The sequence below is a fragment of the Pogoniulus pusillus genome, chromosome 13, assembly GCF_015220805.1.
Source record: "Pogoniulus pusillus isolate bPogPus1 chromosome 13, bPogPus1.pri, whole genome shotgun sequence".
Classification (NCBI taxonomy): Eukaryota; Metazoa; Chordata; class Aves; order Piciformes; family Lybiidae; genus Pogoniulus; species Pogoniulus pusillus.
Window position 1 is genome coordinate 2,811,997 of NC_087276.1, and position 70,439 is coordinate 2,882,435.

The window sequence follows — 70,439 nt, forward strand, 5'->3', positions numbered from 1 at the left end:
ATCTGATGTGGCACTGCCTCGTTGCTGGATGCTCTCAGTGCTCCGAGCTGTGACCTGTAGTCAGGAACCCAAGACATAAAGCCCATCTCAAGTAACATGGTTTGCTGTGACATGCTGCTGCCAATGGGCCAGGAAAATCCAATTGTTCACAGGAGACCGAGGGGAAAGCACTCCCAAACTGCAGGCAGCACTTCTCAGATGGAATCAGATGCTGCAGATCTCAGACAGCACTCTGAATATCTGTAAATGGGAGAGTCTGGGTTTCAGCTGATCATCTCAACTGCTGTCAAATACAAATTGCACTCATATATTTCCTGGGCTGCTTCTGCCATGGGCTGGTTGCTTGGCTAGGGCTGGGTGCTAGGTTGGACTGGATGAGCTTGGAGGTCTCTTCCAACTTGCTTGATTCTATGGTTCTATGATACTTCTCAATAACATTTATGTCTCTGTGATGGTTTGGGTGTTCCCTGCCCCCCCACACTTTAGAAATCACCCAGACTAGACTCAGCCAGCTCTGGAAATTGAATGAAGCTTATATTTACAGCTGGCACAATAGACAAGCAGATAGTTACAGTATATACAGTTATAGACAGAAAGAGACAAGGGGAAAGGTAATACAGAAACACAACAGCCCTCCCAGAAACCTGAGTGCCCAGGAGGGGCTCCCAACCACCCCTTCACCTTCCCCCTACCCCAGTCCCAAGGAAGAATGGAGGTTTGGCCAGGGGGTTAGGAAGCAAAGTGGATTAGCCCAAAGTGGAGGGTGAGGTTAGAGAGATGCAGCTCAGCCAGCAGCCCCAGCGAGAGTGAAAATGGTGCCAAGTGTCTTATCAAATGTTTTTGTTTCTTGTTCCCATACATCCCAGCAAGCCTATGAGTGCAGTAGCCATCACCACTGTTTCCCTTTCACAGCCTGTAATCTAGTCCTTCTCACCAAAACATTCCAGCCTGCTTCAAACTAGCACAATCTCTTATCTGCAGGCAGCTCCCTCACAGGAACACAGAATTGCTTAGGTTGGAGAAGCCCTTCAGGATCATCCAGTCCAGTCATTCGTTTAACCCTGACAAGTCCTTGACCAAACCAAATCCCTCAGCACAACATCCAATCACTAGGAATCGCTGTCGATGGAAAGGACCACCAGCATCATCCAGCCCAACCTTCATCACCAGACCATAGCCTCAAGCACCACATCCACTGAGGCAAGCAATAAACACAGATTGCAATGGAAAGAGATATGGAGCCTTTTTTGTTTGAAGAAAGTGTAGAACCATAGAATCAAGCAGGTTGGAAGAGACCTCCAAGCTCAGCCAGCCCAACCTAGCACCCAGCCCTGGCCAAGCAACCAGACCATGGCACTAAGTGCCCCAACCAGGCTTGTCTTGAACACCTCCAGGGCTGGCAACTCCACCAGCTGCCTGGGCAGCCTGCTCCTCCTCCCCAATTAGCATTTGTTACATGTGTACTTCCCTGGATCTCTGTGACTCTTTAGTGCTTTCTCCCTCTTGATGCTGCAGAAATCAGAGAGAATCAGAAGATTCAGCCCTTACCTCCATGCTTCTATGAATGTTTCCAGGGATAGGGCATCACACAAGTCCAAACAGCAAGTTTGAGAGCAAGGCTGGCCACAGGGGTTAGCAGGAAAACCAGAAGCATATTATCCCCCATCTGACATGGCTTTCCTGCAGGGACCTGAGCAAATCACTTTCCCTGCAGAGCACATTCATCTCCCTGCCCATCACAGCATTAAGCATTCAAGACTGGGAGGCTCTGTCATGAAACTTTCAGTAGATGTTGTGGGGGAGTCAGAAGGTAAACAACTTAGAGGATAGAAAACTACTTAAAATACACCACACACTCAAAAATAAAACCCACCACCAAAGAAATGTGACAGAACATCTCCTGTTCTGCTCCTGACAACTGTTTTCCATGGCTTGGGGCAGAAGTTACCAGTAGAAACTGCTGTGGTCTGTAGTGTTGAATCATAGAATAGAATCATAGAATCAACCAGGTTGGAAGAGACCTCCAAGCTCAGCCAGCCCAGCCTAGCACCCAGCCCTGTCCAGTCAACCAGACCATGGCACTAAGTGCCCCAGCCAGGCTTGGCTTCAACACGCCCAGGGACAGACACTCCACCACCTCCCTGGGCAGCCCATTCCAATGCCAATCACTCTCTCTGACAACAACTTCCTAACAACATCCAGCCTAGACCTCCCCTGGCACAGCTTAAGACTGTGTCCTCTTGTTCTGGTGCTGCTTGCCTGGCAGCAGAGACCAACCCCACCTGGCTACAGCCTCCCTTCAGGGAGTTGTAGACAGCAATGAGCTCTGCCCTGAGCCTCCTCTTCTGCAGGCTGCACACCCCCAGCTCCCTCAGCCTCTCCTCACAGGGCTCTGCTCCAGGCCCCTCCCCAGCTTTGTTGCCCTTCTCTGGACACCTTCCAGCACCTCAACATCTCTCTTGAATTGAGGAGCCCAGAACTGGACACAGCACTCAAGGTGTGTTGTGGCATTAAGGCTCAGCCTAGCTCTGAAGCAAGATGAATTTAAAGCTCTGCAGCACTGTGAAGCACAAGCAAGCAATTTAAAACGTGGCACTTTACAGTCTCCAGCTAAAGGACCCCTGATAAATCTCCTATCACAGGCTCCACCATTCCATTAGGATGGTGGGGACAAAAAAGACCTGCTTCAGCTGTGCAGAGCTGAAAGTCTTTCTCCTGGCAGAGTTAAAGGCCTCAGTGCTCTAATGAGTATTAAGAAATCTGTCACAAACTGTCATCTGGATGGAAAGAACAGCTCCTGAGGGCTCTCTGCTGACACTGCTGAAGGAACAGCCTCACCTGGCATCGTGGATCCATTCCCCCCCCAGAGAATGCTTTGCTGTGCAGCGCTTGGGATACAGTCAACAGGCCACTTTCCACACTAATTAAAGGATGCTAAAATGAGATTGGCTGCTCTTTATTGCCTGTCTCACAGCTTGAGTTTGCAGCTGTGCCTGAGCACAGCCAGGAGTGGCTAAATATTAACTAAGAACAAGTGAAAAAAAAAGGAAAATCAATAACTTCCAAATCTCCTTTTATTTCCCAGTCTAAGGAGTAGAATTTCATGAGACACCTTTTTATTTGCAGTTCATATGGTGGAAGTACCTCTGGAGCTAGTGAATATCTGCAGGTCCCAGATTTCCCCCTTCCCAGAATCCATGAGAGGTTGGGAGAGATTGATCTGTGTGGGCAGGCACAGGCAGGTATTTGTCAGGCAGCAGCTCCAGCATGCTGCAAATGGCAGTGTGGAGGCTGGACTAGAACTGACTTATGTCCACTCCACCTGGTCCCAGCAAATCCTTAGGTACTTACATCCCTGTCACTCCCCTCCAGGGTGTCTGACCTTTCTCCCCCCACCATACTCCTTCCCTGGTGCAGAAAGGAAGGGGGAGAGAGAAAAAAGAATCACAGAATCAATCAGGTTGGAAGAGACCTCCAAGCTCAGCCAGCCCAACCTAGCCTTAGACAATCAACCAGACCATGGCACTAAGTGCCTCATCCAGGCTTCGCTTCAACACCTCCAGCAACAGAGACTCCACCACCTCCCTGGGCAGCCCATTCCAATGCCAATCACTCTCTCTGACAACAACTTCCTAACAACATCCAGCCTAGACCTCCCCTGCCACAACTTCAGACTGTGTCCCTTTCTTCTGGTGCTGGTTGCCTGGCAGCAGAGCCCAACCCCACCTGGCTACAGCCTCCCTTCAGGGAGTTGCAGACAGCAATGAGCTCTGCCCTGAGCCTCCTCTTCTGCAGGCTGCACACCCCCAGCTCCCTCAGCCTCTCCTCATAAGGATTGTGCTCCAGGCCCCTCCCCAGCCTTGTTGCCCTTCTCTGGACACCTTCCAGCACCGCAGCTTTTGCTGTAGACCCTTTGCCAGCTTTGTTGCCCTTCTCTGTACACCTCAAAGTCCTTGTAGTGAGAGGCCCAAAACTGAACACAGCATTTGAAGTGTGGCCTCACCAGTGACAAGTAGAGGGGGGCAGTCACTGCCCTAAATCACTTTCCCTCTGCTCAGAGCCAAAGCTGGCAGCACAAGCACAGGATTCTTTCCCCATACCCAAGCCATGCTGACTTGCACACCGGACGTGTGCCAGGAGGGGTGCCGAGCTGACACAGGCTGTCCCTGCAGAGAGACATGCCAGCTAGCACAGTGCAAGAGAAATGGGCTTCCTCTGAGAGGTGCCAAGAGAAATCACGCTGCAGACAAGTCAGATGCACCCAGCCTGGGGAAGTGCTGCAGCATCCCCGATCGCAGGCTCTGCCTCCCGACTGACAGCAGCAGAAAGCCCAGCCCACAGCTCAGCGGCCCAAGTTGCTGCTGGTAGGTTAAGAAAGGGTGTTCAAAGCAGCAGTAAATCATCTGCCTGACCATCCAGCAGGATCTGCCTGGGCTCTGCCTCCCTTACAGTATTAATCTCCCCTGAGATCTTTCTGTGGGTTGGAGACTGAGATGAGAAGCGGTAGCAGAGTGTCAGCTTGTTTATCACACAGCCTGCTCTCTGGAGCCCCAACTCCTAGATGCATCAGGAGAAGACAGATAAAAACAAGCTCTCCAGCAGCTTCTGCATTGGCCTGATTCATAGAATCATAGAATCAAGCAGGTTGGAAGAGACCTCCAAGCTCAGCCAGTCCAACCTAGCACCCAGCCCTAGCCAATCAACCAGACCAAGGCACTAAGTGCCCCAGCCAGGCTTGGCTTCAACACCTCCAGGCACAGCCACTCCACCACCTCCCTGGGCAGCCCATTCCTACGCCAATCACTCTCTCTGACAACAACTTCCTCCTAACATCCAGCCTAGACCTCCCCTGGCACAACTTCAGACTCTGACCCCTTCTTCTGTTGCTGCTTGCCTGGCAGAAGAGCCCAACCCCACCTGGCTACAGCCTCCCTTCAGGGAGCTGCAGACAGCAATGAGCTCTGCCCTGAGCCTCCTCCTCTGCAGGCTGCACACCCCCAGCTCCCTCAGCCTCTCCTCACAGGGCTCTGCTCCAGGCCCCTCTACAGCCTTGCTGCCCTTCTCTGGACACCTTCCAGCACCTCAACATCTCTCTTCAACTGAGGAGCCCAGAACTGGACACAGCACTCAAGGGGTGGCCTGAGCAGTGCTGAGCACAGGGGCAGAAGAACCTCCCTTGTCCTGCTGCCCACACTGCTCCTGAGCCAGCCCAGGATGCCATTGGCTCTGCTGCCCACCTGGGCACTGCTGCCTCATCTTCAGCTCCTCTCTACCAGCACCCCCAGCTCCCTTTCTGCCTGGCTGCTCTCAGCCACTCTGGCCCCAGCCTGTAGTGCTGCTTGGGGTTGTTGTGGCCAAAGTGCAGAACCCTGCCCTTGGCCTTGTTCAATCTCATCCCATTGGCCTCTGCCCACCCATCCAGCCTGCCCAGGTCCCTCTGCAGGGCTCTCCTACCTTTGTACCTTCCCTACCTCTTAGACCTTGTGTTGATTGTTAAACTTCTTCTTTCAACTTCCAAATCCTAGTGAGGTTATTTATTTGGGTCTGCTTTACCTTTCCTCTCTCCATTTCTCTTGGGCAAGAATTGGGGGAAGAGGGAAGGGCATCCTATAAATTGGTTCTATCAACTAAATTTGAGTCTCTGGGGAATTTAAATTAGAAGTGAGACACCTGTCACTTGTTACTAGGAAGAAGGTGCTGGAAGGTGTCCAGAGAAGGGTGACAAAGCTGGGGAGGGGCCTGGAGCAGAGCCCTGTGAGGAGAAGCTGAGGGAGCTGGGGTTGTTTAGCCTGGAGAAGAAGAGGCTCAGGGCTGACCTCATTGCTGCCTACAGCTGTCTGAAGGGACATTGTAGCCAGGTGGGGTTGGTCTCTTCTGCCAGGTACCCAGCACCAGAAGAAGGGGAAAGAGTCTCAAGTTGTGGCAAGGGAGGTCTAGGCTGGATGTGAGGAGGAAGTTGTTGTCAGAGAGAGTGATTGGCATTGGAATGGGCTGCCCAGGGAGGTGGTGGAGTCTGTGTGGCTGGAGGTGTTGAAGCCAAGCCTGGCTCGGGCACTTAGTGCCATGGTCTGGTTGACTGGCCAGGGCTGGGTGCTAGGTTGGACTGGATGATCTTGGAGGTCTCTTCCAACCTGGTTGATTCTGTGATTCTGTGATCCCCATCCCTCTCTAGCCTCCTTTGGTGGTGCTGCAGAGAGCTGAAAGGTCTCCCCAGGCCTCAGACTAAAGCCAGGAAAGGTTTGTGTTCCCAGGGAGCTGTCATCTGGAGCGAGCCTAAGAGAGTCTCGGCAGTGACAGCCACAGAGTGTTTCTAGTTCAGCTGCTTTCCTCTCCTGGTGACGGCAGAGCCACGGCGATGCTCAGGGTGCTGCTGCAGAGAGATTCACGTGTAGGCAGCAGCTGCTCTCAGCAGCCCCAGCCTGCTCTCAGGCTACCAGAACTGAGGGCTGATAGCTACAGAAACTCATTGCTGCTGCTGCTGCTGCTGCTGCTGCCAGAATGCTGCAAGGAGGAGAGGTGGAACCCAGAGTGTTTCTTGCTCCAGGGGAATTCTTGCTTTTATCAACAGCTAACTTCAGAAGGAGAGGCCACTGCAATTTAAACCCCTCTATCTGTGCCTTCACCTCTGCTCCCAGGGAGGGCTGCTGCCACTGCTGCAGCTGAAGCCCACATGCTCTGTCACAGTTATTAAGCATCACACTGAACAGTAGGGAGCCAGCCTTGTGGCAGGAATGCTACACAGGACACTTCATCTTGACTATTGCATTCAGGTTTGGGCTCCCCAGTTGAAGAGGGACAGGAGAGGGTCCAGTGGAGGGCTACGAGGATGATGAGGGGACTGGAGGGCATGGCTGATGAGGAGAGGCTGAGGGACCTGGGACTGCTGAGTCTGGAGAAGAGAAGACTGAGAGGGGATTGGATCAATGTCTGTAAGTATCTGAAGGCTGCCAGGAGGGGGGGACAGGCTCTGCTCACTGCTGCCTGAGATAGGACAAGGAGCAATGGGTGTAAGTTGCAGCACAGGAGGTTCCAGCTCAACACAAGGGGCAGCTTCTTTACTATAAGGGTCCCAGAGCACTGGCACAGGCTCCCCAGAGAGGCTGTAGAGTCTCCTCATATTGTTTCAAGGCCTGTCTGGATGTGTTCCTCTGGGATCTGTGTTAGATAGTGTTGTCCTGCTCTGGCAGGGAGGTTGGACTCGATGATCTCCTTGGGTCCCTTCCAACCCCTAACGTCCTGTGAGCCTGTGGCACCTCTAAAAAAACATGGATCTGGGCTCATCTTGCTGCAGGCTGGAGTGTGAGAGTCTTCTTAGGCTGCTTCCAAAAGGTGGCAAGGCAGAGCAGTGCAGCCCACCCCAAGGGGATGTTGAAGAGGTGCCACCTGCTCGTGCTCTGGTTGCAGCTGGGCAGACTGGCTTCACGCCCAACTTCAAGGCAGTTTGAGTCGAAGGAGCACCATCCAGAGTGAGCATGTTTGAAAACCATACAATCCTAGAAGAGTTCAGCTGGAAGAGACCTTTAAGGTCAAGTCCAATCATTAAATGAGCACATGCAGGTCACCACTAAACCATGCCCTTCAGCACCACACCCACGCAGCTTTTAAACCCCTCTAGGGATGGTGAGGGATTAGTGCAGATCCATGGGCATCCTGCTCCAGGGTTTGACAACACTTTCAGTGAAGAAATTGTTCCTAATGTTCAACCTAAACCTCCCCTGGCATGGCTTGAGGCCATTTCCTCTGGCCCTGTCACTTCTTCTTTGGGAGAAGGGACAGACTCCCACCTTTACTCCAACCTCCTTTCAGGGAGTTGTAGAGAGTGAGAAAGTCTTCCCTCAGCCTCCTTTTCTCCAAGCCAAGCAGCTCCAGTTCCCTCACCCAGGCCTTCAAAGACTTTTTAATCCAGACCCTTCACCAGCTTTGTTGCTGGATCTGCTCCAGCACCTCAGTGTCCCAAAACTGAAGCCAGTATTCAAGGTGTGGCCTCAGCAATGCTGAGTACAGAGGGACAGTCACTGCCCTACTCCTGCAGAGAGCTATCAGCCCAAATGCTGGAACCTGTCAGTAACACTGCATGGGAAATTGCTGCACTGTGCTTTCTGTATGAGGGTGACAGCAGGTAAGCACACACACACTCACCACACTGACACATTCCTGCTTATCAACTCTTAGAATCACAGAAATAGACACATTGGAAGCTCCAAGCTCATCCACTCCAACCTAGCACCCAGCCCTACACAGTCAACCAGACCATGGCACTAAGGGTCCCAGCCAGGCTTGTCCCCTCCAGGGACAGTGACTCCACCACCTCCCTGGGCAGCCCATTCCAATGCCAATCACTCTCTCTGACAACAACTTCCTCCTCACATCCAGCCTGGACCTCCCCTGACACAACTTCAGACTCTGTCCCCTTCTTCTGTTGCTGCTTGCCTGGCAGAAGAGCCCAACCCCACCTGGGTACAGCCTCCTTTCAGATTCAGTGCCTTGGGAGGCTGAAGAATCCAACTCTTGCCATGTGTGCAGTTATGAGAGAAGCTGGGTGTGCTTCATGTGATTCATTTGTTAGAATCACAGCTTCCAATATTTAAGTCTCTCCAGGCCTTAAAATTAATAACAACTCAGGTACAGAAAGCTCCAAGGTCCAGAAGGCAGAAGTCCAGCAAGAGAACTCCAGGAAGGGTGTTCCAGAGGACCAAAGTTACACTCCAAATCAAGCTCCACCACTGCTGGAATCAAAGTAAACCTCACTTCTTTCTGATCACACCTTCCAGGGGACCAAAGTTACACTCCAACATGATCTGCAGTAGTGGATAGAAATGCCATCATTTCATTGGGACCAGGGAAAGCACACAGACATCCTGAAAGCCAGGGAATCTCAAACCAAACTCTCTTGCAAAAGGCATGTAGGTCACTGCTCTCCCCCCCCCCCCCGGTATGTTTTCATCCAGGCAGATGAGAACCTGGGGCCACAATCATTCCCCATGTCCTGAAACACAACCACAAGCAGAAAATGGCAGCTGCCTGCATTTACTTGGGAGCAGTAAGTTAGTGTGTGTGTCCCCCCCATCCAATTCATCCACCCATCCTCTTTCTAACCTCATTATCCATGTTGCTCAGGTTTCAGCATCCAGAGCAGCTCTGGTTTAGCTCACATTTCTACAGAGCCCACCCAAACCTCACTCTGCTCCAGGAGACAGCTCAGAATAGATCAAGCTCTACTTGTGCAGTTGCTTCCAGCCATCTTCCACTGAAAACCTTTCCCAGGAGGGACTGGGGTAAGCTGTCACCTGCCACCTGAGCTTAGTTCAAAGGGTGACTAAAGCAGCTGCTGACTGACTGGTTGGGATTAGAAATATGTGCATTTTTTCAGCAGCTCTAATGTCTCTTAAGCCTGCAGAGGCCAATGGGATGAGACTGAACAAGGCCAAGTGCAGGGTTCTACACTTTGGCCACAACAACCCCAAGCAGCACTACAGGCTGGGGCCAGAGTGGCTGAGAGCAGCCAGGCAGAGAGGGACCTGGGGGTGCCGGTAGAGGGTAGCTGAAGATGAGCCAGCAGTGTGCCCAGGTGGGCAGCAGAGCCAATGGCATCCTGGGCTGGCTCAGGAGCAGTGTGGGCAGCAGGACAAGGGAGGTTCTTGTGCCCCTCTGCTCAGCACTGCTCAGGCCACCCCTTGAGTGCTGTGTCCAGTTCTGGGCTCCTCAATTCAAGAGAGATGTTGAGGTGCTGGAAGGTGTCCAGGGAAAGGCAACGAAGTTGGTGAGGGGCCTGGAGCAGAGCCCTGTGAGGAGAGGCTGAGGGAGCTGGGGGTGTTTAGCCTGCAGCAGAGGAGGCTCAGGGCAGAGCTCATTGCTGTCTACAACTACCTGAAGGGAGGCTGTAGCCAGATGGGGTTGGTCTCTTCTGCCAGGCAAGCAGCAACAGAAGAAGGGGACACAGTCTGAAGCTGTGCCAGGGGAGGTCCAGGCTGGATGTGAGGAGGAAGTTGTTGGCAGAGAGAGTGATTGGCATTGGAATGGGCTGCCCAGGGAGGTGATGGAGTTGCCATCCCTGGAGATGTTCAAGAAAGGACTGGATGAGGCACTTAGTGCCATGGTCTGGTTCATAGAATCATAGACTCAGTCAGGGTTGGAAGGGACCACAAGGGTCATCTAGTTCCAACCCCCCTGCCATGGGCAGGGACACCCTACCCTAGTTATAGGGCTAGAATAGGGCTGGGTGCCAGGTTGGGCTGGATGAGCTTGGGGGTCTGTTCCAACCTGGTTGATCCTGTGGTTCTGTGAACACCACCTTTCAATGCCAGGGGGCTGATACACATCCCTGGACACCAGTCTGAGACCACCTTAATGTCAAAACCTACTGGTCACTGCTGACCTCAGCTGGGACAAGCTTCCTGAGCCCACTGTACAGTCAAGCAGAGTTTCATCCCTCCTGTTAATCTTTCTCCAATTATTGCTTTTTTGCAGCCAAGCTCACATTTTGGGCTGGGTACAGAGAGCAGGAGATGAAATGTCTGGCTGAAGCAGTTATTCAGAGGGAAAGAAACCAAAATGATCTCTGCTTGCTTTGCAGGTAGGGAAAAAAATGGGCCTGGAGAACAGGAAAAATCTTCACACTTGTTTTCAAACCTGCATTCTTCATCCCCACATGAAGAGTTCAGGAGGGTGGGATCAGAGGCCTCCAGGGGCTCAGGATTACCTGCAGACTTAGCCTTTGGAGTCCCAGGAGCTGTCTTCTTGCTGCTTGTTTCTCAGGCTTGCCACACACCACACAGAACTGTTAATAACCTCTCCAGGCTTTATTGCTTTCTTGTATCCACATCTTTCCAGAAATCCTCTTCTTTTTCAGTCTGATGTTTGGCTGCACAATGCAGCTGATGGCTCAGGCAATAATAACTTTTCAGTAGGAGCCATTTTAATGAGCAACTGAAAAATAAAAGCATCTTCTGTGGCATCGACACAACCTGAGGCCACAGAAGCAGACCTCTTCTTCAATTTTAGCTGCTTTCCTCCTTTTGATTTTGGTTGTTGTTTTTTTTTCTCCTACTTCTGAGTTCCTGTTTTATTTCCCCCATTTGGATATCCCTCAACTGTTCAACAGCATCTCTGCTCTGAAGGACCAACAGCATCTCTGTTATGAAGGACAAACAAACAGCATCTCTGCTCTGAAGGACCAACAGCATCTCTGCTCTGAAGGACAAACAGCATCTCTGCTCTGAAGGACAAACAGCATCTCTGCTCTGAAGGACCAACAGCATCTCTGCTCTGAAGGACCAACAGCATCTCTGCTCTGTAGGACCAACAGCATCTCTGCTCTGAAGGACAAACAGCATCTCTGCTCTGTAGGACCAACAGCATCTCTGCTCTGAAGGACAAACAGCATCTCTGCTCTGAAGGACAAACAGCATCTCTGCTCTGAAGGATCAACAGCATCTCTGTTATGAAGGACAAACAGCATCTCTGCTCTGAAGGATCAACAGCATCTCTGCTCTGAAGGACCAACAGCATCTCTGTTATGAAGGACAAACAGCATCTCTGCTCTGAAGGACCAACAGCATCTCTGCTCTGAAGGACAAACAGCATCTCTGCTCTGAAGGACCAACAGCATCTCTGCTCTGAAGGACCAACAGCATCTCTGCTCTGAAGGATGACCTCTGTTATTATAGTGTGTCATACAAAATATGATCCAGCTGCAAGCAACACAACTTGCTTTGCTGATACATAGAATCATAGAATCATAGAATCAACCAGGTTGGAAGAGACCTCCAAGATCATCCAGTCCAATCTAGCACCCAGCCCCAGCCAGTCATCCAGACCATGGCACCAAGTGCCCCATCCAGGCCTTCCTTGAAGACCTCAAGGGACGGTGACTCCACCACCTCCCTGGGCAGCCCATTCCAATGCCAATCACTCTCTCTGACAACAACTTCCTCCCAACATCCAACAACATTTTCCCCTGCTAGCATAAAATAATCATCCTAACCTCTGATATTCAAACTGGGCTCTGCCCCATGTCCCAGAACAGAATCATAGAGTCAACCAGGTTGGAAGATACCTCCAAGATCATCCAGTCCAACCTAGCACCCAGCCCTAGACAATCAACCAGACCATGGCACTAAGGGTCCCAGCCAGGCTTGGCTTCAACACCTCCAGGCACAGCAACTCCATCCTGGGCAGCCCATTCCAATGCCAATCACTCTCTCTGACAACAACTTCCTAACAACATCCAGCCTAGACCTCCCCTGACACAACTTCAGACTCTGTCCCCTTCTTCTCTTGCTGCTTGCCTGGCAGAAGAGAACAACCCCACCTGGCTGCAACCTTCCTTCAGATTCAGTGCCTTGGGAGGCTGAAGAATCCAACTCTTGCCATGTGTGCAGTTATGAGAGAAGCTGGGTGTGCTTCATGTGACTCATTTGTTAGAATCACAGCTTCCAATATTTAAGGCTCTCCAGGCCTTAAAATTAATAACAACTCAGGTACAGAAAGCTCCAAGGTCCAGAAGGCAGAAGTCCAGCAAGAAAATTCCAGGAAGGGTGTTCCAGAGGACCAAAGTTACACTCCAAATCAAGCTCCACCACTGCTGGAATCAAAGTAAACCTCACTTCTTTCTGATCACACCTTCCAGAGGACCAAAGTTACACTCCAAATCAAGCTCCACCACTGCTGGAATCAAAGTAAACCTCACTTCTTTCTGATCACACCTTCCAGAGGACCAAAGTTACACTCCCTTAGCATGCTGAGGTTTACTCATCCCTTATTTATTGCAGGACTACATTTTATTTGTATGCTGAATTACTCCTGCAGTTTACTTTGTTCTTGGAGTGGCTGCATGCTTCAAGCACCTACTGACCAACAGCTGTGCAGGTAGTTTGTTATACAGTTGGTCCATGAACACCACCGAAGTTTAAAGGACCAACTTGACTCAGGTTTAGGTTGTTTTTCAAATGTAAACTGACTACTGCATAAAGCTTTCACACAGTGAATGCTTTAAAGAGGCAGCAGGCTAGAAAACAAAAAGGGACCTGGGGGTGCTGGTAGAGAGGAGCTGAAGATGAGGCAGCAGTGCCCAGGTGGGCAGCAGAGCCAATGGCATCCCGGGCTGGCTCAGCAGCAGTGTGCCTTGTGCAACCTGATCTCAAGTATCTCCAGGGATGGGGTCTCAGTCTTCTCCCTGGGCAATCTGTTGCAGTGTTCCAGCATCCTCATGGTGCAGAAATTGTTCCTAACATTCATAGAACCATAGATTCAAGCAGGTTGGAAGAGACCTCTGAGCTCAGCCAGCCCAACCTAGCACCCAGCCCTACACAAGCAACCAGACCATGGCACTAAGTGCCTCATCCAGGCTTGGCTTCAACACCTCCAGGCACAGCAACTCCACCACCTCCCTGGGCAGCCCATTCCAATGCCAATCACTCTCTCTGACAACAACTTCCTCCTAACATCCAGCCTAGACCTCCCCTGACACAACTTCAGACTCTGTCCCCTTCTTCTCTTGCTGCTTGCCTGGCAGAAGAGACCAACCCCACCTGGTTACATCCTCCCTTCAGGGAGTTGCAGACATCAATGAGGTCAGCCCTGAGCCTCCTCTTCTGCAGGCTGCACACCCCCAGCTCCCTCAGCCTCTCCTCAATCTGAATCTGCTCTTCTCTCATTTCAAACCATTTCCCCATGTCCTGCCACTGCAGGCCTTTGCAAACAGCCCCTCTGCAGCCCTCCTGTAGGCTGTCTTCCATAGCAGGCAGAACTCCAGACTTATGCCATTTAGTCTTGCTCCCATTCCTGATGTTGTCTTGATTCTCCCCTTTCAGGCACACACTCCTGCTTTCCCAGTGCTGGAAGAGATGGTTGCAGTCGCTGTGCCAAGGAAGAAGGTGATGGAGGAAAACCAGAAGGAGAAGATCCAGCAAACTGAGTGCTGCTGGGAGCAGGGACACTAAACCTAATCTGCATGGGAGGATAAAACTCCCTGTGGGGAAAGGAGCTCCGTGCAGACTCTTCAGGAGGGTCTGGGGCTGGCCTGAACAAAGCAGAAGTCTGTGGGAGCCCTGTAGCTGCAGAGGAGGTGGAAGATGCAGACCAGGGCAAGACAAGAGCACTGCAGGAAGGTGACAGGCAGCATAGATGCTTTCAGCCTTCCAGTAAAATCCATCTCCTGCTCTTGCAAGGGCATTTGCTTCCCCGTGGAAAACAGGAGTGTGGTCGATGTGGTTGCAGGAAGCAAGATGCAGCTGATGGTCAGAGCTGCATTACATAAGCCCTGCCTGGGGTTGCTCTATCACGTAGAGGCTGGGCTGGCTCTGATGGCTATCCAAAAGCTATTTACAGCGGAATCAACAACTCAGTGAGATCACTGTCCTCTTCCCTCACCTTCCCCTGCCTGCATGCTAGCGGATCCAGGTAAATCAGCTGCGTCTTCCTAATGAAAACAGAAACTTAATTATTCACAAGCATCCCCCTGGAGCTTTCTCGGGGCTCTTTGTGCCTGCTGAAGGGCGCAGCTGCTGCAGACAGCGCTCCCTGCCCTGCCTGCCGCCGCTAAAAGCAGTGACTCATCGGCGCATGACGTCAAAGCCTCCTCTCCGCTGAAACGGCAGGAAGGAGGCTTCATTAGAGAGAGGAAAAAAGGTAGCGGCATAACAGCCTCAGCTTCCTCCTCAGCACAGGCTTCTGGCCAGGGGCAGCTCTGCCGCCGCCGCCGCCGCCGCCGCTGCCGCCCGGAGAGCTGCGCGGGGTGCGCGCACCCGCAGCTTCCACCGGAGCATCCCCGGAGCATCCCCGGGGCAGGCTGATTGACAGCTACCGACTCCAGACTGCAACCCCAGCACCAGGGAAACTCTGCTGGGGGGTGTCACAGGAACGTCTGGCGCATTAAGGGTGTTAATGGCAGCAAAAGAGGCTCTGCCCCAGCACAAGGGGCAACTTCTTGCCTGTAAGGGTCCCAGAGCCCTGGCACAGGCTGCCCAGGGAGGTTGTGGGGTCTCCTTCTGATGAGACTTTCAAGGCCTGTCTGGATGTGTTCCTGTGTGATCTGTGTTAGATAGGATTGTCCTGCTCCAGCAGGGGGTTGGACTCGATGATCTCCCTGGGTCCCTTCCAACCCCTAACATCCTATGCGCCTGTGGCTGCCCTACCTTATCTCACCCCTGCTCGTAAGGAGGTGGGAGGACTCTCACAAGATGTTTGCCCAACTCAAAGCACCTGTTAAGCAGCCCTTGAAATGTCCCAGAGAACATTTCCTATTAACAAAGGTGCCCAAGCAGACATGCAGAGAGGCACCAACAAGTACGGTCTGGTGAATTCAAGCCTCCCTTTGATTCCAGACACTGCCAGGGTTGTCCTGAAGGGAGCAGAGGTGAATAAAATCACATGTGAATGCAGCCACGATGAAGAGACCTGGGTCCAGTGCCCTGAAAGGTATGAGCAGAAAGAGTCATACAAAAAGGGGATGCTCCTCTGCAATTAAAATTCAGATCTTCAGTAAGTTTGCAGATGACACCAAGCTAGGAGCAGCTGTGGAGCTGTTGGAAAGTAGGAGAGCCCTGCAGAGGGACCTGGCCAGGCTGGATGGGTGGGCAGAGGCCAATGGGATGAGACTGAACAAGGCCAAGTGCAGGGTTCTGCACTTTGGCCACAACAACCCCAAGCAGCACTACAGGCTGGGGTCAGAGTGGCTGAGAGCAGCCAGGCAGAGAGGGAGCTGGGGGTGCTGGGAGAGAGGAGCTGAAGCTGAGGCAGCAGTGCCCAGGTGGGCAGCAGAGCCAATGGCATTCTGGGCTGGCTCAGGAGCAGTGTGGGCAGCAGGACAAGGGAGGTTCTTCTGCCCCTGTGCTCAGCACTGCTCAGGGCACCCCTGGAGTGCTGTGTCCAGTTCTGGACTCCTCAATTCAAGAGAGATGTTGAGGTGCTGGAAGGTGTCCAGAGCAGGGCAGCAAGGCTGGGGAGGGGCCTGGAGCAGAGCCCTGTGAGGAGAGGCTGAGGGAGCTGGGGGTGTGCAGCCTGCAGAAGAGGAGGCTCAGGGCAGAGCTCATTGCTGCCTGCAGCTCCCTGAAGGGAGGCTGTAGCCAGGTGGGGTTGGGCTCTTCTGCCAGGCAAGCAGCACCAGAACAAGAGGACAGAGTCTGAAGTTGTGTCAGGGGAGGTCTAGGCTGGGTGTTGTTAGGAAGTTGTTGTCAGAGAGAGTGATTGGCATTGGAATGGACTGACCAGGGAGGTGCTGGAGTTGCTGTGGCTGGAGATGTTGAAGCCAAGCCTGGCTGGGGCACTTAGTGCCATGGTCTGGTTGCTTGTCTAGGGCTGGGTGCTAGGTTGGACTGGCTGAGCTTGGAGGTCTCTTCCAACCTGGCTGATTCTATGATTCTATGATTCCTACAGCCAATGCTCTGTCACAAGGACAGCAGTGTTTCACCCACAGTACCTGCAGCAGAGCAGAGAGAGGAAGGAGCCAGGCAGTTCAAGATTTCACTCCTACATCAGATTTGTTACCAACAGCTGCAGTGTTTGATTTCCTCTGCTAGCTTCAGGCTGTGAAGCCAGGCTTTGGCTTCCCACCGCAGCAGCTCTGCAGCAGCGAGCAGGGGACCAGAGATATATTTAGCTCCCTTCCCAGCTGCCTGGAGGGCAGCATCACAGACAGCCTGCGACTCCCGACTTCCCCTGGCGTGATGTTGGAAGCAGGAAGCTGCTGTTAGCTCAATCTCCTCACCACAAGCAGTGAATTTCTTCTGGGGGCCAACACAATGCCCCAGGCGCTTCTGTGCTGTACAGGACTCAGCCACCACCTGGTTCTCTCAGGGGTCAGCTGGCTGTGTGTGCTCTCAGCCCATCCCATACAGCCAAACACTGACAACATAGAGCAAAAGCATTTGATACACTTTTGTTCAAAGCTGAGTCCTACATGGAGCACTAAACCATGTCCCTAAGTGCCAGGCTCAGATGGTGCTTGAACATGCCCAGGGATGGTGGCTCCGTTACTGCCAACTCCCTCAGGGGTGGTGACTCCACCACTGCCCTGGGCAAACCATTCCAATGTTTGAGAACCCTTCCAGTGAAGTAAGAGTTCCTAATGTTCAGCCTAAACCTTGCCTGGTGCAGTTTGTAACCCTTTGCTCTAGCCACGTTGCATGGCAGCAAGGAGAAGAGGCTGCCCCCTCCTTGCTCCAGCCTCCCTTCAGGTAGTTGTAGGGAGCAATAAGGTCTCCCCTCAGCCTCCTCTTCCCTAGGCTGAACAACCCCAGCTCCCTCAGATGTGCTCCTCATAGGCCATGTGCTCCAGGCCCTTCACAGCCTCCCTGCCCTTATTAAATTGCATTATCTGAGCTCTGGCTCAGCCCTCACTGCCACTGCAAATGTCACAACAACACAGACCTGAAGCATCCTATGTTAGACCTAAACCTCTTGGCACAGCCACTTCAGCACAGCCACTTCAGCACAGCCAAAGCACTTCCCTGACTGCCCCAGTCCTGCAGTCCCCAGCAGTGAAGCCAGGCAAGACAGAAATCCTCCCTTAGCATCATGTCTCACTGTGCTCTTTGCTTCTGACAGACTGCCAGAGGTGAGCTCTTCCTCTGCTTTCTGGCTGGAAAGCGACGTGTGGGAGCCTCCCACTCCCAGCCATCACCTGTTAGGATTTAAACACACTTTATTTCCCTTAGGATTTAAACACACCTTATTTCCCTTAGGATTTAAACATACCTTACTTCCCACTGATTTTATCTTAAAGCATGGCAGGAACAGTTAAGGGAACTCCCCTTATGACACTGGGAAGAAAGAGCTCTTTCTCCAGCGCTGGGACAGCAAGGCAGGAGGATTTGAACCTCAAAAACACAGTCAGCCCCAATACAGCATTCTGAGCTTGTCACAGAGGCCACCACAAAGCACTTGGCAAGAATCCAGGCCTCAGGCATACTTATGAGCAGCTAGAGAGCATAAGAAAACAGGAGAGAGGAGAAGGCATTGTGCTTCTGGTTTTCATCACTTTAGCTGCTATTTAAATGGCCTGCACAGCTCCCACTGAGCCCCAGCTGAATGTGGCTCCTGCCACAGCAGCGAGGTTAAGCCAGTCAGTGCTCCCAGAGGGAGCAGTCTGAAGTTGTGCCAGGGGAGGTCTAGGATGGCTGTTAGGAGGAAGTTGTTGGCAGAGAGAGTGATTGGCATTGGAATGGGCTGCCCAGGGAGGTGGTGGAGTTGCCATGCCTGGAGGTGTTGAAGCCAAGCCTGGCTGGGGCACTTAGTGCCATGGTCTGGTTGATTGGATAGGGCTGGGTGCTAGGTTGGCCTGGCTGAGCTTGGAGGTCTCTTCCACTCTGGTTGATTCTATGATTCTATCTTTCATTTCTGGAGCAAATTTCCCCTCTGAGAACAAGGACCACCCAGTCACCAACAACAGACACTAGAACATAACCTCCTTGGTGCCAAGTGCAGCTGTCAGCTTCCAAACCCTACCAGCCCTTTATTCTTTCCCCTTAGAATATTCCTCTCACCACACTGTTCTTCCAGGTCTGTCAAGACAGCATTCTACTCACCTTAGACATGAACCAAGTCCTCTTGAGTAATGAAGAACAGCTTCTCTCATCTGACCCTTCTGCCAAGGTCTTCCTCTGCAATTTGTCACTGTCAGCTCCATTCAGCTTAGGCTGACTCCTCACCCTTAGCTTCCAGGACCCCGATTCATGGTATCTGCCAGGCAGTGAGGCTTGCAGAGCTGCTAGCAGTTTATTTATGCAAGATCCTGGTCCAGCAAGCAGCTGAAATCTGTAGCAAGCAGTAATGAATTTGTCATGGTTGTAGTCATCAAGCATTGTTTATTCCCAACGCACACAAAGTTCACCCTTGCAGGAAAAACTCTATCCCATTTTGGAGAGCCTGGTGTGCAATAATATGCATTGGGTTTGGATCAGGAAAGCCCAGAAGAGAATCCCAGCAGGAACTGTAAAAGGAGATGGCAGAAGGGTGAAGTAATCTTTTAAGATGCCTTCTGTATGTTGCCCCCAACAAGTTCCCTTGCAGCGTTAGTGAGCAGCAATCTCACCATAGCATCAGGATGTGCTGCCACCCAATGACACCAGAGCAGGCTGGATTGTTGGTTGCAGGAGAAGCTCAGGAAGTTCAACAAGAGCAGAAGTGTAGCCCTGCACGTGGGAAGGAATAATCCCCTGCACCAGTACAGGCTAGGGGCTGACCTGCTGGAAAGCAGCTCTGTGGCATTGCTTCGACCCAGATTCAGGACCCTGCACTTGGTCTTGTTGAACCTCCTGAGCTTGGCTTGTGCCCACCTCTGCAGCCTGTCCAGGTGCCTCTGGATGGATCCCTGCCCTCCAGCCTGGCTGCTGCACCACACAGCTTGGTATCATCAGCAAACCTGCTGAGGCTACACTCAATGCCTCTGTCCATGGCACCCACAAAGCTGTTGAACAAGACTGGTGCCAGGACTGATCCCTGAGGGACTGCGCTTGTCACTGGCCTGCACCTGGCCATGGAGCCATTGACAGCCACTCTTTGGGTGCAGCCATCAAGCCACTTCTTTATCCATCCTGTGCTCCACCCATCATACCCATGTGTCACCAGCTTGGAGACCAGGATGTGGTGCAGGACAGTGTCAAAGCCTTGCTCAGCTCCAGGTCACTGCCATCAGTTGCTCTCCCCTCAGCTATTCATGTTGTGACCTGTTCACAGAAGGCCACCAGGTTTGTCAGGCAGGGTTTGCAGGATATTCCAAACTCACCTGGACATAGTGATCCTGTGGCATCTGCTGTGTGTAGCTCTGGACTAGCTGATCTCCAGAAGTGCCTTCCAGCCCCAGCCACGCTGGGGGCTCTGTGTGATACACGTGGATAAGCAGATTTATTTCACATGGGAATGCATGTAGAAGCAGTGGCCCCTACCTCATACCTGCCCCACCTTTAAACAGCCAACTACAACCAAAGACCAAAGTTAAACTGCCAACTCTCCCCCAGCTCACTGGGGCATTCTAGAGCAGCCCCAAGTTTGTTTTCAGTCTGTCCTTTCCCAAACAGCTGGGATTAAGGTTTGGAGTGTACCCAGAAAGAGGAATCTAAACAAGTTATGTATTTCTGCATAGCCAAAGGGTCACTTCTGTATTGATTCACAGCAGTTCCTGTATGGAAATGTGCTCACAAGAGCTGCTAACTAAGCAAACTGCAAAATAAGGTCTGTGCTAGTTTGAAGCAGGCTGGAATGTTTTGGTGAGAAGGACTAGATTAGAGGCTGTGAAAGGGAAACAGTGGGGATGGCTACTGCACTCATAGGCTTGCTGAGAGGTATAAGAATCAAAGCATAGGTAAGGGAGTTGTACTTCTGCTGGGGCACTGGCTGAGCTGCATCCTTAACCTCACCCCTCTCTGCCATTTCTTTGACCTTTGACTTTGCTTCTAACCCCCTGGCTGAACCTCCATTCTTCCTTGGGACTGGGGTGAGGTTGAGAGGGGCAGGGGGAAGGTGCAGGGGTGGTTGAGAGCCCCTCCTGGGGACTCAGGTTTCTGGGAGGGGAGTTGTGTTTCTGTATTACCTTTTCCCTTGTCTATTCCTGTCTATAACTGTCTATACTGTAACTATCTGCTTGTCTATTGTGCCAGCTGTAAATATAAGCTTCATTCAATGTCCAGAGCTGCTGAGTCTGGTCTGGGTGATTTCCAAAGTGGGGATGAAGTAGACCAAGCAACTCTGTAACTGAAGAGGGCCTACAGGAAGGCTGGGGAGGGACTATTGACAAGGTGTTGTAATGACAGGATGAGGGGGGAATGGGTTTGAATTGGCAGAGGGGAAACTGAAACTAGATGTTAGGAGGAAGTTCTTTACAGTGAGGGTGGTAAGACACTGGCACAGGTTGCCCAGGGAGGTTGTGGGGCACAGAAGCACCCAATGTGATCTTTGATCACATTGGGTGCTTCTGTGCTCCACAACCTCCCTGGAGGTGTTCAAGGCCAGGATGGATGAGGTCTTGAATGACCTGTTCTAGTGGGAGGTGTCCCTGCCTATGGCAAGGGGGTGGAACTGGATGATCCTTGAGATCCCTTCCAACCTAACCCATTCTGTTCTATTCTATGATTCTAAAACATGACTGAGATGCCCGAGGGCACAGGTTAGTTTTCTTGTAAGGGCAGCAATTAGTTTCTCTTCCAGCATCTACCCTTGATCTGCCATTCTGGTTTAGAAAGGGCTGTGTCTCCTGCCAGCCAACACATCAGGTGACTCCCAACACCTCCTGCAGGCTGTGCTCACAGATGCAGCACCACTGAAGCACAAAATCCTCCTATGACAGGGGGCTGGAGCTGTGCTGGAGACCAGAATGCAGACCAGAATGACATGAGCTTCTATCAACATGATACCTGGAGTCAATTCCCTTTGTTTGAAGCTGAGAGTGATGTTTACATAGTGGCTCAATACAACCTGTATAACTCTGCTAGGTCATGTGGCAGAAGCATGGGCTGCTCACATGCATAGAGACAGAGCTGAGCAGCCAGCCCCGCTTAAGTCACAGTGTCACAGTATCACCAAGGTTGGAAGAGACCTCACAGATCATCAAGTCCAACCCTTTACCACAGAGCTCAAGGCCAGACCATGGCACCAAGTGCCACGTCCAATCCTGCCTTGAACAGCTCCAGGGACGGCGACTCCACCACCTCCCCGGGCAGCCCATTCCAGTGTCCAATGACTCTCTCAGGGAAGAACTTTCTCCTCACCTCCAGCCTAAATCTCCCCTGGTGTAGCTTGAGGCTGTGTCCTCTTGTTCTGGTGCTGGCCACCTGAGAGAAGAGAGCAACCTCCTCCTGGCCACAACCTCCCCTCAGGGAGTTGTAGACAGCAATAAGGTCTCCCCTGAGCCTCCTCTTCTCCAGGCTAACCAATCCCAGCTCCCTCAGCCTCTCCTCGTAGGGCTGTGCTCAAGGCCTCTCCCCAGCCTCGTCGCCCTTCTCTGGACACGCTCAAGCATTTCAATGTCCCTCCTAAACTGGGGGGCCCAGAACTGAACACAGCACTCAAGGTATGGTCTAACCAGTGCAGAGTCCAGGGGCAGAATGACCTCCCTGCTCCTGCTGGCCACACCATTCCTGATGCAGGCCAGGATGCCACTGGCTCTCTTGGCCACCTGGGCACACTGCTGGCTCATGTTCAGGTGGGTATCAATCAGCACCCCCAGATCCCTCTCTGTCTGGCTGCTCTCCAGCCACTCCAACCCCAGCCTGTATCTCTGCATGGGGTTGTTGTGGCCAAAGTGCAGCACCCTGCACTTGGAGCTATTGAACACCATCCCCTTGGACTCTGCCCATCTGTGCAGGTGGTCAAGGTCCCTCTGCAGAGCCCTTCTGCCCTCCAACCCAGCCACAGCTGCCCCCAGCTTGGTGTCATCTGCACACTTGCTGATGACTGACTCCATGCCCTCATCCAGATCATCTATGAAGATGTTAAAGAGGATGGGGCCCAGCACTGATCCCTGAGGGACACCACTAGTGACAGCTGCCAGCTGGATGTGGCACCATTCACCACCACTCTCTGGGCTCAGCCCTCCAGCCAGTTCCTAACCCAGCACAGAGTGTTGCCATCCAACAGCTAACTTTCACAGCTTCTCTCTACCAGCCCCCTTCAAGGCCATTTCTCCCTGCAGATGTGCTCCTTATCCTTAGCATTGCCATTCCCTCATCCCTTATTTCAGACTGCTTAACTCTGCCCAAACCCCAGCAGAGCTGGATGATTCTTGAGGTCCCTTCCAAGCTAGACCATTCTAGGATTCTATAACTCAACTTGAAACATCTGTAATTGATGATAATGTTCGTCACTGGTTCTCCTCAGGCTTCACTGAAGAGCCATTTCCAGAATAGCTTCTTCCTTTGCCTTAGCCTGGGTCTCATTAGTCATATTCCAAGGCAACAGGTTTCCATGACAGCAAACATTAAGCCTCTTGCTGCAGAGCCTGTTATTTCTGCTGTAAGCACTACGCTCTTACTACTACACTTCAACCTAAACCAGGTATCTTAATCAAAAAAGATCCCTGAAAACTCCTGGTGGGCATTTAAATCACCACCTCTACTTGGATCTGTGCTACAGTCTTGCTGAGGAACAGGAATTCCTTTGGGGTGGTGTCAAATTTCCCAGAAGGATGCTTCCATACAATCATAGAATCATAGAATCATAGAATCAACCAGGTTGGAAGAGACCTCCAAGCTCATCCAGTCCAACCTAGCACCCAGCCCTATCCAGTCAACCAGACCATGGCACTAAGTGCCTCATCCAGGCTTTTCTTGAAGACCCCCAGGGACGGTGCCTCCACCACCTCCCTGGGCAGCCCATTCCAATGCCAATCACTCTCTCTGTGAAGAACTTCTTCCTAACATCCAGCCTATACCTACCCTGGCACAACTTGAGACTGTGTCCCCTTGTTCTATTGCTGCTTGCCTGGGAGAAGAGGCCACCCCCCACCTGGCTACAGCCTCCCTTCAGGTAGTTGTAAACAGTAATAAGATCACCCCTGAGCCTCCTCTGCTGCAGGCTGCACACCCCCAGCTCCCTCAGCCTCTCCTCACAGGGCTCTGCTCCAGGCCCCTCACCAGCTTCCTTGCCCTCCTCTGGACACCTTCCAGCACCTCAACATCTCTCTTGAATTGAGGGGCCCAGAACTGGACACAGCACTCAAGGGGTGTCCTGAGCAGTGCTGAGCACAGGGGCAGAATAACCTCCCTTGTCCTGCTGGTCACACTGTTCCTGATGCAGGCCAGGATGCCATTGGCTCTCTTGGCCACCTGGGCACACTGCTGCCTCATCTTCAGCTTACTATCTATCAGTACCCCCAGGTCCCTTTCCTCCTGGCTGCTCTCAGCCACTCAGTCCCCAGCCTGTAGTGCTGCTTGGGGTTGTTGTGGCCAAAGTGCAGAACCCTGCACTTGGCCTTGTTAAATCTCATCCCATTGGCCTCTGCCCACCCATCCAGCCTGGCCAGGTCCCTCTGCAGGGCTCTCCTACCTTCCAACAGCTCCACAGCTGCTCCTAGCTTGGTGTCATCTGCAAACTTACTGATGCTGGACTCAATGCCCTCGTCTAGATCATCAATAAAGATATTGAACAGGACTGGGCCCAGTACTGATCATGGAAGGGACCAATCATGGAAGGGACCATACAGGGTTCCCATCACCCCTGCCATGGGCAGGGACAATTGCTACTAAAGCAGCTTGCTCCAAGCCCCATCAGATCTAGATTTGAGCACTTCCAGGATTGGAGCCTCCACAGTTTCTCTGGGCAACCTATTTCAGTGCCTCACCACCCTCATGAGGAAGAATCTCTTTGTAATGCCTAATCCAGGTTGTTGTTCTTTTCAAGTTAAAGCCATTCCCCTGTCACTTGCACACCTTTGTGACAAGTCTCTCTACAGCTACCCCATGGGCCCACTCCAAACAGGGGAAGGTTGCCATAAGGGCTCCCCAGAGCCTTCTCTTCTACAGGCTGAAGAACCTGGTCTGAGTTCACAAGTTCTTGGCAGCCATCCAAACCAAAAACGTTGGCACGGACTCTGTGCTCATGAAGGCATCAGCTGGAGCCAACGACAGGCCCACCACAGGGGTTACCTGCACACATGACACCTCTGAGTTTAGTAACTTTAGGCAAGGTGAGAGCAAAGTCCTCTTCTCACAGGAACTGTGTTAACAGAAACACACTCAAAGGCATTTTCAGCACAGAAGATGACAGGCAGACATGGAAAGGCTTCTCTGTCTGTGAACTGTATGGAGCCTTGCTATCACAGAAACAGAGACCCATGGAATCAAGCAAGTTGGAAGAGACCTCCAAGCTCAGCCAGTCCAACCTAGCACCCAGCCCTGGCCAACCAACCAGACCATGGCACTAAGTGCCCCAGCCAGGCTTGGCTTCAACACCTCCAGCCACAGTGACTCCACCACCTCCCTGGGTAGCCCATTCCAATGCCAATCACTCTCTATGACAACAACTTCCTCCTCACATCCAGCCTAGACCTCCCCTGCCACAACTTGAGACTGTGTCACCTTGTTCTCTTGCTGCTTGCCTGGGAGAAGAGCCCAACCCCACCTGGCTACAGCCTCCCTTCAGGGAGCTGCAGACAGCAATGAGCTCTGCCCTGAGCCTCCTCTTCTCCAGGCTGCACACCCCCAGCTCCCTCAGCCTCTCCTCACAGGGCTCTGCTCCAGGCCCCTCACCAACTTCGTTGCCTTTCCCTGGACACCTTCCAGCACCTCAACATCTCTCTTGAATTGAGGAGCCCAGAACTGGACACAGCACTCAAGGGATGGCCTGAGCAGTGCTGAGCACAGGGGCACAAGAACCTCCCTTGTCCTGCTGCCCACACTGCTCCTGAGCCAGCCCAGGATGCCATTGGCTCTGCTGCCCACCTGGGCACACTGCTGCCTCATCTCATGCTCTCAGCTGCTCTGTCCCCAGCCTGTATCTTGAATGGCTGGTAAGCTACCCAGCAGAGAAAGTCATGGGGGTGTTGAATAACAACCAGCTGAACACAAGCCCAGCTTGTGCCCAGGTGGCCAAGAGGACCAACAGCATGCCAGGAACGTGTGACCAGAAAGGATTGTCTCAGCACCGACGAGGCCACACCTTGAGCACCAAGTTCAGTTTTGGGGCCCTCAGTACAATAAGGACATTGAAAAGCTGGAGCAGCTTCAGAGAAGGGCAATGAAGGCTCTGGAGCACAAAGTCTACCAGAAGCAGCTGGGGGAACTGGAGTTTTTCAGCCTGGAGGCGAGGATGGTCCGGGGAGACCTCCTTGCTCTCTGCAACTCTGAAAGGAGGCTGCAGTGAGAAGGAGGTCAGTCTCTTCTCCCTAGTAACAAGAGCAAATGGCTTCAAGTTGTACCAGGGTGGGTTAGATTGGATATCAGAAGACAATTCTCCACTGAAAGGGTTATCAAACGCTGCAGTAGGCTCCACAGGGAGGTGGTTGAATCACCAGCCCAGGAGGCATTTAAATGATGCAGAGAAGTGATGCTGAAGAAAATGGTTGAGCATCAGACTTGGGAGTTAGGTAACAGCCAGATTTGGTCACCTTAAAAGTCATTTCCAACCAAAACTGTGCCATAACAGTTTGGAGGGGACTGTTAATCAAACATCTGTGGTTACCTCTGACAGCTCCAGCCACTGCTACACTCCTCTGATCTGTCTCTCTAAGCCGACTCTTCCTGCCCTCTAAGGTAGAGTTACTGCATGCTCTGTTCATAGAATCAACCAGGTTGGAAGAGACCTCCAAGATCAGCCAGTCCAACCTAGCACCCAGCCCTATCCAATCAACCAGACCATGGCACTAAGTGCCTCATCCAGTCTTTTCTTGAAGACCCCCAGGGACGGTGCCTCCACCACCTCCCTGGGCAGCCCATTCCAATGCCAATCACTCTCTCTGTGAAGAACTTCTTCCTAACATCCAGCCTATACCTACCCTGGCACAACTTGAGACTGTGTCCCCTTGTTCTATTGCTGGTTGCCTGGGAGAAGAGGCCACCCCCCACCTGGCTACAATGCCCCTTCAGGTAGTTGTAGACAGTAATAAGATCACCCCTGAGCCTCCTCTTCTCCAGGCTAAACAGGCCCAGCTCCCTCAGCCTCTCCTCATAGGATTTGTGCTCCAGGCCCCTCACCAGCTTCCTTGCCCTCCTCTGGACACCTTCCAGCACCTCAACATCTTTCTTGAATTGAGGAGCTCAGAACTGGACACAGCACTCAAGGGGTGGCCTGAGCAGTGCTGAGTACAGGGGAAGAAGAACCTCCCTTGTCCTACTGGCCACACTGCTCCTGATGCAGGCCAGGATGCCATTGGCTCTGCTGCCCACCTGGGCACACTGCTGCCTCATCTTCAGCTTACTCTCTATCAGTACCCCCAGGTCCCTTTCCTCCTGGCTGCTCTCCAGTCACTCTGTCCCCAGCCTGTAGTGCTGCTTGGGGTTGTTGTGGCCAAAGTGCAGAACCCTGCTCTTGGCCTTTTTCAGTCTCATCCCATTGGCCTCTGCCCACCCATGCAGCCTGGCCAGGTCCCTCTGTAGGGCTCTCCTACCTTCCAACAGATCAACACCTGCTCCTAGCTACTCCATTGCAGCACAGTTCTAAACAGAGAGGGGGGGGAAAGTGCTGTCTATTGGAAGGGTTGTATAAGAAGTGAAAAGAAGAGCAGTTCTTCCCTTCATAGGTACAAGATTGCTCTGCTCAGACAGAGAACCACACCTCAGCTTCAGGGTATGGTTCCCAGCTGGATTTCTGAAAGCACAGAGGTGTGTTTTTTTGTGTAGGAGCAGCTTGGAGGATGTGTTGTAGATTCACTCTCGGGTGGTTTTTGGTTAAACAAAGGCTGATAGGAGGCAACCCAACTGTCAACTTCCCTACAGATCTTTGTGAGAGTTGGCACCTTGTAACTAACCACAGAAATGCATAATGAGCAAGGAAACAGAAAGGATAACAATCAGTGAGTGCTGTGCGATCCTGCCTCTCACTCATGATTTGTCAGGTCTCTAATATTCCCTCTGACATTTGCACAGCTATTTTTACCCTAATGTCTGTCTCACTCTTTTTAATTGCAGAGATACATTCAAAGGTGTCACAACTCAAAGAGTCAAAGGGTTGCATGACAGAGAGCCAGCCCTGTCACAGCTGGTAAGCAGCAAGACCTCAACAAGAACCCTCCAGGCAAAGATGATAGTAAGAAAATCATGGAATGGTTTAGGTTGGAAGGGACCTCAAGGATCATCCAATTCCAACTCCCTGCCATAGGCAGGGACACCTCCCACTAGAACAGGTTGCTGGCTTTGAACACCTCCAGGGAGGTTGTGGAGCACAGAAGCACCCAATGTGATCTTTGATCACATTGGGTGCTTCTGTGCTCCACAACCTCCCTGGGCAACCTGTGCCAGTGTCTCACCACCCTCAACCTCTGCCAGTGTCCAACCATCCTCAACCTGTGCCAGTGTCCAACCATCCTCAACCTGTGCCAGTGTCTCACCACCCTCACTGCAAAGAACCCTTTCCTAGCACCTAGTTTCAATCTCCCCTCTGCCAGTTCAAACCCATTCCCCCTTGTCCTGTCATTACAAGACCTTGTCAATAGTCCCTCCCCAGCCTTCCTATAGCCCCCTTCAGATCCTGGAAGGCCACTCTAAGGTCTCCTTGAAGCCTTTTCCTCTCCCTGCTGCAGAGTCTCAAGTCTTGTAGCCTGTCCTCATAGCAGAGCTGCTGTAGCCCTCTGAGCATCACTGTGGCCTTCCTCTGGACTGGCTCTAACACTTCCATGTCCTTCTTGTGCTGGGGGCTCCAGAACTGCACACAGGACTCCAGGTGGGGTTTGATGAGAGCAGAGTAAAGAGGAAGAATCCCCTCCCTTGCCCTGCTGGCCAAGAAGCTTTCTGTTAGATGGAGTTGGAGAAAACAAGGGAGGGAATAGAAGGTAGCAACATGGCCACAATTAATGGCCATTTTAGTAAATGCAGTCCTGCAAACTTGGACATATGTGCTTGAAGCTTGTCAGAAAGATGGGTTGGAACCAGATGATCTTTAAGGTTCCTTCCAAGCCAAGCCAATCTATGACTCTGTGTTAGCAAGAAGGGTTGGAACCACATGATCTTTAAGGTTCCTTCCAAGCCAAGCCGATCTATGACTCTATGTTAGCAAGATGGGTTGGAACCAGATGATCTTTAAGGTTCCTTCCAAGCCAAGCCATTCTGTGGCTGTTAGCAAGATGGGTTGGAACCAGATGATCTTTAAGGTTCCTTCCAAGCCAAGCCAATCTGTGGCTGTTAGCAAGATGGGTTGGAATCAGATGATCTTTAAGGTTCCTTCCAAGCCAAGCCAATCTGTGGCTGTTAGCAAGATGGGTTGGAACCAGATGATCTTTAAGGTTCCTTCCAAGCCAAGCCAATCTGTGGCTGTTAGCAAGAAGGGTTGGAACCAGATGATCTTTGAGGTTCCTTCCAAGCCAAGCCAATCTGTGGCTGTTAGCAAGATGGGTTGGAACCAGATGATCTTTAAGGTTCCTTCCAAGCCAAGCCATTCTGTGGCTGTTAGCAAGAATGGAAAAAACTCTGAAGGATACTGCTTTCTTTGGGAAATTACCTCAGAAAAATTCAGACTGAGCACTTCCTGCAACAGTCAGGCAAGGAGGAAAGAGAAACATCAGCAGCAAACATGAATTAAGCAGGCAATGCTCCAGAAAGATTCGTGAATATATAAGAAGATAAATTTTCCCTTGTTAAAGAAAAAGCAAAGAACTAAGATACCAAGAGAGATACAAGTCTGCCAGTGAGTTCAACTTCACACTGTAGAGTCCTACAGACATAGAGGCACAGACATTTGGACACCAGGTCCTAAAGGTAACCTGAGAGTATCTGGCTTTCATTTGGGTTTTTCCCCTTGGAGGAGTGGTGTTGAACTGAATGCCAAGATAACATCACTTAGCTCAGGGGTTTTTTTTCACATAGAAGGTCACAAAGAGTCCAGGGGAGGCCACCAAGATGCTCAGAGGGCTGCAGCAGCTCTGCTATGAGGACAGGCTACAAGAGCTGGGGCTCTGCAGCCTGGAGAAGGCTTCAAGGAGATCTTATAATGGCCTTCCAGAATCTGAAGGGGGCTACAAGAGGGCTGAGGAGGGACTATTGACAAGGTCTTGCAATGACAGGACAAGGAGGAATGGGTTTAAAGCAGCAGAGACTGAAACTGGATGTTAGGGAAGGGTTCTTTGCAGTGAGGGTGGTGAGACACTGGCACAGGTTGCCCAGGGAGGTTGTGGAACACAGAATCACCCAGCGTGATCTTTGATCACATTGGGTGATTCTGTGCTCCACAACCTCCCTGGAGGTGTTCAAGGCCAGGTTGGATGAGGCCTTGAGCAACCTGTTCTAGTGGGAGGTGTCCCTGCTTATGGCAGGGAGTTGGAATTGGATGATGCTTGAGGTCCCTTCCAACCTAAACCATTCTATGATCTTCTTACTTTGCCTCATCTTTACCTGGAGGGTTCTTATTGTGATGTTTCATACCAAACCAATCTGGATACATTAGTTTGGCAACCCTCTTTCTTGATGTGGCTGGCACAAAGACCTCTAGCTGATTTTTTGAACTAAGGAATCCTTCTTCCTTGACAGAAATGACAGAAAAACATCCTACACCTCTGCTTAGGATGACTGAAAAGACATTTGCATGAGATCAAGAACTCCTATTTTGACATACTCCAGAATTCAAGCAAGCCTCAGAATCACAGCTCCATAAAAGTAGAGCTCCATAAATGAGTAAAAGCAAAGCAAACTACTGATGATTTCGCTGACTAGAAGGCACTGACAGAAGCTTCTTTACACATTCTGAAGTGGCTCCTTCATCAATTAAACACTCCACTCCAGAAAGCTTCCATTTCAAGCCAGAAGAAGAACAATACACCACTCCACAGGATTTCAGTGATCAACTAATGAATTGGATGTCTTCAAAGCCCTGAAGCAATTGGACTGTTGTTTTCAGTGGTGAAAGTATGCCTCTGACATCAGTGCAGATCAAGGCAGGATAAAAAGAGCAGCATGATGCTAAGAACCAGCTTGTCACAGCTTTAGTAACAGACTATGCAACACAGGCAGAAAAGGGAGGTGACAATTGACAATTTGCTATGTTGCGGCAACTTGGTTCCCTGTTCCAAACCACTCTCACCCCTGCCAGCCACCCAGGGAAGATCACAGTATCACAGTCTCACAGTATCATCAGGGTTGGAAGAGACCTCACAGATCATCAAGTCCAACCCTTTACCACAGAGCTCAAGGCCAGACCATGGCACCAAGTGCCACGTCCAGTCCTGCCTTGAACAGCTCCAGGGACGGCGACTCCACCACCTCCCCGGGCAGCCCATTCCAGTGTCCAATGACTCTCTCAGGGAAGAACTTTCTCCTCACCTCCAGCCTAAATCTCCCCTGGCACAGCCTGAGGCTGTGTAACAGGCTGGGAAGGAAACAGCAATGAAAACATTGCAAAAAACATGCAGAAGATGAAAAAAAAACAGAAAAAAAGTCTCTGAAGGACCCAACTGACTGGATCAGCCCAGAAAAGAAAGAGCACTCTGCAGATGACACCAAGCTAGGAGCAGCTGTGGAGATGTTGGAGGGTAGGAGAGCCCTGCAGAGGGACCTGGCCAGGCTGGATGGGTGGGCAGAGGCCAATGGGATGAGATTGAACAAGGCCAAGTGCAGGGTTCTGCACTTTGGCCACAACAACCCCAAGCAGCACTACAGGATGGGGACAGAGTGGCTGAGAGCAGCCAGGCAGAGAGGGAGCTGGGGGTGCTGGGAGAGAGGAGCTGAAGATGAGGCAGCAGTGCCCAGGTGGGCAGCAGAGCCAATGGCATCCTGGGCTGGCTCAGGAGCAGTGTGGGCAGCAGGACAAGGGAGGTTCTTCTGCCCCTGTGCTCAGCACTGCTCAGGCCACACCTTGAGTGCTGTGTCCAGTTCTGGGCTCCTCAATTCAAGAGAGATGTTGAGGTGCTGGAAGGTGTCCAGAGAAGGGCAGCAAGGCTGGTGAGGGGCCTGGAGCACAGCCCTGTGAGGAGAGGCTGAGGGAGCTGGGGGTGTGCATCCTGCAGCAGAGGATGCTCAGGGCAGACCAACCTGGTTGATTCTATTTCCCACCTGGTTGATTCTATTTCCCACCTGGAGTACTGCATCCAGTTCTGGAGCCTCCATTACAAGGGGGATATGGAGGGGCTGGAGTGCGTCCAGAGAAGAGCCAAGAGGATGCTCAGAGGGCTGCAGCAGCTCTGCTGTGAGGACAGAATCATAGAATCAACCAGGTTGGAAGAGACCTCCAAGCTCATCCAGTCCAACCTAGCACCCAGCCCTAGCCAAGCAACCAGACCATGGCACTAAGTGCCCCATCCAGGCTTTTCTTGAACACCTCCAGGGATGGTGACTCCACCACCTCCCTGGGCAGCCCATTCCAATGCCACTCTCTCTGCCAACAACTTCCAGACTTGAAAGAGTTGGGGCTGTGCAGGCTGGAGCAGAGGAGGCTCCCAGGTGACCTTTTTGTGGCCTTCCAGCATCTGAAGGGGGCCTACAAGAAAGCCAAAAAAGGGGACTTCTGAGGCTATCAGGGAGTGCCAGGACTGGGGGGAATGGAGCACAGATGGAGGTGGGGAGAGTGAGGCTGGAGGTGAGGAGGAAGTTGTTGAGCAGGAGAGTGGTGAGAGGCTGGAATGGGTTGCCCAAGGAGGTGGTTGAGGCCCCATGGCTGGAGGTGTTTGAGGCCAGGCTGGCTGAGGCTGTGTGCAGCCTGCTCTAGGGTAGGGTGTCCCTGGGCATGGCAGGGGGGTTGGAACTGGCTGCTCCTTGTGGTGCCTTCCAACCCTGACTGATTCTAGGATTCTACTAAGGAAAGTGTCTGGCTCAAGAGAAGAATATTTGCTCTCATACTTTGCAAGCAAGCTTGTGCAAAGCCCACAAGAATTTGGCTTTTAGAAAAAACAACATTTATTATTTGAGCAGAATAATCATTACACTCAAAACAATGGACATTTGTACAAGAGTCATACAGCCAGCAGCAGACCAAGACTAGTAAAAGTACCTCTTTGAAGTATTGTCAAATGGGCATTTTAGGATGGTAAAAACCCATAGGTAGGAGACATGGTACAAAACAAGTGTCTAGTACAGCAAAGAGAAGAGAAACTAGACCAAGGGTAGTGACAACTCTGAGAAACTCAAGTCCAGAATTGTTAGACCCTGTGCTACATTAGCTGACCTTCATCTTCACCATTATACAAACAAACTCCTCCAGTTATTGGCTTTGGGTGTTTCTCTGAGGATCTGGCACATCGGGGAACAGTATTGGGAAGTACATTTGAGAGGTGCAGCCAGCAGTTGACTCCCTCTCAGCAGGTAGTTTCAGCATCAAAAGGCAGGCTTGTTCATGTACTCTTCCACTGTCTGCAAAACACAGGACACAGAGAGACAACTGACTCATTGCTGCAGAATGACAGAGTGGTTTGGGCTGGAAGGGACCTTTGCAGGCCATCCAGTCTAACTCCCCTGAAGTCACTTCAAGCTTCAAGCTCATCAAGTCCAATCATTGATTTCCCACTGAGAAGTCACTGACTAAACCAAATCCCTCAGCACAAAATCTAATCAGCACTGACACTTTCAGCTAGGCTCAGAATGTTTCCAGGGATGGGGCATCTACCACCTCTCTGGGCAACCTGGGCCACAGTTTCACCATCCTCAGTGTAAAAAATGTCTTCCTTCTATCTAGTCTGAATCACCCCTCTTTTTAGCTTAAAACCATCATCCCTCATCCTGCCAGGCCCTGATAAGAAGTCTCTTCCCATTTTTCTGATAGCCCCTTTGAGTACTGAAAGGCCACAATAAGGTCTCCCCCAGAGCCTTCTCCAAGCTGAACAACCCTGACTCTCTCAGCCTGTCCTCCCAGCAGAAGGTTTCCAGTCTTTGGATCATTTCTGTAGCCTTCTCTGAACTTGCCCCAAACAGTTCCAAATCTCCCTGTGCTGAGGACTCCATAGCTGGATGCAATGCTCCAGGTGAGGCCTTAACCAGACAGTAGTCAAGGGGCATGATCTCCTCCCTTGACCTGCTACCCACACTGCTTTGGATGCAGCCCAGGATACAGCTGGCTTCTGGGCTGAGAGAGCACATTGCTGGCTTACACCCAGCTTTTCACCCAACTGTACCCCCAAGTCCTTCTCCACAAGGCTGTTGCTCTCAATCTAGTCACTCTCCACCTTGTATTGATACTGGAGATTGCCCCAACCAAGGTGCAGGACCTTGCACTTGGCCTTGCTGAATGTTCACACATCCCCTCTTCTTGAGCTTGTCTACACAGGCCGACTTCTTGAGCTTGCCCAGGTCCTTCTGGGTTGATATTCCATCCCTCAGGTGTGTTAACTGCACCACTCAGCTTGGTGCTAGGCACAAAGCTGCTAAGGGTACACTTGATCCCACTTTGTATGCATGGAGCTATGTCTATTGTGGAGCAGTACAATAGACTCATAGAATCAACCAGGTTGGAAGAGACCTCCAAGCTCAGCCAGTCCAACCTGCAACCAGCCCTAGCCAATCAACCAGACCATGGCACTAAGTGCCTCAGCCAGGCTTGGCTGCAACACCTCCAGCAACAGAGACTCCACCACCTCCCTGGGCAGCCCATTCCAATGCCAATCACTCTCTCTGACAACAACTTCCTAATAACATCCAGCCTAGACCTCCCCTGACACAACTTCAGACTCTGTCCCCTTCTTCTGGTGCTGCTTGCCTGGCAGAAGAGATCAACCCCACCTGGCTGCAGCCTCCCTTCAGGGAGCTGCAGACAGCAATGAGCTCTGCCCTGAGCCTCCTCTTCTGCAGGCTGCACACCCCCAGCTCCCTCAGCCTCTCCTCACAGGGCTCTGCTCCAGGCCCCTCCCCAGCCTTGCTGCCCTTCTCTGGACACCTTCCAGCACCTCAACAGCTCTCTTGAATTGAGGAGCCCAGAACTGGAGTCTCAAGTTGTGCTGAGGGAAGTATAGGCTGGATGTTAGGAGGAAGTTCTTCACAGAGAGACTGATTTGCCATTGGAATGGGCTGCCCAGGGAGGTGGTGGAGGCACAGTCCCTGGAGGTGTTCAAGAAAAGTCTGGACGAGGCATTTAGTGCCATGGTCTGGTTGCTTGGCTAGGGCTGGGTGCTAGGTTGGACTGGATGATCCTGGAGGTCTCTTACAACCTGGTTGATTCTATGGACACAGCACTCAAGGGGTGGCCTGAGCAGTGCTGAGTACAGAGGCAGAAGAACCTCCCTTGTGCTGCTGGCCACACTGCTCCTGAGCCAGGCCAGGATGCCACTGGCTCTCTTGGCCACCTGGGCACAATATTCAAACTCCCTTATCCTCTCTCAAGACTGCTGCAGTTTTGCACTGCAGCACAGAGCAGCTCATTTGTCTCTAATGTGTTAGTGAGACAGAAGAGATTTTTCTGTATTCTCAGGCAGATGTATTCATAAAATATAAACTGATATTATGTTTTTCTTTTACAGAACCATCTTAGATGTATCTTGAACTATTAAGTGTTACACCCAAGAAACTCTAGCAGTTAAGCTGCAAGACAGCAACAACATTATATAAAGAGCCTCAGTTGACTCTAGAAGATGAACTGAAAGCCTCTGTAACCTTCTCTGATATCATCAACTGAACTACTGAAACCATTTGGATAATCATAGAATGGTAGGGGTTGGAAGGGACCTTCTGGGACCATCAAGTCTAGCCCCCCTGCAAAGCAGGACCACTTAGGGCAGGTAACCCAGGAATACATCCAGGTGTGGTTTGGATACCTCTAGATAATAAAGTACCAGAGGAGCTGAGCTGCACTTTAAGCTCCTGATAAACAAGGAAGATGTAGAAGGTCGCAGAATCAAGCAGGTTGGAAGAGACCTCAAGGCTCATCCAGCCCTAACTATCACCCAGCCCTGTCCAATCAACCAGAACATGGCACCGAGAGCCTCATCCAGGCTTTGCTTGAACACCTCCAGGGATGGCAACTCCACCACCTCCCTGGGCAGCCCATTCCAATGCCAATCACTCTCTCTGACAACAACTTCTTCCTCACATCCAGCATACACCATTGTAGACAGCAATGAGCTCTGCCCTGAGCCTCCTCTTCTGCAGGCTGCACACCCCCAGCTCCCTCAGCCTCTCCTCACAGGGCTCTGCTCCAGGCCCCTCACCAGCCTTGCTGCCCTGCTCTGGACACCTTCCAGCACCTCAACAGCTCTCTTGAATTGAGCAGCCCAGAACTGGACACAGCACTCAAGGGGTGGCCTGAGCAGTGCTGAGCACAGGGGCAGAAGAACCTCCCTTGTCCTGCTGCCCACACTGCTCCTGAGCCAGCCCAGGATGCCATTGGCTCTGCTGCCCACCTGGGCACTGCTGCCTCAGCTTCAGCTCCTCTCTCCCAGCACCCCCAGCTCCCTCTCTGCCTGGCTGCTCTCAGCCACTCTGGCCCCAGCCTGTAGTGCTGCTTGGGGTTGTTGTGGCCAAAGTGTAGATCCCTGCACTTGGCCTTGTTCAGTCTCATCCCATTGGCCTCTGCCCACCCATCCAGCCTGGCCAGGTCCCTCTGCAGGGCTCTCCTAGCTCTTTGCCTTTTGTCTGCCTCTGCCTTACCTCCTGCAACATGTCAGACTCTTCTATGGCTTTCACTGCAGACCTCTTGGAAGTTTCTTGCACTTCTCCACCGATGATGAACTCATCCAGAATAAAATAAGCTTTCTCAAAGTTAAAGATGATATCCAGCTCGCAGACCTGCCCAGACAAAAGGACACACCCATTCAAATCCCTCTCACAGCATTATAAGCACTGCTGGGACAAGAGCTGTTAAGATGATCAAATGTATTCAACATATCACAGAATGGATGAGGCTGGAAGGGACCTCTGGGGGTCACCTGGTCCAGCCTTCCTGCTCAAGCAACACCTGCTCAAGCCTGTTGCCATGGCTTCTGAACATCTCCAAGGATAGACTACCCAATCCTGTTATGCAAGCTGTGCCACAGGGCTCACCCTCACAGTAAGAAAGCTTTTTCTTATGTTGAGATGGAGTCTCCTGTGTTCCAGTTACTGCTGTCACTGGGCATGACTGGTAAGAACCTGGCACCATTTGAGACAGTTGGAGATGTTCAGCCTGGAGAACAGAATGCTCTAGGGAGACCTTCTAGCAGCCTTACAGCATATGAAGGGGACCTACAGGATAGCTGGAGAGGGACTTGTTACAAAGGCATGCAGTGACAGGATGAGGTGTCATGGTTTAAACCTGGAAGACAGACATTAGGAAGCAGTTCTTCCCCCATAAGCATGGTAAGGCACCAGAACAGGTTGCCCAGAGAAGCAGTGGAGGCTGCAAGCCTGGAAGCCAAGGCAGGCTGTATGAGCCATTGACCAGCCTGGTCTGCTGGAAGGTGTCCCTGCTGACAGCAGGGAAGTTTGAACTAGACAACCTTTAAGGTTCCTTCCAACCCAAATCAGTCCATGATTTTATGACCTTCCTGTGCACTCCTGTGGTAGACAGCAGGGTGAAGAAAGATCCTGTATATTGCCTAATACTGCAGTTACTACTGCACTGACTTAGAGCAAAGTTATTCTACTTATTACATTCTATATAACACACTGCATTCACACTGCTTTTCAGAGACCAAAGCTACACTCATACTGCTTTTCAGAGAGAGACCAAAGCTACATCAGCAGTGTGCCCAGGTGGCCAACGTAGACAATGGCATCCTGCCCTGCATCAGGAACAGTGTGGCCAGCAGGACAAGGGAGGTTCTTCTTCCTTGGTACTCAACACTGCTCAGGCCACAGCTTGAGTGCTGTGACCAGTTCTGGGCTCCTCAATTCAAGGGAGATGTTGAGGTGCTGGAAGGTGTTTAGAGAAGGGCAAGGAAGCTGGTGAGGGGCCTGGAGCACAGCCCTGTGAGAAGAGGCTGAGGGAGCTGGGGGTGTGCAGCCTGCAGCAGAGGAGGCTCAGGGCAGAGCTCATTGCTGTCTACGACTACCTGAAGGGAGGCTGCAGCCAGGTGGGGTTGGTCTCTTCTGCCAGGCAAGCAGCAACAGAAGAAGGGGACAGAGTCTCAAGTTGTGTTAGGGGAGGTCTAGGCTGGATGTGAGGAGGAAGTTGTTGGCAGAGAGTGATTGGCATTGGAATGGGCTGCCCAGGGAGGTGGTGGAGTCGCTGTGCCTGGAGGTGTTGAAGCCAAGCCTGGCTGAGGCACTTAGTGCCATGGTCTGGTTGATTGTGTAGGGCTGGGTGCTAGGTTGGACTGGTTGAGCTTGGAGGTCTCTTCCAACCTGGTTGATTCTATGATGCTCATACTGGTTTTCAGAGAGACCAAAGCTACAGCCATACTGGTTTTCAGAGAGACCAAAGCTACAGCCATACTGGTTTTCAGAGAGACCAAAGCTACACTCATACTGGTTTTCAGAGAGACCAAAGCTACACTCACACTGGTTTTCAGAGAGACCAAAGCTACACTCACACTGGTTTTCAGAGAGACCAAAGCTACACTCACACTGGTTTTCAGAGAGACCAAAGCTACACTCACACTGGTTTTCAGAGAGACCAAAGCTACGCTCACACTGGTTTTCAGAGAGACCAAAGCTACACTCACACTGGTTTTCAGAGAGACCAAAGCTACACCCATACTGGTTTTCAGAGAGACCAAAGCTACACTCACACTGGTTTTCAGAGAGACCAAAGCTACGCTCACACTGGTTTTCAGAGAGACCAAAGCTACACCCATACTGGTTTTCAGAGAAGCAAGCTGCCTTTCTAGCCTCCTAACCTTATAACAGGCCTTATAAAGAACACAGCTTCACAGAGCAGGACAAATTTCCTGTCCAAGTGACCCTACCACCACCAAATGCTGTTCTGTTTTGGGGCAGTACAAACATGAGTTATGGCACAGTGATTAAAATAAGGGATGAATTAAGGCAGTGGGAACAATTTCAACAATGTCTACAGGAAAGATGTGGCTCCTGTGATCTTTAAAGACTTACTAATAGACCTTTTTTGACCACTTCTTTAATAAAAAAACCCAAAACCAACCCAACAACCACCTACTTTACCTTTTTTTCCTGTTTATATGTCATCAATTGCTACATAATAATATGAAACAAGTAAAACCAGTGTATATGAAGATGTCAAGGGAATTAAAGTACTGCTGACAAGAGACATGTTTTAAAAGTAATTTTCCTCAAGCTCTCCTCTCAAATTCTATCCCAAGCCAGACATACAAAGCATGAAGATTAGTCTGAGGTGGGGAGAAAGGATGGAAAAATAATCTTTGATAGTTTCAGTGCTATTTTATAAGACAACTGTTGAAGTCAGTCCAGAGGAGGCCACAAAGATGCTCAGAGGGCTGCAGCAGCTCTGCTATGAGGACAGGCTACAAGACCTCAGGCTCTGCAGCATGCAGAAGAGAAGGTTTTGAGGAGACCTTGGAGTGGCCTTCCAGTATCTGAAGGGGGCCTGCAGGAAGGCTGGGGAGGGATTTGCAATAACAGGATGAGGGAAAATGGGTTTAAAATGGCAGAGGAGAGATTAAAACTGGATGTTAGAGAAGGGCTTTTTTGCAGTGAGGGTGGTGAGACACTGGCACAGGTTGTCCAGGGAGGTTGTGGAGCGCAGGAGCACCCAGTGTGATCTTTGATCCCATTGGGTGCTTCTGTGCTCCACAACGTCCCTGGAGGTGTTGAAGGCCAGGCTGGATGAGGCATTGAGTGACCTGTTCTAGTGGCAGGTATCCCTGCCTATGGCAGGGAGTTGAAACTGGATGAGCTTTGAGGTCCCTTCCAACCTAACCCATTCTATGATCTAATAATGAATTTCACTCTGGATTGAGAAAGTTTAGAGTAGTGCAGATGGGGACATGAAGCAAAGCAGCTTCAGAGCCCTGCTTGTTTATCAGCCAGCCAGGAATGTGTTTTGTGGGAGAAAGTGAAACCTACATTTCCAAAGTATCTGTCCAGAAGCTCCACGTATCGATGGACGACCTCTAGTGTCAGCAGCTCATTGTCCTGGTCTTCTATTGCACAGCAGAAGTACAAACTGGCATACCTAGAGACAGAAAGGCAGAACCAGAGTAAACAGCTGGATCATCTGTGCTCTGCTTGTTCAGCTCCTCAAAGTTAAGCAGGTAACAGTTAATGCCTGTCTTGTCTCTAAAGCAGAAGTTTCCTTGCACAGAACCCTTAAACCTCAGTGTGGTTGGAAGGGTCCCTTGGGGATCACTTAGTCCAACCCCACCAGCACATTGGGTGCTTCTGTGCTCCACAACCTCCCTGGAGGTGTTCAAGGCCAGGCTGGATGAGGCCTTGAGCGACCTATTCCAGTGGGAGGTGTCCTGCCTATGGCAGGGGGTTGGAACTGGATGATCCTTGAGGCTGATTAGATATTAATAAGCACTGAAAAGATCATTCTTAAAGTGTGCCAGAGAACACCTGAAAAGATGAGATCATTTAAACTAGTTATTTAGTTAGCTAGAAAAACAAACTCCACCCCTGGCAAAGTGGGACACCTCCAGCACTGAGCACAAAGCAGTAGTACCTTAAAGTCTCTCTAACAGTGAATGGAGTTAAACAACCTGTAGGATGAGTTACTGTTCTTTAGTGAACAGCAAAAATCAAGGTGCCAGGAGTTCCCTCTCAGCAAACCTGCTATCAACTGCCTGTTTTACACAGAGACAGAAGGCACGAAACTGCTCACACAAATGGTCCTCATAACCAACTTGCAAGAGAACTTTGTTTAAATCAGCTACAAGCTGGGAGTAATGATCTCCCTGGAGTCTCTGGCGCTGTGGCTGGAGGCTCAGCTTGTCACAGCAGCTGGTCAGATGGTTCTAACTATCACTTCACAGCATGGAACTTGTGTTTTGCTCAACGGGTGACCTGCTTCGTTTGTACAGCGTGCTGTACCTCAAAGCTACTTCTGTTGGCTACAACGGTACAGGAACTAACAGGCAGTTAATGGTGTAAATGGTGACCAGTGGTTTGCTTGGAAAAGAAAAGGGCCACTAACAATTTCCAGAGCAACAAATCTTTTCAAGGCAAATGTTGGATGTTCCTCAGAACAGCTCCTGCAGCCTCCCAAGGAGCCTGATAATGCCCAGCACACATCCCAGCAGGCTGCCTTGGGGAATTAAAAGTGAAGCCTAAAGCCTTCTCACAGAGTCTGAGCCACTCACACTACTTTATTCTCATTTTGCCAGACTGCACAAGTATGTCTCACCCCGCAGTTCACCCTGCCCATGTAGCCAAGGACACTGTGCTGTTACACGCAGTTAGATGGCTGAGTGGCTGGAGAGCAGCCAGGAGGAAAGGGACCTGGGGGTACTGAGAGATAGTAAGCTGAAGATGAGCCAGCAGTGTGCTCAGGTGGGCAAGAGAGCCAATGGCATCCTGGCCTGCATCAGGAACAGTGTGGCCAGTAGGACAAGGGAGGTTCTTCTGCCCCTGTACTCAGCACTGCTCAGGCCACACCTTGAGTACTGTGTCCAGTTCTGGGCCCCTCAATTCAAGAAAGATGTTGAGGTGCTGGAACATGTCCAGAGAAGGGCAACAAAGCTGGTGAGGGGCCTGGAACACAAACCCTATGAGGAGAGGTTGAGGGAGCTGGGCCTGTTTAGCCTGGAGAAGAGGAGGCTCAGGGGTGATCTTATTACTGTCTACAACTACCTGAAGGGGCATTGTAGCCAGGTGGGGGGTGGCCTCTTCTGCCAAGCAACCAGCAATAGAACAAGGGGACACAGTCTCAAGTTGTGCCAGGGTAGGTATAGGCTGGATATTAGGAAGAAGTTCTTCACAGAGAGAGTGATTGGCATTGGAATGGGCTGCCCAGGGAGGTGGTGGAGGCACCGTCCCTGGGGGTCTTCAAGAAAAGCCTGGCTGAGGCACTTAGTGCCATGGTCTGGTTGATTGGTTAGGGCTGGGTGCTAGGTTGGACTGGATGAGCTTGGAGGTCTCTTCCAACCTGGTTGATTCTGTGATTCTAAGGCAGGCTCCTACCAGCTTAGCCTGGCGCTGGGAGGTTTGTTTGATGTTTTGCTTAAAGCAAGCTTTATTTCCCCCCTTGCAGCACGTGTTATTTGTGCAAACAGCATCTGTACATTCTCATCCAGTTACTCACACCTTTTGTAAACAAGCTTGAGGTCTTTCCAGTCAACAAAGCTGCTTGTTTTCTGGTTGCGGGACAGAACGAGCTGGACGATCTCCCGGATGATCTTCTTCTTCTCTTTGTCTGGCAGCGTCGTGTACCACTTCTGCAGCCTTAACTTCCCCTGCCGACTGAACAACAGCATGAAGTGTATCTAGGGCAAACAAAGCAACATGGTTAACACCAGAGCCACGGCCAGAGAAGAGCTGTTCTTCTGTGCCTGATGTCAGCTAGCCCCGAGATCCTGCTGGCCTGGAGGCCCCAGAATAGGCTTGCCTATGCCTTGCCTTGCCTGGACATGTTTTTCTGCCAGGACCCCTGGTTGTAAACAGGTTGTGTAAGCCCCCACACACCCAGCTCGTGTCTCCCTGGGGTAAGTCCATGTGATGCCCATATTTGGGAGAGTCCAGGCAAGAACTTCTGCCTATTATGGTAAAGTTTGGCTGACTGCCAACCTGATTGGTCATTCTAGTGGCCAAAGAGGCCATTAATCTCAATAAATAGGGGTGCACAGGTAAACAACGTGCTCTGACCCTCACCTGCAGCTCAGACCCCTGCACAGCTCGGATGCTCAGCCGCTGCCTTGATAGCTCAGCTGCTCAGACCCCAGCTCAGACACCACTGCTCACACTCAGAGCCTCACTCACAGTTCACCTGCCTGCATACCTTAGATGCAGAGCTAACTCAAGCCTGCCTATAATATATATATATGAGGAGCCTACAGTCTCCAGCCAGCTGTGCACACTTGCACACCACTGTGCTATCAGGACCAGATCCTGCGTTGCCTTTACCTTCAGAGCTCAGACTCCCAGCAGCCGCACACCCTGCATGCCCACTGCTTATCACTGCCTGGTAAAAGCCACTGCCGCCGAGATAACCAGGAAGCAGACTCTGGATTGTCTGCACACACACACGGCCTGCTAGCTGTGAGAACCATGCCAGAGACAGCACCTCCTGCTCCTGAGGTCCTGTTACAGAATTCCTGGACACAGCATCCAGAAGGAGCCAGCAGCACCCAGGCAGAGATTACATCCTTTGTCAGGAGAACAAGGTTAGAGACCACCATTTCCCCAGAAACTGGGAAGATTCATCTTTTCCCCTGTATAGGGTTAACACTCCTGGGGGAGTAACCCTGAACCTGACCCTAGGGGTCTTGGCCCCTCCCCAGGGGTGGGCCACACTCCAGGTGATGGTTAGCCCACTCCCCCCACTTCCTGTGGTATAAAAGAGGAGCACTTCCTGCTCCTCATGCTCTTTTGCCTTGGCTCCCTCTTGACCCACACACTCATACTGCATTCCAGCACACCCCGTGGCAGCCACGAGGCAGAAACACCATCACATTACTCGGGTTGTATCCACCCCTTGTTGTATTTTGCTATTTTCCCTTCCTTATCCTTTGTAAACTTCCCTACCTCCAATACCTTTTCTAAGTTATTGTTAAACTTTTCCTTTTTCACTTCCAAATCGAGTGAGATTGATTTATTTGGGTGTCCCTACCTTTCTCTCTCTCCCTGTCTTTTGGGAAAAGGAGGGGGAAGAGGGGAGGGCACTCTATAAATTCTATAAATTGTCATTGGGTCTATTAAATTTATTAGAGTCTCTGGGAACCTGCATTTGAACCCAAGACATCCCCTCAAGGCGGGAGGATTTCAGCCTCAAAGTCCACAGGCAGAGACCCTGAAGTCTGGACACTAGGCACAGGCTGTGACATAGTCCCAGAGGGTGATTAATGATTAATAAGAGTTGTGAGTAAATGCTTTAACACCTCTGTAAATATCTGTTACCTCTGCCATAGAGCAGAAGCAGTGCCAGCTCACTCTGCTGGACAAATAGCACACAGACCCCAAGTGGCATTAAGCCGTGGGGGAAAACTCCTCTCTCTGTTGGTAGTTTGAATGTTTGCTAGTTAATTAGTAAGTTCCTGTACATATTCTATCCTAGAATGTTTTCATAACTGTGTATTGAATATTACTATTACTACACAGCGGTTGGGGGTGGTGAGAGTTCAGAATATTGAGATTAATACACATATATTTTTAGATAACATTATCTTGCCCCAATTAATTTCTCCCCTCCGCCAAATCCGGCGTAGGTGCTGAGAATCCCCCTCCGTGACACCTGCTGAGGTCATTTACAGCCACACTGTGATGCTTGGACAGATCTGAGACAGGGTGAACGTGGAAGCAGAGTTCGCTCTCCTCCCCTGTCTCTTCACCCACCCATGTAGAAGCTCTCCCACACAGCATCCTTCTTGCATCACCTCCCACCCAAACTCCCTCACCTTTTGCAAACAGCAGCTTTGCTTCCTACTCTGCCATTTCCCTAGGGACCAGAAGGTGTGTCCCCACGTCGCAGTGGTCAGAAGAGGACCCTAGCCCCTCCTCCAGTAATATAAGGCACACCTTAGTGAAGGGAATAAAGACTGAGACACAGCTGGGCTAGGGAGAACAAGGCACAGGACTAGAAATAACAATCAACATCACTAAAGGTGCTGGAATTGCAATGCTTTGGGTCACAAAGCAAGCAGCTTGTTCCTACAAGAGACCACAAGGAAAAGAAGAAACTGGTCTGGAAAGGAAGCTGAAGAAATCCCCAGGGATGGCACCAGTTGCTGATGACACTGAACTGTCCCATTCTTGACAGGCATCCCTACAGCTTTTCTTATCAGTCCCAATGCTTGGAGGCCAGGCACAGCTGCAGGGATGTCTGGTCACAGCCACAGCTGTGTGCACAAGGACAGGAACACTGCCACTTGAGAGACAAGCCTTCCCTTGATACTGGGATGACCAAAGAGAAGCACAGGAGCCTCATTTTCCTCTCCTGCTCCCAACCCTTGCAAAGTCCCAGCAGAGGAGCACGTCAGATGCAGATCCCCATTAGTCTAAATCCCTTCCTGCATCTTCTCAGTCTACACCCTTATCTTCATCTTGTTTCCAATTCCAGCTTACTGCTGTCCCTATGCTTCCCAACACTCCACCTCCATTTTAGGGAATCACAGAATGGTGAGGGACGAAAGGGACCTCTGGGGATCATCTAGTCCAACTGCCCAGCTAAAGCAAGGTCACTTACAGGCAGCTGCCCAGGATTACAATGTCCAGGCAGGTCTGGAATCTCTTCAGAGGAGAGCCCACAACCTCTCTGGGCAGCCTGCTCGAGGGCTCTGGTGCCCTTATAGGAAATAAGTTTCTCCTCATCTTCAGGTGGAACCTTCTGGGTTCCACTTTGTGCCTTGTCCTGTCACTGGGCACTACTGAGGAGTGTCTGGCCCCACCTTTTTGCTCCTTGTCCTTTATCTACTGATACACATTGATAAGATCCCCTCTCAATCTTCTCCTCTCCAGGCTAGACAGCCCCTGGTCCACCAGGAAAGTCAGACTGCTTTATTCCTACGTGTCTGTGGCAGGACCAGCTGCTGGAAACACAGCTCTTGGCCACCATTAGTCTAATGTGCTTAACCAAATTACAAGGACTTTGCAGCTGCCTCGTGTTGAGTCCTGGAACACTCTCCAGATGAGCAGGCTAAATAAAAACAACTCTGCTGCTGGTAGGTCTGATTACAGCCAAGATCAAAGCACCATGTTTTTGCCTTTCTCTGATCCTGTGACCAGCTGGGCTATGAGAAGGTGATATTCCAGCTAGCAGGGTTACCTCTTCCCAGCAGATCACAGTATCACCAAGGTTGGAAGAGACCTCACAGATCATCAAGTCCAACCCTTTACCACAGAGTCCAAGGCTAGACCATGGCACCAAGTGCCACATCCAACCTTGCCTTGAACTGCCCCAGGGACGGAGATGAAGGGATGGTGCTTACTGTTCATGCACCTCTCCACTGAGAGGAGCTGGATGGAGGAAAGGCTGTTTCACGGAGACTGCCTGGGGAGGTGGTGGAGTCTCCGTCCCTGGGGCAGTTCAAGGCAAGGTTGGACGTGGCACTTGGTGCCATGGTCTAGCCTTGGGCTCTGTGGTAAAGGGTTGGACTTGATGATCTGTGAGGTCTCTTCCAACCTTGGTGATACTGTGATACTTGCTCTGAAGCCTTTGTCATGCTCAGGATTTACTGAAAAGCAGAGTGGAGGCTCTGCAGACAACAGCAGCAGGTCAGTGGGTGTCCATTTAACAGCCATCAGGCACAGGCAGCAGCTATTTGATAAACAGATCTTTAAAATACAGTGGATGATCAGAGTCAGCTGAAATGGAGCCAATTAGTCAATGAAGCCCTATCAAAAGTTGACAGCATAGAATCATAGGACTGGTTTGGCTGGATAGGACTTTCAGTATCATTGAGTCCAACCACTTTCTAGCTATCAAATCTGGTGCTAAACCATGAACTCTTTCATTCAGTTCAACCTTGCTCTGCCCAGCCACACTGATAACGACACCGCATGCTCCTCACCCTCATACCTCTGTTCATTACAGTTCACTGAAAGGTTTTGATGCCTCAGTAAGCCTGGAAGTGGTGAAGCACTGCACAAACAAATCTAGCAGCTCATCTGTTCCTTCCTCCTCGAGCAGGAGAGCGTATTTGCTGTCCTTCAGAGCTAATGCTAGAATCACAGCACTGTTCAGATTGGAAGAGAACTTCCAGAGCAACAAGCCCAACCCCTAGCCCAGCACTGCCAGGCCAACGCTAAACCACATCCCTCAGCACCACCTCTACAGGTCTTTTAAATCTCTCCAGAGACAGTCCAACATTTCTTTGGGCAGCCTGTTCCAGGCCCTGAAAACTCTTTCAGGAAAGGAATTGTTCCTTGTGTCCAACCTAAATCTCCTCTGGCATGATTTGAGAGCATTTCCTCTTGCCCTGTCACTTGCTATTAGGGAGAAGAGACCAACATCTGCCTCACCCCAGGTTCCTCTCAGGGAGTTATAGAGAACAAGATCTCTCCTCAGCCTCCTTTACTCCAGAGCAAACGACCCCATTTGTCTGGGCTGCTTCTCACAAGACTTGTGCTCTATGCCCTTCATCAACTTCATTGCCTTCTCTGAATCTGCTCCAGCATCTTAATGTCCTTCTTGTAGAGAGAGGCCCAAAACCAAACTCAACACCCAAGGTGTGTGCTCACCAGTACCAAGTACAAGAGGACAATCACATCCCTAAGTCCTGCTGGACACACTATTGCTGATACAGGACAGCATGCTGCTGGCCTTCTTGGGCACCTGGGCACAGAAGATGCCAAGATGGATGTGAAGGAATTTTTGGGTTGGTTTCAGCAGCCAAACTACAAATATCTTTATTGATGATCTGGACCAGGGGATTGAGTCCAGCATCAGTAAGTTTGCAGATGACACCAAGCTAGGAGCAGCTGTGGAGCTGTTGGAAGGTAGGAGAGCCCTGCAGAGGGACCTGGCCAGGCTGGATGGGTGGGCAGAAGTCAATGGGATGAGATTGAACCAGGCCAAGTGCAGGGTTCTGCACTTTGGCCACAACAACCCCAAGCAGCACTACAGGCTGGGGACAGAGTGGCTGAGAGCAGCCAGGCAGAGAGGGAGCTGGGGGTGCTGGTAGAGAGGAGCTGAAGATGAGGCAGCAGTGCCCAGGTGGGCAGCAGAGCCAATGGCATCCTGGGCTGCCCCAGCAGGACAAGGGAGGTTCTTGTGCCCCTGTGCTCAGCACTGCTCAGGCCACCCCTTGAGTGCTGTGTCCTGTTCTGGGCTCCTCAATTCAAGAGAGATGTTGAGGTGCTGGAAGGTGTCCAGAGAAGGGCAACAAAGCTGGGGAGGGGCCTGGAGCAGAGCCCTGTGAGGAGAGGTTGAGGGAGCTGGGGGTGTGCAGCCTGCAGCAGAGGAGGCTCAGGGCAGAGCTCATTGCTGTCTGCAGGTACCTGAAGGGAGGCTGTAGCCAGGTGGGGTTGGGCTCTTCTGGCAGGCAAGCAGCAACAGAAGAAGGGGACAGAGTCTGAAGTTGTGCCAGAGGAGGTCTAGGCTGGATGTGAGGAGGAAGTTGCTGGCAGAGAGAGTGATTGGCATTGGAATGGGCTGCCCAGGGAGGTGGTGGAGTCACTGTCCCTGGAGGTATTCAAAAAAAGACTGGCTGGGGCACTCAGTGCCATGGTCTGGTTGACTGGATAGGGCTGGGTGCTAGGTTGGACTGGCTGAGCTTGGAGGTCTCTTCCAACCTGGTTGATTCTATGATTCTATGATTATCCTACAATGTTTTACTTGTCTTTAAAAGTTCTGATTCCAGAGGATAACAAAGGTAAATGACTTGCTACAAGGAAATTACTTTTGAAGTAGAGTGCTTGGTTTCCTCTCCTGCCATTCCAGGGTGTCCTGGCTATGACTAACCACCCCCAGACTCCAGGGCAATGCCAGAGGGAATTCTTGGGTCCAAGCCTGAGTGGGTTAGGATGAAGAGTACAAGGTTGTGTGTGAGCATCTGCTGCCTTTGCTGCAGAATCTGCAGGAGACAAGCTTTGGTCTGGGAGCTGAGTGTAATTTTATTAGCTTCTTTTACTGAATCAGACCAAATCACCTACAGCACTGTGCAAAATGCCCTCCACAGTCAGCAAACAGCTTCAATGACTCCGTTTAAATCTCACAGGCCAGTATTTGCTAATTAGAAAAGAGTCTGGGCTTTTATTTAAACCAGACTTGTAAGCCTGCACTCATCCTCCTCTCATGCATCTCTAAATTAGCTACAGCTCTAAGTTAGAGAACAGGTTGGACAGTTACAGGATCTTCTGCCTTAGAATCATAGAATCAAGCAGGTTGGAAGAGACCTCCAAGCTCAGCCAGTCAACCTAGCACCCAACCCCATCCAGTCAACCAGACCATGGCACTAAGTGCCCCAGCCAGGCTTGGCTTCAACACCTCCAGGGACAGTGACTCCACCACCTCCCTGGGCAGCCCATTCCAATGCCAATCACTCTCTCTGACAACAACTTCCTCCTCACATCCAGTCTGGCACAGCTTGAGACTGTGTCCTCTTGTTCTGGTGCTGCTTGCCTGGCAGCAGAGCCCAACCCCACCTGGCTACAGCTTCCCTTCAGGGAGCTGCAGACAGCAATGAGCTCTGCCCTGAGCCTCCTCTGCTGCAGGCTGCACACCCCCAGCTCCCTCAGCCTCTCCTCACAGGGCTGTGCTCCAGGCCCCTCCCAGCTTCCTTGCCCTCCTGTCTTCAATTCAGGGGCCCAGACCTGGACACAGCACTCAAGGTGTGGCCTGAGCAGTGCTGAGCACAGGGGCAGAAGAACCTCCCGTGCCCTACTGGTCACACTGCTCCTGATTCTTCTTCTGACCTACAAGCTTCCAGCAGGACAAGAACAACATCCCTAGTTTTGAGGCTGCAAAAATGAAGCGATCAACACGAAGTCATTTCCCAGCAAACAGAAGAGAGGAAATGCAAAAGACAGAAAGTTTACAGGTTCACATGAGCAAACCTAAGAGAAACTTGTCAGACCAAGGCACACTCTGATTGTTTTTCACCTTCCTCAAGAGCACTTCGATCTGATAAGCAGCTTACCCAAGCTTGTCCCCTGAGCTGTTCCCTGCCAAGACTGGAGATTCCCTTTGGTGCAGCTTCCCCCAATATTAAGCCATTTCACACTCCAGACTGATCAAACACTTCACAATTAGCTCAGTCCTATCATCTGTTGCTTTTTCACCTCACTGTGAGAGGAATGTGCACCAGGAAAGCTTCTCCCCCTCCTGGAATTCAACCTGCTTAACATTAGCTGACTGTTCTCAAACCTGTTCTGTGGCATCCAGCTGCCCCAGGTCCCTCAGCGGGAGAGGACAGGGAAACAACTCCAAGGAGCCTAAGGGGAGGGAAGGCAAAATGGGACATGGTGGCTGAACACTGGGAGAAACAAGCAACTCTCTTCCTGGGTGCTGCTTGGTTTGGAAAAGTTTTGCTCCCCTAGGCAGCTCTGTCACCCCAGCAGCAGTGGGTTTAGGTTCTGCTTCAGCTGTAACCTTTCTGAGCCCATTTAAGAGCTCACTGCCTTCATCAAAACCAGCTTTGTAAACTAGGAGGATTCCTGAAATTCCCAACTTAATTAAAATCTGCAAATTAGGAATTAAAATCATAAACCAGACAGCTGGGCAGAAATCAGAGCCTCTGCAGCTGCTGCCAGGAGGCAATATATGAGATGGTAATGGAGAGAAACTCATGGACCACATAAAAAGGGAAGGAGAATAAAAAAGGGCAGATTTTTGGCTGCTGACAAGACAACAGCTGCTGATAGAAGCCTGGGGAAAACCAGACTGACTGGCTGGGCCTGGCAGAGAGGAATCAACTTCTTATCAAATTCTCTTTTAACTAACTTCAGGTTTATTGAAGGCTCCCTGATCTCCTGGCACCGTTTTAGTCTGAGTCGAGTTTATATTCTGCTTATCTTTCCCTCGTTTTCATTCTCTGCTCCAAAAAGAAAGTATTTCCCAGTAGAGCCATGCAGCTCTTTTTGTGTTACCATTTATCTTTCCTTTTTGGATCATAGAACCAAGAAGGTTGGAAGAGACCTCCAAGATCATCCAGGCCAACCTAGCACCCAGCCCTATCCAATCAACCAGACCATGGCACTAAGTGCCTCAGCCAGGCTTGGCTTCAACACCTCCAGGGACAGCAACTCCACCACCTCCCTGGGCAGCCCATTCCAATGCCAATCACTCTCTCTGACAACAACTTCCTAACAACATCCAGCCTAGACCTCCCCTGACACAACTTCTGACTCTGTCCCCTTCTTCTGTTGCTGCTTGCCTGGCAGAAGAGCCCAACCCCACCTGGCTACAGCCTCCCTTCAGGGAGTTGTAGACAGCAATGAGCTCTGCCCTGAGCCTCCTCTTCTGCAGGCTGCACACCCCCAGCTCCCTCAGCCTCTCCTCACAGGGCTCTGCTCCAGGTCCCTCACCAGCTTCATTGGCCTTCTCTGGACACCTTCCAGTATCTGAACACCTCTCTTGAATTGAGGTGGTCCTCCTGTACTCAGCACCAAGGTTCTGAATCAGGTGAGGAAGCTGGTGAAGGGTCTGGAGTACAAGTTTCACCACAAGCAGCTGAGGGAACTGGAGATGTTTAGCCTGGAGAAAAGGAAGCTCAGAGAAGACCTTCTAACTCTCTGCAGCTCCCTGAAAGGAAACTGGAGCAAGGTGGGGGGGGGGAAGGGCAGGGGAGGGTCAGTCTCTTCTCCCAAGGAACAAGTGATGATAGGATGAGAAGAAATGGCCTGGAGTTGCACCAGGGCAGGTTTAGATTCCAAATTAGAAGAAAATTCTTCCCTGACAGGTTTCTCAAACATGGGAATAGGCTTCTCAGGGAGGTGGCTGAATCCCCATCCCTGGAGGTGTTTTAAAAGACACAGAGACATGGTTTAGCACCTGCCTTGGTAGAGTTAAGAGAATGGCTGGACTCAGTGATCTTGAAGGTCTTTTTCAACCAAAACAATGTCACAATTCTCTGGAACTCAGCTTTAAAACACACACTTTGTCTGCATGATGTTGGGAAGCAATAAAAAAGCAACTGGAGTGAACAACTGGTCCCACAAAGAGCCTGAAGCAGTGCACTGCTGCCTGTCTGGCACTGAATTCCTCCTCGCTTCATCTCCATTAGGAATCTTTCTGACCAATTTCCCCTAAACAATACATCCAAAGTCCATGCAATAAAAGCTGTGCCAGATCATTACAGGCCCATGTGACTACAGCTGCACATTGATTGTACACTTTTCATCATGCAGAAGCCACCCTTTGCTTATTACTGAAGATTTCAAATCGAGCACCATACAAGCACTTAAAGGGTATTTACACCATACAGTATTGATCCAGCCAACAACCTCCTGGATAGCCTCACTCCAGTTAAGTACAACTATCATCCAAACACAACAACCGAGCAGGCAAACACTCAGCAAGCACTTCATGTGTGCTCCTTCCACCCTGCAGCAGTGCAAGACAAATGCATAATGTGCTAAGTGGGGGTTGGGCTCCTCTGCCAGGCAAGCAGCACCAGAAGAAGGGGACAGAGTCTGAAGTTGTGGCAGGGGAGATCTAGGCTGGATGTGAGGAGGAAGTTGTTGGCAGAGAGAGTGATTGGCATTGGAATGGGCTGCCCAGGGAGGTGGTGGAGTCGCTGTCCCTGGAGGTGTTCAAGACAAGGCTGGATGGAGCACTTAGTGCCATGGTCTGGTTGACTGGCTAGGGCTGGGTGCTAGGTTGGACTGGGTGATCTTGGAGGTCTCTTCCAACCTGATTGATTCTATGATTCTGTACTTTCTTCAAACAAAAAAGGCTCTGTTTCTCTTTCCATTGCAATCTGTGTTTATTGCTTGCCTCAAGGGACCAAACAGAGGCTGATGACCATAGAGGAGCTCCCACACTGGTTAACAACCCACTGAGAACAGCAGGTGTCTGATCAAAACCACCTTCGAGTTCCAACAACAAGCAGCAAGACAACAATGGGCATTCACTGTCTGGTAGTTTTAATGCCCTCTCTCCTCTTCTCAGGGCTGAGCAGATGACAACATATGGAAATGAAAGAGGATCTACTTACTGCTTATCAGTGGTGCCCAGTGATAAGACAAAGGCTAGCAAGCATAAACTGGAACCCTGGATATCTGACCTGTACATGAGAAAAACTTCCTTCCTGCAAGGGTGTTGGAGCCCTGGTGCAGTCTTCCCAGAGAGGTTGTGGAGTGTCCTTCTTTGCAGAGGTTCCAAACCCACCTGGACACCAATCCCGGGTCATGTGCTCTAGGCTCACCCTGCTTCAGCAGTGGGGTTGGACTAAGTGGTCCAGAGGTCCCTTCCAAGCTCTGTGATTCTTTGACACCCTACAGCAACTCAGCCAGTTTGAGGGAAAAAAAAACAATAATAGAGACTGGTGCAGAGAGTAGCTGGGGTTATGCCTGTGATACTGAGAAACACAAGAATCCAGGACAGAGCAGGCCAGAAAGACATGTCTGGCCAGAAAGGCCTGTCAAGCTTGCCTTCAAACACCCAAATGTAGACTTTCTTCTCCCATCCTACCCCCTTGCTACACTTCCATTGGGTCTTGCACCTATCTGAACTGCAGTACCTGCAAAATGCAAAGGTCCAGGGTGGCCACTCAATGAAGCAAACACCTAAAGCAGCTGTGTGAATGCAGATGAGAGCCTGTAGGAATAGGATAGCAGGGAAATTAATGAGCAGGGATGGTAATTAGGCATACAGAAAGAATTCTTTGTACAGGAGCCACAGTTTTAATTTAGGCATTGCTGGAACGACTCCAACTGGCTCACACTAATGCCTGATGTACACACTGAAGCATAAATCCTAGGAGGACTTCAAGGGAAGCAGCTCTACCTGTCCTCCCTGACCCATCAGTTTCCTCAATCCTTTCATGGTTCTGTCCCTTTGCTGCTCATGCTTATAACTGCTGCCTGCACGTCTATGGGATGGTTTAGAAAGATGAGATTTGGAAACAACTAGAATAAAAGGTACAGAAATGCAGCAAACAGGTTATGTGGTCCACATGCTTAGCAGCATAGCCCTGGCTGCCCATGATCCCTCCAGTCCTGCATTTGCCCACCCGAGATGTCATGGCATTCTTCAAAGCCCTCCAGGCATTTTCCATGGCAGCAATTCCTGTGGCTGACACACACCTCGATTTCTTTATTTATACAGTCATAGAATCAACCAGGTTGGAAGAGATCTCTGAGCTCAGCCAGCCCAACCTAGCACCCAGCCCTAGCCAATCAACCAGACCATGGCACTAAGTGCCCCAGCCAGGCTTGGCTTCAACACCTCCAGCAACAGTGACTCCACCACCTCCCTGGGCAGCCCATTCCAATGCCAATCACTCTCTCTGACAACAACTTCCTCCTCACATCCAGCATAGACCTCCCCTGGCACAGCTTGAGACTGTGTCCCCTTCTTCTGTTGCTGCTTGCCTGGTGGAAGAGACCAACCCCACCTGGCTACAGCCTCCCTTCAGGTAGTTGTAGACAGCAATAAGATCACCCTTGAGCCTCCACTTCTCCAGGCTGCACACCTCCAGCTCCCTCAGCCCTCACAGGGCTGTGCTCCAGGTGGGTACTCAAGAAAGAACATCCAAGACCAGAAGAGGATCAAGTCAACATCAGATATTACAGCCCTTCTGAGAAGAACCCCAAACCACTCTTTTTTCCTAGCAGACCCCACAAAATGATACCCATAAGTCCAACTGAGCGAGAGGAAGCAAGTGAACACCAGATTATGGCTCACCCCCCCTGAGCAGCACTCTGATTTGAGCAGCATCCAGAACAATAGTGCACGTGTAAAATCACCATGGTAGTCCTGGCTCCAGAAGTCACAAGTTTAAGGATTCAGGGCCAGAAACTGGATCCAGACAACCCACCTGTGGACCCATCATCTGCCTAACTAAGACACCCACGGCACACACCACTGGATTAAAAACATTCACCTACACTGTGTGAAAAAGTAGTCCCCTTTACAATCAGTGCCTAAAAATTTCCCAGCAGGTACCTTCACTCTTTGCAGCAATCACTCTTCACAGTGATCATGCATTTCTATCACTTCCCCTGCCATCATCTCCTTCCAAGCTTTAAAACCTATCTACCCAGGATCTTCAAAAAGGGCAGCCAAGCCACTACCAGTATCTACTTCCACACAGATAGTTCACTACAGAAGATATAAGCAAAGAAATACCACTATGGACTATGTTCTTTTTTCTCTCACACAGAATTCAGCCTCAGATTGCAGCAATCATTCATTTGTCATTTCCTCTACTCCCACCTGCTGCCCTTCTTGTCTTTCAGAGGCAAAGTTCATCATCTCCTCCAGGTCAGTACACTGAGGTAGCACAGATACCCTTCAAACTATAGACAGCAAATTCTCTGCAGCGCAGAAAACACATTTGCAGACCTGAGGCTATTTTAACATCGAGGCTGAGAGTTCAATTCCAAAGACCAGGTAGGTGTGAGCAGCTGCAGTCACTGCAGTATTTCCACTCAAGCTTCTGGATCAGCAGCTGATATCAAATGTCTCACTAAGTGCAAATGGCGCTTGCCAACTCTTTTTCTACTCAAGCCAAGACCAATTTTAGAGCCCCTCTGCTCAAAGAGATCCTTTGGATATTTTCCCAGGGTTTCAGATCATTTCCACAATCATAGAATCAATCAGGTTGGAAGAGACCTCCAAGATCACCCAGTCCAAACTAGCACCCAGCCCTAGACAACCAACCAGACCATGGCACTACGTGCCCCAGTCAGGCTTGGCTTCAACACCTCCAGCAACAGAGACTCCACCACCTCCCTGGGCAGCCCATTCCAGTGCCAATCACTCTCTCTGACAACAACTTCCTCCTCACATCCAGCCTAGACCTCCCCTGCCACAACTTCAGACTCTGTCCCCTTCTTCTGTTCCTGCTTGCCTGGCAGAAGAGACCAACCCCACCTGGCTACAGCCTCCCTGCAGGTAGTTGTAGACAGCAATAAGCTCTGCCCTGAGCCTCCTCTGCTGCAGGCTGCACACTCCCAGCTCCCTCAGCCTCTCCTCACAGGGCTCTGCTCCAGGCCACTCCTCAGCCTTGCTGCCCTTCTCTGGACATCTTCCAGCACCTCAACATCTCTCTTGAATTGAGGAGCCCAGAACTGGACACAGCACTCAAGGGGTGGCCTGAGCAGTGCTGAGCACAGGGGCAGAAGAACCTCCCTTGTCCTGCTGCCCACACTGCTCCTGAGCCAGCCCAGGATGCCAAGCACTGGTTTTATTCACTGCACTGACTAGCAGCACAGGAAAGAGGCAAGCAGGCCTTGGACTAGGCAGGCACCAATCATGCCCTCAAAGCAAGGCACCCAGAGCCCCGCACTGTTACGAAAGCCACACTGATAACACCAAAGTGGCACTAGGACAAAGGTGTTGCAATGCTCCGGAGCATGAAGGACTACAGCAACATGTGTCCTTGGGGAAACTAATAATACTACTTTCTGCTCTATCCCTGCTGTGACAGCAAGCCTGGATGTGCTTATTTGTTGCACCCATATCTGTCAGAGAGCAGGATTTAGTCTCTTAAAAGCCTCTTCTGTTTGGCTTGGGTTTTTGACATCAGGGAGTAGCAGCTGGGCAGAAAAGCCACCTTTCTCAGCAAGGCATGCAGTCAGCTGGGCTGAACAGAGAGTTTGCTCAGGAATCTACAACACAGCAAATACCTGGCATCATAGAATCATAGAATCAACCAGGTTGGAAGAGACCTCCAAGCTCAGCCAGTCCAACCTAGCACCCAGCCCTAGCCAATCAACCTGACCATGGCACTAAGTGCCCCAGCCAGGCTTGGCTTCAACACCTCCAGCAACAGAGACTCCACCACCTCCCTGGGCAGCCCATTCCAATGCCAATCACTCTCTCTGACAACAACTTCCTCCTCACATCCAGCCTAGACCTACCCTGGCACAACTTGAGACTGTGTCCCCTTCTTCTGGTGCTGCTTGCCTGGCAGAAGAGACCAACCCCACCTGGCTACAGCCTCCCTTCAGGGAGTTGTAGACGGCAATGAGCTCTGCCCTGAGCCTCCTCTGCTGCAGGCTGCACATCCCCAGCTCCCTCAGCCTCTCCTCATAGGGTTTATGTTCCAGGCCCCTCACCAGCCTTGTCGCCCTTCTCTCCACACCTTCCAGCACCTCAACATCTCTCTTGAATTGAGGAGCCCAGAACTGGACACAGCACTCAAGGTGTGGCCTGAGCAGTGCTGAGCACAGGGGAAGAATAACCTCCCTTGTCCTACTGGCCACACTGTTCCTGATGCAGGCCAGGATGCCACTGGCTCTGCTGCCCACCTGGGCACACTGCTGCCTCATCTTCAGCTCCTCTCTACCAGCACCCCCAGGTCCCTTTCCTCCTGGCTGCTTTCCAGCCACTCTGGCCCCAACCTGTAGCACTGCTTGGGGTTGTTGTGGCCAAAGTGCAGAACCCTGCACTTGGCCTTGTTAAATGCCATCCCGTTGGCTTGCTAGGCAGAGTGCTACTTGCCCAAGTACCTGCCATTGAGATCTCAAAGCACAGAAAAACAAGCACAAGCAAGCACAACTCTGTGATTCCAAACTGGAGAAATCGATCTACAAAGAGATTAAACACTGAAAATCCTTTGCCTGTGAGCCTACTGTGCTAGTTTGAAGCAGACTAGAATGTTTTGGTGAGAAGAACTAGATTACAGGCTGTAAAAGGAAAACAATGGGGATGGCTACTTTGCTCACAGGCTTGCTGAGATGTACAGGAACAAGAAATAAAAGCATTAGATAATCTCTCAGCACCTCTCTTGCTGGGGCTGCTGGCTGAGCTGCATCTCTCTAACCTCACCCTCCAGTTTGGGCTAAGCCACTTTGCTTCCTAACCCCCTGGCTGAACCTCCATTCTTCCTTGGGACTGGGGTAAGGTTGAGAGGGGTAGGGGGAAGGTGAAGGGGTGGCTGAGAGCCCCTGCTGGGGACTCAGGTTTCTGGGAGGGCTGCTGTGTTTCTGGGAGGGCTGCTGTGTTTCTGCATTACCTTTTCCCTTGTCTATTTCTGTCTAAAACTGTCTATACTGTAAATCTCTGCTTGTCTATTGTGCCAGCTGTAAATATAAGCTTCATTCATATTTCCAGAGCCAGCTGAGTCTAGTCTGGGTGATTTCTAAAGTGGGGGGGGCTGGGAACACCTAAACCATCACATCTTTTAATTTGGTATCACCATTGTTTTCCTTTCACAGCCTGTAATCTAGTTCTTCCCACCAAAACATTCTAGCCTGCTGCAAACTAGCACAGCTGAATAGTTTTACTCCTGGTTTGTAACTCAGTATCACTTATTTCTGCAGGCTTAAGCCAGCGTGACAAGCCCTTCAGAGAAACTAGATGACAGAGAGTGGGATTTTAAGCCAGATGAGTGTCCAGACAAAAGCACCTTTTCATCAGCACCGGTGCTACAACAGAACGGGGCAAGGCTGACAGCGTCAGTAACGCCAGCAAGGGTTCGCACTGTGACCTCAGAAAAACCCAGCTTATCAATCGCAAGAACGCAGGCTCACCTTATCAAATGGTAACGATCAATAGAGGAGATGGGCTCCAAGCTGGCAACAAACAGCACTCCTGTAAGCAGCACTCCCCTGAGGCTGTGGCGAATGCTTTGAGAACTGGCATTTGTGAAGCGTCTGCAGCAGGGAGGGTTCTGAGATCAGTTTCCCTGAAATCAGCTACCTTATTTACTGACCTTCAAGGGCAGAATGGGAACTCTGACTGTTTGCCTCAACTTTATTGGAGGGAAGTGGCTATGTAGGGCTGACTCTGGGTGTAACCAGCAAGACACATATGGGGACTGAAGGCGTGGAGGCTGCGCTGCTGTCTGTAAATTCATTACTGTGCATATTCTATTTGCAAATGTAATGACAGGGATGCCTTTCTAAATACACCGGGCTAACACCTATTTAACAGTCTGGCCAAACCACTGGAGGCAAACAAGGATCTCTCCCTCTGGGAGGAGAGACAAACAACTAAACTTGGCCTGCGATGAAGGAAGGAGTTGAGAGACTTCTCCTCAGCTGCATGGCCAGTAACTGATATTACAGATGCACACAACAGGCAAGCTGTGCCGAGACATCGTCCCAGGGCATGCTCACAGAACCTGTCCCAAGATGGAATTACCAAGCAGGGAGTTGGTTTCTTGATTAAGAGGCATCACTGCCCCTCTTACTGCCTGAGAGCCCAGAGGGAAAGAAATCTAACCATTACTCTGATGATGGAGAGAATAACCACGACAACCTTTTTCCATACCAGCAAACCACCACCAAGCACAGCAGTGGAGAGCCAAAGGGCCTCGTATCCTGGGATCCTGCTTGTCAGCTCATCAACTTAAAGGGATGTTGGCCCCTTCCGAGCTAAAAGAAGGCACTGCTGCTGCATCTACCCAGCCACATGCAGACTGGCTGCCAATAGGGCAATGCTTATGGAACAGAACCAGACCCACATGCTCTCTCCCAGAAGCACTACTTGAGGGAAAGCCAGAGTTAAGTTCCTACAACCCCCATGACACCAAGTACCAGAGTGGAGGAGCCGAAGTGGGAGGTAAGGCTGCCACCCAAGCTCTCCGCTTCCCCAGCATCAGGGAATACAGACGGGGAAAAGCTCTTCCCAGTGCTCCCATCCCAAGAAAACCCAGTGCCCGATGCTGCCACGGCCGGACACCAAGGCCAGCCAAAAGACACAGATCCATACGACACCACATCCGACCCTTCTCCAGGCAGCGGAGCCGACCTGACCTGCCGCTCCTCGAGTTACAGGCAGACTACAAAAGCTCTCTCCGCTGAGCCTTGTTTTCCTGGTTGGCTACGCAAGGCTGATAGCATGACCCCAGCTCACCTCACGGGCCAGCAGGCTCGAAAGCGAAAGAACCTAACTCGCCTTCCTTCCACACAGGTGCAAGCCTTGCCCAAACCCGCTCGGAAATGGCCGTTTCGGTGCCTGCGAGCGGCCGGCACAGCCCTAGCAGGGCTGGCAGGCACTGGCAGAAGAACACATTCCAGCTGTTTACAGCCAAGTCGGCTTGCCCCAGCGGGACGAGGGCAAGAAATCCTTTTCAACCCAAGTTTCTCTCCTCCCAAGGCAAGCAAGTGGCTGTCGCACCTACTCCGGGACGCTCCCCCTCCCTGGGCGGCCAAGGCCAGGCGCATTTCAGCGGGCGGCGCGGCCGGACCCACCTCTGCGGGGACTTTGCTTGCCCGGACACCGCTGTTTGCTTTGGGCGCAAGGCCCGCGCCGGCCCGCGGAGGGGCTGCCCGCGGCTCCCCCCGGGGCTGAGAGGGACGCAGGGACGGGGCCACTCCGCTCTGCCTCCGGCCGGCCCCAGCGGGAAGCCCAGCGACAGTGCTCCGCGGGGGCGCACGGCGGGGGCGCAGCGCGGTTACGGCAGGCTCCCGCCCGGTGAAACCCGACGGCCCCAGCCCACTTACCATGGCGCGACAGTCGGCGGCGGGCTGGGCGCCGGCCGGGCCCGGCTGCCTGCCGGCCGCCTCCCTCCTCTGCTGCCCTGCCCTCCTCCCCGCCCCGCCGCAGGTGAGGCCCGGCCGCACCGCTCCTTCCCACAATGCCCCGACAGGGCACTCCCCGGGCGCCTCCGCCTCCCCGCTGCGCCGCGGCACGGGGCTGCCGTCGGGGGACGTGGAGCCGGTGCGCAGCGGCGAGGCCACAGTCGGGAGAAGCGGTGTGAGGGCATAGGGCACGCCTGGGCGGCCGAGGAAGTCCTGCACCGTCCCCAGACCGGTGGCTAGGACTGCTGTCTACCGGCTCCTCCTCACCTGTGCCCCGGGAGAAGGGCAGCAGAGCAGGGGCAGAGGGGCAGGTGTGCGGCGGGCACAGGGGCTGGTGTGCGGCGGGCACAGGGGCAGGTGTGCGGCGGGCACAGGGGCTGGTGTGCGGCGGGCACGGGGGCAGGTGTGCGGCGGGCACGGGGGCAGGTGTGCGGCGGGCACAGGGGCTGGTGTGCGGCGGGCACAGGGGCAGGTGTGCGGCGGGCAGAGGGGCAGGTGTGCGGCGGGCACGGGGGCAGGTGTGCGGCGGGCACGGGGGCAGGTGTGCGGCGGGCACGGGGGCTGGTGTGCGGCGGGCACGGGGGCAGGTGTGCGGCGGGCACGGGGGCAGGTGTGCGGCGGGCACGGGGGCAGGTGTGCGGCGGGCACGGGGGCAGGTGTGCGGCGGGCACGGGGGCAGGTGTGCGGCGGGCAGAGGGGCAGGTGTGCGGCGGGCACGGGGGCTGGTGTGCGGCGGGCACGGGGGCTGGTGTGCGGCGGGCACGGGGGCTGGTGTGCGGCGGGCACGGGGGCAGGTGTGCGGCAGGCAGAGGGGCTGGTGTGCGGCGGGCACAGGGGCAGGTGTGCGGCGGGCAGAGGGGCTGGTGTGCGGCGGGCACAGTGCCGCTGTGCCCATGGCAGCAGGACCTCCCTGGGCACGGCTTCCCCACAGGGCACTTGGAGGCGAAGGCAGCCCGGGGGTGTCCCCAGCTGCCGCACCCTGTACAGGGGAACCTCTCGAAGGCACTTTCCTGCCCACAGCAAGACCCGAGCTGGATAAAAGTGCAGTTTGTGTCCTCTGTTCACTCCAGCTGCTCCCAAACATCCAAACCCTACACAGGCTCTGGCTCAGCTGAAGGCATAGAGTGCACAGCGGCAGGGGCTGGAAGGGGCCTCTGGAAGTCATCCAGTCCGACCCCCTGGCTGGGGTAGGGGCACCCAGAGCAGGGTGCCCAGGATCACAATGTTCAGCTGAGTTTGGAATCTCCACAAGAGGAGACTGCACAGCTCCTCTGGGCAGCCTGCTTCGGGACTCCAGCACACACACGAGCTTCTCCTCATGTTCAAGACAGAACCTCCTGGGTTCCAGTTTGTGTTTCATAGACTCAAGCAGGCTGGGAGAGACCCCCAAGCTCAGCCAGCCCAACCTAGCACCCAGCCCTAGCCAGTCAACCAGACCATGGCACTAAGTGCCCCAGACAGGCTTGGCTTCAACACCTCCAGGGACAGTGACTCCACCACCTCCCTGGGCAGCCCATTCCAATGCCAATCACTCTCTCTGACAACAACTTCCTAACAACATCCAGCCTAGACCTCCCCTGACACAACTTCAGGCTGTGTCCCCTTCTTCTGTTGCTGCTTGCCTGGCAGCAGAGCCCAACCACACCTGGCTACAGCCTCCCTGCAGGTAGCTGCAGACAGCAATGAGGTCTGCCCTGAGCCTCCTCTGCTGCAGGCTGCACACCCCCAGCTCCCTCAGCCTCTCCTCACAGGGCTCTGCTCCAGGCCCCTCCCCAGCCTTGCTGCCCCTCTCTGGACACCTTCCAGTCCCTCAAAATCTCTCTTGAACTGAGGAGCCCAGAACAGGACACAGCACTCAAGGGGTGGCCTGAGCAGTGCTGAGCACAGGGCCAGAAGAACCTCCCTTATCCTGCTGCCCACACTGCTCCTGAGCCAGGCCAGCCTCTCCTCAGAGGGCTGTGCCCATGCCCCTCACCAGCTTTGTCACCCTTCTCTGAACACGTTGCAGTATGACTGCTCTGCAGCCCTCCTCCACCAATATTAAGCTCATATAGTTTAAACAACTAAACGTGGCTGAGATTTGCTAACCTGCAGAACTGGATGAGAGAGCAAGGCATGAGCAGCTGGGCTGGTAGATCAGCAAATCCCTGTAACCTCTGGCAGAAATTTACTGCTAAGCAGCTGGTACCCAAAGAATGCAACATCCACAGGCTCAGCACTTGAATTAAAAGCTCTAAATTCAGGCCTGAGGCTTCTCAACTTCTTTATTAAGAGTTTAATTCAGATGCAAATGAGAAGACTTAAGACACTAAAGTCCCGGTTTATAGCCTAAAGGAGAAGCATTCCCCAGCGCTCAGCGTGCATCTGGCCCCTAGCATGGAATGTTAGGATTCAGAGTATGGGATGAATATTCCTCTCATCTCCCATCCCTCTCATAGAATCACAGAATCAACCAGTTTGGAAGAGACCTCCAAGCTCAGCCAGTCCAACCTAGCACCCAGCCCTAGCCAGTCAGCCAGACCATGGCACTAAGTGCCCCAGCCAGGCTTTGCTTGAACACCTCCAGGGATGGTGACTCCACCACCTCCCTGGGCAGCAGTTTCATGGAAATAACTCTGTTCAGCAGCCTGCATTTCACCCAGCTATAAAATTAACTCTGGCAATGAGCAGTGATACTTTCTTTTGCTAACAATAATCTTCCTTGTCTAAGCAAAAACCTTACCTAACCAGTCCCATGAACTCCAGAGCTGCTTTTTGTCTTTCTGTGAGTGCATCAGAAAAAAAGCAGCAGCAGCAGCAAGTGTATAATGGATACAGTGCCTGTGACAGCAGTGGTCAACACCAGCCCACGATGGCCAGTCTTAGAATCATAGAAGCAGTCAGGGTTGGAAGGACCACAAGGATCAGCCAGTTCCAACCCCCTGCCATGCCCAGGGACACCCTACCCTAGAGCAGGCTGCACACAGCCTCAGCCAGCCTGGCCTCAAACACCTCCAGCCATGGGGCCTCAACCACCTCCCTGGGCAACCCATTCCAGCCTCTCACCACTCTCAGGCTCAACAACTTCCTCCCATTCAGCCTGACTCTCCCCACCTCCAGCTTTGCTCCATTCCCCCCAGTCCTGTCACTCCCTGACAGCCTAAAAAGTCCCTCCCCAGCTTTTTTGTAGGCCCCCTTCAGATGCTGGAAGGCCACAAGAAGGTCACCTGGGAGCCTCCTCTGCTCCAGCCTGCACAGCCCCAACTCTTTCAGTCTGTCCTCATAGGAGAGGTGCTGCAGCCCTCTGAGCATCCCAGGTTCACAGGCTCACAGGATGTTATGGGCTGGAAGGGACCCAAGGAGATCATCGAGTCCAACCCCCCTGCCAGAACAGGACAATGCTAACACACATCACAGAGGAACACATCCAGACAGGCCTTGAAAGGCTCCAGAGAAGGAGACTCCACAACCTCTCTGGGCAGCCTGTGCCAGTGCTCTGGGACCCTTACAGGAAAGAAGTTCCCCTTTCTGTTGAGGTGGAACCTCCTGTGCTGCAGCTTACACCCATTGCTCCTTGTCCTATCCCAGGCAGCAGTGAGCAGAGCCTGTCTCCTGCTCCCCGACCCCAGCCCTCAGATGTTTATAAACGTGTTAAATCCCCTCTCAGTCTTCTCTTCTCCAGACTAAGCAGCCCCAGGTCCCTCAGCCTCTCCTCATAAGGCAGCCCTCCAGTCCCCTCATCATCCTTGTAGCTTTCCACTGGAGACATCTGCTCTCCAGCAGATCCCTGTCACTCTTAAACTGGGGAGCCCAGAAGGCAGTATTCAAGATGAGATCTCACTAGAGCAGAGCAGAGGGGAAGGAGAACCTCCTTTGATCTGCTGGACACTCTCTTCTTAATGTACCCCAGGATCCCATTGGCCTTCTTGGCCACAAGGGCACATTGCTGCCCCATGGTTAACTTGTTAGCGACCAGGTTAGTAGAGAAAAGAATGTTGCTGCCCTACAGGTGCAAGATCCTGCCTAAATTAGATGCCTTCCAGTACAGAAGGCTTGCAAAATAGCACAGGTTTATTTCTCTTTTGACTTCTGTCTCTGCCTGAAGGAAAGCACTCATATTATTACTCTCTTGAAAAGGCTTTTAAGTGAGACAAGTACAAAGGTACAGCTGCTGAATATTGCATCCTCTCTGCTTGTATTCCACTCTGACACTCAGAGGTAGATAATGTTCACCCTAGGAGTTACAGTGAGCTTTGAGTGCCTCCGGCTGCTGGCAAGATCTTCTCTAGCTCCCGGGTATGAGCTTTGGGTGTCATTGATTTGAAAAGAAATATCAGCTCCTATTAGGCTGATAAGAGTCCTAAACCTGCAACAAGCTTTGTTTTAGGCCCTTCTCATCCCCACAAACTCTGTGGACTGCAGAAACTAATCCCAGACCAGATAAAGCTATACATCTGCTAAGGATTTATAATTGAGGGAGAAGTTTTATTCATCTACATTTCCAAAGGAGAAAAAACCCAAATCCTGACAGCTCCAAGGAAGAGACACAAACCACAGTCTTAAGAACATCAGGGTGAGAACAAAACACAACGTTCTCACCTTCTTCTGAGGTCCTGTCGATTTTCTTCTAAAGAAATTCCCATGTTTTTACCACAGAAAGCAACAAATGCAGGCTGGGCAGGGAGTGGCTGCAGAGCAGCCCTGAGGAGAGGGACTTGGGCGTGCTGCTGGAGGAGAAGCTCAACAGGAGCCAGCAGTGTGCACTTGCAGCCCAGAAAGCCAAGCAGAGCCTGGGCTGCAGCAGCAGAAGTGTGGCCAGCAGGGCCAGGGAGGGGATTCTCCCCCTCTGCTCTGCTCTGCTGAGACCTCACCTGGAGTACTGCATCCAGTTCTGGAGCCCCTGGGACAAGAGGGATGTGGAGATGCTGGAGAGTGTCCAGAGCATGGCCAGGAGGATGCTGAGAGGGCTGCAGCAGCTCTGCTGTGAGCACAGACTGAAAGAGTTGGGGCTGTGCAGGCTGGAGCAGAGGAGGCTCCCAGGTGACCTTCTTGTGGCCTTCCAGCATCTGAAGGGGGCTACAAAAAATCTGGGGAGGGACTTTTTAGGCTGTCAGGGAGTGGCAGGACTGGGGGGAATGGAGCAAAGCTGGAGGTGGGGAGAGTGAGGCTGGAGGTGAGGAGGAAGTTGTTGAGCCTGAGAGTGGTGAGAGGCTGGAATGGGTTGCCCAGGGAGGTGGTTGAGGCCCCATGGCTGGAGGTGTTTGAGGCCAGGCTGGCTGAGGCTGTGTGCAGCCTGCTCTAGGGTAGGGTGTCCCTGGGCATGGCAGGGGGGTTGGGACTGGCTGCTCCTTGTGGTCCCTTCCAACCCTGACTGATTCTAACCTTTCTAGTGGCACAGAGTGCACAAGTGAAGCAGATTCCAGCCAGCACACCCCTCGGTGGTTTTTTTTTACAGCACCAAAACTGAACTGCTGCTGCCAGGCACCCAGAGCCACTTACTTCTTGGTTAGCCCAGGGCTACCTGTCTGGAGCTGATGCAGACCCCACAAGGTGATTTTAGAGGAGGGCTGCTACACTGGGGTGTTTTTCCATCTCATACCAGATCTGTAAAGGAAACAGAAAACTTTCACAGCCCAATCTAAATTCAGCTGCAGGAGGTAGCTTTTAATTGCACTTTGGATCAATAGAGAAGCAATCTAACACTTGCTTATGGTTACTAGGCAAGGGTCTGTACTTTTCCAGGCAATTTTCCACTCCTCATAAGTTCCCTTTTCCTGATTTGCTTACACAATCTGGATTTTCTGCAACTGAAGTGCAGAGCAAAGCACTCATATCGCTAGAGAACGTATCAAGCTGTGTATCTGTGCCACAGAGTTTGATAACTTAGCAGCAGCAGCAGCAGCAGCACATTCAAGCAAGTAGTCACAACTTCTAAGCAGTTTCAGCACTAGAAGGGTGTTAAATGTAGCACTGCACTGAAGTGATAGGTGTACACAAGCACTTAAAGTCCGTCAAGTACCATTTTAGTTCATTCCCCAGCTGTATAACACCAAGAGCAGACCAAAGCCAGGCAGACCATAATGAAGCCCCATTCAGAATCCTCCTGCCGTCGAGAGAAGATGGGTTACTGTAGCCCTCTTGTGTTCAGCGGGATTAACAGCTGTTAAGAGTCTTCCTTACCACCTCTCACTTAAATGAAGGCTCTGCAAGCTTTAACCACGCTGCCATGCAGGTCTCAGCCCTCTCCACCATCCCTCTGTTGCTTTCAGGTTTGTCCTCTTAACCATCCTTGCTGTCTACAACTACCTGAGGGGAGGTTGTAGCCAGGAGGAGGTTGCTCTCTTCTCTCAGGTGGCCAGCACCAGAACAAGAGGACACAGCCTCAAGCTGTGCCAGGGGAGATTTAGGCTGGAGGTGAGGAGAAAGTTCTTCCCTGAGAGAGTCATTGGACACTGGAATGGGCTGCCCGGGGAGGTGGTGGAGTCGCCGTCCCTGGAGCTGTTCAAGGCAGGATTGGATGTGGCACTTGGTGCCGTGGTCTGGCCTTGAGCTCTGTGGTAAAGGGTTGGACCTGATGATCTATGAGGTCTCTTCCAACCTTGGTGATGCTGTGAGACTGTGATACTGTTGTTAAATCTAAGCGTGCTCAGACCACGGTTCTGAATCAGCAGTGCTCAGCTGATGTGTTCACACCGTAGACCTGCTGTTTTGCAGGATGAGGACTCAAACACCCCTCACTGCCTTGAAAGCACAGTTGTATTCCAGCTTTTCTTCTCCACAGAAGTGCAACAAAACACAATTTACAGCCTTGCTTCCCTCTTCTAGATAAGAAGACCAAGTGTTGGGCTGGCCTCACTTAGTCCGCACAGGAGCGGGAAAGACACGAGCTCATACCAATATGGAATATAGGTGGTCACTCTGTTTATTGAAGCTAAGCATGGTGCTGATACCATGGATTCAGTACAGGGGTGTGTACTTCTGATAGGCTCACACAGCAGAGCATGGGCTGTCCACACACACAGAGGCAGACCTGACCAACCACTCCCCTTAATCCCCCTTTGCGCAGCCAGCCACAACATCTGCTTGCTCCCAGGGCCTGCCCTCCTCGCACAGCTCAGCTACAGAGAGCAGCTTCTCTGCTAGCCTGCCAAGGCCACTTCTCTGCAGCTGTGACCTACAGACTTGTTCAGTTACTCAGGCCTGCTCAAACCTCGGCAAAGTTTTAAACTGAGTGTCCCACAGACATCATTTGGACACATGCAGTGTTTCTCTGCCCTTAACACAAATGAGTTTCTTGTCATGGGGTTGTGCAGCCTGCAGAAGAGGAGGCTCAGGGCAGAGCTCATTGCTGTCTACAGCTCCCTGAAGGGAGGCTGTAGCCAGGTGGGGTTGGGCTCTTCTGCCAGACAAGCAGCAATAGAACAAGGGGACACAGTCTCAAATTGTGCCTGGGGAAGTCTAGGCTGGATGTGAGGAGAAAGTTGTTGTCAGAGAGAGTGATTGGCATTGGAATGGGCTGCCCAGGGAGGTGGTGGAGTCACTGTCCCTGGAAGTGTTGAAGCCAAACCTGGCTGAGGCACTTAGTGCCATGGTCTGGTTGACTGGCTAGGGCTGGGTGCTAGGTTGGCCTGGATGATCTTGGAGGTCTCTTCCAACCTGCTTGATTCTATTCTATTCTAAATCACCACAATGTCCTCCAAAGCTTTGAAGTACTGCTGACAGTCCTGTTGATCACAGAATCCACAATGGCAGGGGTTGGAAAGGACCTCTGGAGATCATCTAGTCCAGCCTCACTGTAAAGCAGGGTTATCCAAGGCAGGCTGCCCAGGATTACATCCAGCCAGGTTTGGAGTCTCTCCAGACAAGGAGACTCCAGAACCTCTCTGGGCAGCCTAGTCCAGTGCTCCAGCACACTCAGAGGAAGGAAGTTTTCAACACCTTGAGGTGCAACTTCCTGGGTTTGCTTGTGTTTGCTGACCTTTGTTCTGTTGCTGGGCACCTCTGGAAAGAGTTTGGCCCCATCCTCTTGCCACAGCCTGCCTTTCAGTAATTGATAAGCATTAAGAAGATCCCATCTCAAGCCTTGTCTTCTCCAGCATAAACAGCCCCAGGTCTCTCAGCCTTTGCTTGTCAGAGATGCTCCAGACCCCCTCAGCATCTTTGTAGCCTCCACTGGACTCTCTCCAGTATTTTCCTGTCTTTCAAACTGGGGAGCCCAGAACTGGACCCAGTACTCCAGATGTGGCCTCACTAAGTCAGACTGATCCCAGACCTTCCCTATCAATCACCAAGATAAATCACTTTGGTGTCCACCACTGAGCTAGGGCCTGACACAGTCAGGATCTTAAGAATTTGACAGTGTTTTTGTACCACTCTGCAAAGGCTGTAGGAAACAGAAGAGCAAGGCATGGCTTGGGTGCTTAATGGTATGGAGCCCTGTCAATGAGGGTGAGGGAGTAGGTTGTTTCCAAGAACACACTCACCTTTTATGTCTGCTGTGTTCATCATCCTGAATTCAGTCACTGCAGGAGACAAGATGAGGAGCCACAGATCAGGATGCTCAGGCACAACGTTTCAGTTGTGCTTCAAGAGCTGCTAATACCTGTCTCGAGAAGCCCAACTCCAACATGGACATGCTGCTGCAAGGAAACCTGAAGAACAACCCATAAACTCATACAAAGGAGAATAAATGCCTATCATGGAATCAAACAGGTTGGAAGAGACTTCCAAGTTCAGCCAGTCCAACCTGGCACCCAGCCCTAGACAATCACCCATGGCACTAAATGCCTCAGCCAGGCTTTGCTGAGCACCTCCAGGGACAGTGACTCCACCCCTCCCTGGGCAGCCCATTCCAATGCCAATCACTCTCTCTGACAACAACTTCCTCCTCACATCCAGCCTAGACCTACCCTGGCACAACCTGAGACTCTGTCCCCTTCTTCTGTTGCTGCTGCCTGGCAGAAGAGACCAACCCCACCTGGCTACAGCCTCCTTTCAGGGAGTTGTAGACAGCAATGAGCTCTGCCCTGAGCCTCCTCTGCTGCAGGCTGCACACCCCCAGCTCCCTCAGCCTCTCCTCACAGGGCTCTGCTCCAGGCCCCTCCCCAGCCTTGCTGCCCTTCTCTGGACACCTTCCAGCACCTCAACATCTCTCTTGAATTGAGGAGCCCAGAACTGGACACAGCACTCAAGGTGTGGCCTGAGCAGTGCTGAGCACAGGGGCAGAAGAACCTCCCTTGTCCTGCTGCCCAGACTGCTCCTGAGCCAGCCCAGGATGCATGGAGAACACCCAGAGGACAGTGGTAGAGCAGAAAATCAGCAGTGACTTAGCAGCAACAAAAGCAAGGCACATTAGCAAGCAGTGCCTGCTCTTGATTAGCAACACAGGGGTGCACTTCAGCCCATAGAATCATAGAATAGAATCAACCAGGTTGGAAGAGAGCTCCAAGATCATCCAGTCCAACCTAGCACCCAGCCCTAACCAATCAACCAGACCATGGCACTGAGTGCCTCAGCCAGGCTTTTCTTGAAGACCCCCAGGGACGGTGCCTCCACCACCTCCCTGGGCAGCCCATTCCAATGCCAATCACTCTCTCTGTGCAGAACTTCTTCCTAATATCCAGCCTATACCTACCCTGGCACAACTTGAGACTGTGTCCCCTTGTTCTATTGCTGGTTACCTGGGAGAAGAGGCCACCCCCCACCTGGCTACAATGCCCCTTCAGGTAGTTGTAGACAGTAATAAGATCACCCCTGAGCCTCCTCTTCTCCAGGCTAAACAGGCCCAGCTCCCTCAACCCATGAACGCTTGAAGAGTTCTGAAAGCAGAGAGATTTTTGAGAGCACCTGAAACCATAAGGAAAATGGGCTCCATCCAGAAAAATCTGTGTGATGAATCATGGCATCACCTTTATTTGGAAGACAGCTCTAGTAGCAAAGCTAGGAGCAAGCTAAGCCTTGCTCTGTGCCTGGCCCTCTAACGAAGGCAAGGAAAGCACACACCTCCACAATACCTGCATTGCAAGCCAGGGTAATGCAGAGCATTCAAGAGGTAAAATGGAAAGGCCACATGTAAAAATACAGATGGCAAATCCTGCAGCCAACCTGTATTTCTAGATCAATGTAGCTTAGTTTCGAGCTGGATAAAAAACTCAGATCTCTCTCAGCCTCTGGGTGTCTCACAACAAGCATGATTCATGCCACACCAGGGCTTTGGTAAACAGAATTACTCAGGAATTCACTTACAGATGTGAGGCAAGCCATGGTGTCTTCGTGACTAAAAGCAATCTGTGTTTGAATGTAACAAATATTCTGCAGCCAAGCCAGTCAATCCCACCCAAACTGATAGAACACACCAAAAGTGAGTCAAAGAATATCACAGTATCACAGCATCACCAAGGTTGGAAGAGACCTCATAGGTCATCCAGTCCAACCCTTTACCACAGAGCTCAAGGCCAGACCATGGCACCAAGTGCCACGTCCAGTCCTGCCTTGAACAGCTCCAGGGACGGCGACTCCACCACCTCCCCGGGCAGCCCATTCCAGTGCCCAATGACTCTCTCAGGGAAGAACTTTCTCCTCACCTCCAGCCTAAATCTCCCCTGGCACAGCCTGAGGCTGTGTCCTCTTGTTCTGGTGCTGGCCACCTGAGAGAAGAGAGCAACCCCCTCCTGGCCACAACCACCCCTCAGGTAGTTGTAGACAGCAATAAGGTCTGCCCTGAGCCTCCTCTTCTCCAGGCTAACCAATCCCAGCTCCCTCAGCCTCTCCTCGTAGGGCTGTGCTCAAGGCCTCTCCCCAGCCTCGTTGCCCTTCTCTGGACACGCT

General features: G+C 51.8%; 1 protein-coding gene across 7 annotated transcripts; it reads right to left on the bottom strand.

Moving 5' to 3' along the window:
• Nucleotides 1-32,438: 32,438 nt before the first annotated feature.
• On the bottom strand, nucleotides 32,439-59,855 carry AP1S3 (adaptor related protein complex 1 subunit sigma 3). 7 transcript variants are annotated; one of them, XM_064152649.1, is made up of 5 exons: nucleotides 59,556-59,833; nucleotides 41,649-41,804; nucleotides 39,471-39,579; nucleotides 36,138-36,275; nucleotides 32,439-32,915 (listed from the first exon to the last, which is right to left on the bottom strand). In XM_064152649.1, exons 1-5 carry the CDS (start codon nucleotides 59,816-59,818, stop codon nucleotides 32,880-32,882), a joined length of 702 nt encoding a protein of 233 aa, XP_064008719.1. In that variant the 5' UTR covers nucleotides 59,819-59,833; the 3' UTR covers nucleotides 32,439-32,879. The 7 variants fall into 7 exon arrangements, 6 of the variants coding, with proteins under 6 accessions (XP_064008719.1, XP_064008722.1, XP_064008724.1 ...); XM_064152652.1 differs by having other exon boundaries at nucleotides 41,649-41,827; nucleotides 59,556-59,641; XM_064152654.1 differs by lacking the exon at nucleotides 59,556-59,833 and adding an exon at nucleotides 59,304-59,386 and having other exon boundaries at nucleotides 41,649-41,827.
• Between the last annotated feature and the right edge of the window lie 10,584 nt (nucleotides 59,856-70,439).

Excerpts from the sequence above, each read along its gene's own strand:
- AP1S3 (XM_064152649.1), bottom strand. The coding sequence starts at position 59,818 with ATGCCCTCACACCGCTTCTCCCGACTGTGGCCTCGCCGCTGCGCACCG. Across the intron at positions 39,580-41,648 it reads CTCAAGCTTGTTTACAAAAG|GTATGCCAGTTTGTACTTCT; the intron begins GTGTGAGTAACT and ends TTCTGTCTCTAG. Across the intron at positions 32,916-36,137 it reads AGTCTGACATGTTGCAGGAG|ACAGTGGAAGAGTACATGAA; the intron begins GTAAGGCAGAGG and ends TGTGTTTTGCAG.